A 71,012-nucleotide genomic window follows, 5' to 3' on the forward strand; every position below is an offset into this window, starting at 1 on the left:
GTGGCTGAGTGGCCATCCATGTTGAATGGTACACACTATATCCTGAATTCTCAAGACATCCAACTTCAAAACATCACCCTGGCATGTCTCTGCCTTTAACAGGGTCCATAGCCACACTATCAAAAACTACCAGAAACATTGCTCTAGTTTTAAAATGTCAATAAAGACCAGTCGTGAGCACCCTCAACCCCTCATTCCCAAGGACAGAGCCTCAAGCACCACGAGTCATACCTCTTCACTCCTTCTTAAATCTGCTTTTTTTTTTCATGCTGAGATTAACATGTAGGCATTTGGTACATAGTCCACTGAAAAAGACAAAGAGAAGTATATGAGGGTAAATAGACAGAGCACAGCAGCCCAGGTTCTTTTAAAGTGTCTTTGTGCCTTCTTCCCATTGCTCTTAACATTCCCTTTCCCTGACAATCCCAACCCAGACCACTTCCTCCTCTTCCTCTTCTTTAGAGACTTTGCTTACTTATTTCTATTTTATGTGCATTGGTATTTTGCCTGCATATATGTCTGTGTGGGGGTGTCAGATCCCCTGGAACTGGAATTACAAACAGTTGTGAGCTGCCATGTAGGTGCTGGGAACTAAACCTGGGTCTTCTGGAAGAACAGCCAGTACTCTTAACCCCTGAGCCACTTTCCAGTCCTAACATAGACTTCTAAAACAGTAAAAATGACTACAGCCTGTATCTCATCAGCATGTCACTGCAGTTCTGTCCTGGCTACATTTAGGAAATCCAAGAGGAGGGAGGAGGTCCCATTAGCAATGGCAGCTCCCAGTTTTTTCAGTCTATAATAAAATGTGTGCGTCTTGCTTTGCCCCAGTGGTATGATGCTTTTTAGCATGGTGATGGTGCTTGCTTGGCCTTGCACACACACTTGTCTTTGTCCCCGTGCACAACGTAAGAAGAGTTGCTGCTGCGGCTGTCACCGTGGGTGCCACCAGACTTGGGCCTGAGCGGGTCCTCCATATGCCCTAGGGTATTGGCATAAGGAGGCAGCCTCCATTTTAGCCACTCCTCTCCCACACTCGAGTGTCCTCTTTGGATGGTGAAAGTAGAATCTCAAAGGTGGATGGGTGTGGGTGGGCTTCCACAGAAGAGAGTCAGCAGCGAGCCCATCACAAGAGAGGGCCATGGTGTATCCTGGACCCATCATCGGCAACAAGTCTTAGTCTCTCCCATTTGTTTCCATTTCTTGGGGGAGAGGGGCGGAGGGGGAGACGCACTGCTTTTCTAAGCTGTCAAGATCCTTTGAGCCTGTGGCCATCACCTCACCGGCCTTAGTGTCACCTTTTGGCTGGATGACATCGCTCAGTTTCATTTCCCAGGCTGATGGTGACCACATTAGGTAATCTGGAGACCTGCCCAAGCCTGACCTTGCTGGATGATAGCTACCATTTCTCTACTCTTCTAGGTCCTTCATCGAGATCTCCAACAACTGCCTGTCCAAGGCCCAGCTGGCTGAGGTGGTTGAATCCATGTTCCGGGAGTCAGGCTTCCAGGACAAGGAGGAGCTGACCTGGGAGGACTTCCACTTCATGCTGCGGGACCACGACAGTGATCTCCGATTCACACAGCTCTGTGTCAAAGGTGGAGCTGGAGGTGTGTGAGTGTGGAAGGCGAGGAGTCTTCAAAACAGAGTTTCTGGTAGACATAACACAGGTCTTTTTTTTTTTCCTCTGAGTCCTTGGTGGTTAGTACAGAGCTCAGCATGGATATTCAGAGACGAGTTGTACATTGTGCAAAGTTGCTCACTAAGCCAATGGGCGCACCATGGGCATTGGCTTGGGATGTATCTAGCCAGAGCAGGGGACCTTACTTTCTTTTTCACAAAGGACATGTAGAGTTCTATCTTCCACATGGTAGCCTCTTTCTTCTTTGTGCACACTGTCTGCCCTGGGTATAGGGAGGGAAATGGGGCTGAAGCCCCAGATCTGGACATGACTAAGTCACTATTGAATGCTGAGCAGCCTTTCCAGGGCCCAGGAGGAGAGAACAGTCTCCCATCCCACCCTCTGCCCTTCCAGAGAAGCCAAACTGAGCTCTTGTTCTCTTTTCTAGGCACCAAGGACATCTTTAAACAAAGTGGTGCCTGTCGAGTCTCGTTCATCAGTCGGACTCCTGGGAACAGGTGTGTGTGGGGGGGGGGACGGGGACTGGGTGATGTCTTTGGCAAGATCCATGGAGAGAAACAAAGAAAGGAAGCCAAGCTAGCTGACGGCCACTGAGCAGATGTTTGCCTTGGCAAAGTCAGTGTCAGCCCAAACTCCAGCTGCTTCCTATAGCCTATGTTGTTCAAGAGCTTTGGCTCTCTCCCTACCACTCCAGGCCTGAGGTGCCCTAAGCACAGATAAGCAGATTGTAGCTGCTCATCCTGCTCTGTCCTTTCCTGCTCTTGGGGACCTTCCCTGGACTCCACCCCAACTTTGATATGGCAGTTCTTCTCCTGGCTGCAACAGTCAAAAGAAAACAGGTTCCAGGGCTTGGATTTGTCTGATTTTTTTCCAGTTCCTGCCCCCCAGAAACGGCACTCTCTGACATGGAAACCCCAGAACTGGGAAGTACTGGCCTAAAGAAGAGGTTTGGCAAAAAGTGAGTATCTCCTAGATTCCTGAATTTCCAGGATTCTTGGAGAGAAGTCTCCGGATCTCTGAGCCCTGGCGCACCACCTCAAGTCTCCTTCCATTCGACACACATGATGTGGCACTAGTAGCTCTCCAGGAAACACCTGGACTGCTGTAGCTCCTGGGCCAGGAAACCTGCTGCCTCTTCTCCTGTAGAGTGTACCATCAGGGAGGGACCCACGGCCCTTAGCAGGAGAGACAGGACACTCTGAGAAAGTGGCTCCTTGAGCTTCCCTTGGGGCTGCCCACTAGAGGGCTGGAGCTTCCAGTGACCCAATCTTCACTCAGTCTCTAAACACATCTTCTGGCAAGATGCCTAGCTCACAGCTCCACCACAATGCCATAAGAGGCCTCCTGGCTTCTGCTGCCTTGGGTACAGAAGTAGGCCAGTGTAGAGAGCAAAGGATGGGGGTGCAGAATGAGAGAGACTCAGAGAAAGAGACAGAGACAGAAAGGGAAGAGAAGGTAGACTAGGTGTGGAGAGAGAAAGGGAGTTGTCTGGAACAAGTAAGAAGTGGGGTAAGGGTAGTGGGAGCAGAGGCTGCTTGCCTGCTTTCCACTGTTATGACCCATCCTTCGTGGTTGCTAGATTTTCAATTACGGGTAGTACTGAGGGAAGGCCAAGGAACCCCTTTCTCACCAGTGCCCTGTCTATCTCTACTGCAGGGTAATGGGGCCCTCTCCCCGGCTGTACACGGAGGCACTGCAGGAGAAAAAAGAGAGTGGCTTCCTGGCCCAGAAGTTCAAGCAGTACAAGCGATTTGTGGAAAACTACCGTCGCCACATTGTGTGTGTTACAATCTTCTCAGCCATCTGCATAGGCCTGTTTGCAGACCGTGCCTACTGTAAGAGTGCCAGGTTGTGGGCAGTGGGCAGGGAGCATGCCATATACCTTAGTGGGGAGTGAAGAGTCCTCTGGCTGCCCTTCCCAGAGCCTGGGCATTCTGACTCAGGCTCAGGGTCCTGTCCTGTGTGCAATGCTGAGCTGCCTCAACTCTGGCTCCAGACTATGGCTTTGCCTCACCACCCACGGACATCGAAGAAACCACCTATGTGGGCATCATCCTGTCCCGGGGCACAGCGGCCAGCATCTCCTTCATGTTCTCCTACATCCTGCTCACCATGTGCCGCAACCTCATCACCTTCTTGCGGGAGACCTTCCTCAACCGCTACATCCCCTTTGATGCCGCCGTGGACTTCCATCGCTGGATTGCTATGGCTGCAGTTGTCCTAGCTGGTATGTGGCTTCTGGGTTGGGAGCTGGGAGTGGTGTTGGTCCAGGTTAATCTCTCTGACATGCTGTCTCTTTCAGTTCTGCACAGTGCTGGACATGCAGTCAATGTGTACATTTTCTCAGTCAGTCCCCTCAGCCTGATGGCCTGCGTCTTCCCTAACGTCTTTGTGAATGACGGGTCAGTTCGGGGGAAAGGCACCCCTAGGGTCCTCTGGGTGGGCCTAAGGTTGTAATAGGAAAGAAATAGATGGCAACAGAAGCACAGCTTCTCGGTGCGTGAAGGCATAACGCTGTCCCTCATGGAGAAGCTGTAAGGTGACTGATTCTCCTTCAGGAAGGAAGCTGTCCGTGACTAGCTAGGAAAGGACCTTAGGAGCTGACATCAGAGCCTCTTTCCCATTTGACACATAGTTTATCATCTCAGTTCGATATCCACTCATTGGACAAATATTTATACCGTGTGCTGGGTGTTTTATTTGAGTGCCAGAGAGCAGGGCTATTTCAGATAGGTGCAGTTGTTTAACACTTTTGCTATTTGCTTGATGTTGCTGTGCACAGAACGCAAGTCCCTGCCCTCACTAATTTCACAAAGTAATGGACCAAGTACTCTAGGAGGCAAGCAAGGGCTGACTGCAGGAGGAGAATGTAAGATAGATTAGCAGGAAAAGCTGCCGTGGAGGAGGGGTAGAACCGTGGCAGTGGACACCAGGTTCCTTGGAAGGATCCTGTAGCCATCTTAGTGGAGTCCTAGTGACCTCAGGAGTTGGGGGCAGCATCAGGCTGTGGTGTGGGAGTGACAAACCCCCTTCTGTCTCAGCCAGAGGCTCACTGTGCCTTTACCCCACAGGTCCAAGTCTCCCCCAAAGTACCACTGGTGGTTCTTTGAGACAGTTCCAGGTAGGAAATGGAGCTGTGTGTGGGATCGGAGCACCACAACTGTGTATCTCCTCCTTTTTCTCCTCTTCCTGAATACACACTGGTCTGTAATAGCCATAGGTCCCTTTCTGACAGGCCAATCCCAGCTCCAGCCCCTACAGATATGCTATTCTGGAGCCCTGAGGAAGTAGAGTGGGAGTTGGGGAGAACGGTGTGGGGAGATAGATGTCCTGTTGTCTTTTCAGCTCAGAATGAGTTTCTAAGGATAGCCACTGACCCTGTCCTCCCACCTCCAGGTATGACAGGAGTCCTACTGCTCCTGGTCCTGGCCATCATGTACGTCTTTGCCTCCCACCACTTCCGCCGCCACAGTTTCCGAGGCTTCTGGCTGACCCACCACCTCTATGTTGTGCTTTATGTCCTGGTGAGTACCTCGCCTGGGCAGGGGTGAACCTTGGAGGGGACACTTGGGATGGAAAGGGACAGTAAAGTAGGGAAGATGGAGAATTAGGCCCAAGGACTGTGATTCTGACCTCTGTGACCCCCCACCCTGGGGTCTATGCTGGCCCATCAGAGCCAGTGTCTGGGTGGGCCATGCCTGACAAGGAGGAGCCACTCGGGACCTGGTGGGCGGAGCTATACTAACTGGCCCTGTTTCCAGATCATCATCCACGGCAGCTATGCCCTCATCCAATTACCCAGCTTCCACATCTACTTCCTGGTCCCGGCAATTATCTATGGAGGGGACAAGCTGGTGAGCCTGAGCCGGAAGAAGGTGGAGATCAGTGTGGTGAAGGCGGAGCTGCTGCCTTCAGGTACAAGCCTGATCTGACCCAGGCATGAGAACTAGTCTGCTCTTCAGACACGATGGGGGCTTGTCGGGTTCCCTGACCCCTACCTCTGACAGCCTCTGGAGGAACCCTGAAGATTTTCAGATAGAAATGACACCCCAAGGAGGGCTATGCTTAGTTCCTGGTGAGACTTGCAGACAAGGGGCTAGGGAGGTAACTGAGCAGTTAAGAACACTTTCTGCTCTTTCAAAGGACCTGAGGTCAGTTCCCAGCAGCCATGTCAGGCAGCTCATAACCAGCTCCAGGGAATACAGCACCCTCTTCTGTCCTTCATAGGCACCTGCACTCACGTGTGCATACACCTACACACACACGAACATATATACATGTAATTAAAAATAAAGAAAAAGGCCTGCAGACAGTGAGAAGCGATGCTGGGAAAGAACAGGTGAAAACGACGTTCTAGGGGGAAGAAGGCGTCAGAGTGCAGCCTGGTTCAGAGAGAGGCAAAGAGCCCTGACAGCCAGACTGCTATTGTGTCTGAATTGGCCATGGTGGAGGATTATATCACTACAGAGGGAGGCGGGAGGTGATTTAGGTATCATAATGTCGTCCAATCTCTAGGCTTAACATTGCAGAAAACCCAATTTCATATCAGTTTTGTTTCCATTAAGATTATGTGAAGATAAAGTTAAAGTAGCCTTTCATACTCTCCAAAACTTGTTAACCTCCTTTTTCAACAAATATAAGTAAACCTGAGGCCCAGCTGTTGACAGGCAGTAAACACTATCTAAGATTTGGTAAGATATGTTGCTTGTAAGGCATGCAGATATTTGTGAAAGTTCCCTTTGATAAGCATCTGGGTACCTGAAGAGCCCTTCACCCCATAGGCTGTTATTTCGGCAGTGCTATGAGCCTGCACCGTCTGCAGGATGAAGTGAGAGAGATTGGGACAGAGGTGCCCAACTCTTATGTTACCCAGGAAACCGAGGAGACTCAACTAACTACTCTCAGCCCCAGCATACCGCCTGTCTAGACCATGTGACTGTGTGAGACCCTCTGGGCCTCAGCAGTGTAGAAAGAACAGACACCTCTCAGTTTTCAAGTACAGTTTCTGATCTAGGCTCTTCTCCCACTCTGACCTCTAGGGGTGACCTACTTGCAGTTCCAGAGGCCCAAGACATTTGAGTACAAATCAGGGCAGTGGGTGCGAATCGCCTGCCTGGATCTGGGTACCAATGAGTATCACCCCTTCACGCTGACCTCTGCACCCCATGAGGACACACTCAGCCTGCACATCAGGGCTGTGGGACCTTGGACTACTCGCCTCAGAGAGATCTACTCACCCCCAGTGGGTGGCACCTGTGCCAGATACCCAAAGGTACCGTACCACCCTTGGGCTTGTCCCTGTTCCCTGTACCCTGACACTAGATGCCCCAGTGTCTTCCATGACAAAGCTAGTCTGAAAGAGTACTGAGGTGCGCTGGCCCCTACCTCTGTTACTCTTACCCATTTCTAGCCTCAGAGTCGGGGCAGGGCCTGGCTCATCTCACTTCTCCTTCTCCTGTCAGCTGTACCTCGATGGACCATTTGGAGAGGGCCATCAGGAGTGGCATAAGTTTGAGGTGTCAGTGCTGGTAGGAGGGGGCATTGGAGTCACCCCCTTTGCCTCCATCCTCAAAGACCTGGTCTTCAAATCGTCCATGGGCAGCCAGATGCTCTGTAAAAAGGTGAGCATCCTTTCTCCATTCTGCGTGGGAAATGTGTGGCCCTATAGATCCCTGCCACCACAGAAGTACACTCCTGGCTTCCAACCGTAGGGTCTGTGGGGACCATGACACACAACAGTTCAAATATCAAATCCTGCGTGTGGATAGGAGAGTGGCTGTAAGAATCTCTGCTGGCCTTTGTCCATTGGAGGCTAAGACCAGAACATCGCTCTCAACAGGATATCTGAGGCTTCCTAGCATCTCAGAATGTAGGGAGGGGAGCCAGACCTGATCTGGCCCTGAGCCCCAGTGTGTGTCCTCAGATCTACTTCATCTGGGTGACAAGGACTCAGCGGCAGTTTGAGTGGCTGGCTGACATCATCCGGGAGGTGGAGGAGAATGACCACCAGGACCTGGTGTCTGTGCACATCTACATTACTCAGCTGGCTGAGAAGTTTGACCTCAGGACCACCATGCTGGTAGGTCAGGGCCAGTCAGGCATGGCAGGTGGGCCACTCCCAGGGCCAAGGGTTGTTCCTAGCAATGGCCTTCCTCCCCGATTTCATTCTCCAGTACATCTGTGAGCGGCACTTCCAGAAGGCCCTAAACAGGAGTTTGTTCACGGGCCTGCGCTCCATCACCCACTTTGGTCGCCCTCCCTTTGAGCTCTTCTTCAACTCTCTACAGGAAGTCCATCCACAGGTGGGTCCATCCCCTCCCACCCTAGGACCCTATTTAATTGTCTTATCTTGGTCTGATTATTGTGGTCAGGCTGCAGAAGCTGATCTTCCTGGGTCGTGGGCATCTCAGTACACATATCTCTCCATGGACAGGTACGTAAGATTGGAGTCTTCAGCTGTGGTCCTCCAGGGATGACCAAGAATGTGGAGAAGGCCTGCCAGCTCATCAACAGGCAGGACCGGGCCCACTTTGTGCATCATTATGAGAACTTCTGAGCCTGCTCTCCTTGGTCCCTGTCCTGTCTGCTGTTCTCCTTATTTATTGTTACTGTCACTTGAGACCACAGCCGGGGAACTGGAGCCCCACTCCTAACAGTGCCTATGTTCTGGGCAGGTAGACAAGGCCACTCCAATACCTAGCTTAAGTCACAGTAAGTTATGCGATGTATAGCAAGGAGAGGAAAGCCCCTATTTCTGACAACTGTGGATGGGAACAGAACACTGAGGATCACGTCTGATAGGTCTCTGTTTCTGTTTTACCTTCACAAAATTGCTATATTGCTATGGACTTTTGTTGGGGGGAATTATTTAAGAAAAGCATGACAATCTTCTCTGAGTTTGTCTCAGAAACCACACACTGCACATAGCCCGCACAGCCCACCTGCCTCAACTCAGGCTCTGGGTCTTTCCCCACCTCACTACCCCCCAGCTTCTGCCCCAAACTTCCTGCTCTGAGAGGACCACAAACCACAAGGCTGCCAGAGAACAAATGTCCAGAGTTCCTAATGTCATCCAGTAGTGTCTGCTGTCTTGACCCTTCAGTGAATCCTCCTGTGAGCATGAAGGCATTCCCTGGGCTCCAGGGTCAAGGCAGTAATGGTGTCTCTACCACACACCCCAAACCCCTCAGCTCCCTTTCCCCAGAGGGAGCAGAACAGCTTTCCCGGTTTGTGCAGTTTGGGCACTGGAAGCCTCTTACCCTAGGGGAATCAGCTGCCACCCAATCGCAGTACACAGATGTTACCTCTACCCACAAAAACCCTTTTCCTTCTTTCCCTGGGATTTTCCTAAAAAGCTGAGCTGTAACATATGTACAGTTGAGGTGTATTTGCATAAAGTGTATAAATCTTATAGTAGCTGCCATCCTGGTCAAGATAGAAAACATTCCAACATTCCAGTCACCCCGGAAGCTTCGCCGGTGAATCTCCCTCACGTAAAAGCAACCACTAGCATGACTTCTGTCACTGCACTTTGGGTCATATGGAATGCACTTTTGATCTTGGCCCCTTCCTCGTCCCCTGATGCTTTTGTGATTCATCCGTGTCATTGTGTATGTTGGACATTTGTTCCTTTTTATTGCTGAGTAGCATTTCATTAAAGAGATGTATCTGTTTGTGTAGTCATTCTGCTGGTAGACAGTTGGGTTGTTTCTGGGTTTGGCTGATTGTAAATAAAGTTGCTATAAACATTTATATGTCTATCTCTTACTGGATACAGTGCACCCATTTCTCTCGGTATGGCATTTATCTAGGCGCGGAATTGCTGGGCCATGATACTCTACAGCTGGTAGAATTTGTAGCAAGGAGAGTTCAGGAAAATCTAACATCCCTGAGCCAGGATCTTTTCCTTGGTGGGTTTATTCAGAAACCAAATATCTCTATAGTGAAACCATCTCTGACGGAACTGGACAAACAGGCCAGAGCCCAAGAGACCTGGGACTCTGGCACCAATTTTATCTATAAAGACTACAAGGGAGTGCTCCCAAGGTCTTTGAACCTATTTCTATATTTATTCAGCTGCCTGTGAAGAAATTGGGGGGGTGAGATAGCAGCGTGTCCCAGACAAATTATATAGATGAGAAGAACACACACACAGTGTTTTACATTATAGCGTGTTAAGTTTTAATCTGTTTAATTTTTAAGTTTCACTAAATGTGTCTGTTTTAAAATAAATAAATAAATAACAGTCAACATATTTAAGAACAGTATTATGTGTGCCCTGGCCTCTAACCCTCCTGGTATTCACCAAGTTAAACAGTCCCCAGTCCTGAAGTTCATCCAGCCTCTTAGATGTCACCTTAGCTTTATTCTCAGGTCTGACCCATCAGCATTTTCCTGCTTGTTCTTTCAAAAATATTTTTCTATCTTATCCTAACCCACTGATCCTCACTGGATTGCCAAGTGCCATTAACACGGCCATCAGAGTTATCTGTAATATTCTGTCCCTTCCTTCTCTCCCCTCCTACTCTCCCTGCCGGAGAAGCAACAGTCTCACGAGGTCTGTGACCTTAAACATGCTTATCCAGCTACTTGTTGCTCTGGCTCCAAGGCAATGCTAGGTGCATGTCCAGCTGGACAGAGAGACATTCTGAGATGATCATGACCATCCTGAGTAGCACCCAGCCTGCCCAGCCTAATCCTGATGCCACAGTCAGGCTCTAGATGCTGGCCGTAGACAGACAGACATGTGACTTGGCTATTCTGTCTAACCTTGGACAGATTTTCAGAAACCCAGAATGACTGAGTTAAAAGTCAAGGACTTAATGAGATGAATACAATGTCTTTAGCCTGACCCTAAATGGCTTCATCCTGTCTGGGGCCTTTTGATAGACTCTTCTTGGGCATTGGCTAGAGGGTGGCATTGGGCAACTATCAGTGCATTCTTGGGTAGAGAATATGAAGTCGCTAATATCATTAGTTATACTTTGTAAGCAAGGGACACTGCAAAAATGTCCCAGAGAAAGAAGACTGGAAGATGAGACAGAGGAAATGTTTATATTAACAGTACAAAAGAAAACAGTCTGTTTCTGCTCTGGATTCCCAGTGTTGATCTCCATCCCTGTCACCAACCCCATCCCAACGCCCCTGCCACTCCCCTCCCCGACAACACACACAAATAGAAAGGAGAATGAGCCTGAGAGATAAAGAAGAAATATCAGGTAGGACGGAGGGTGAAGGGACCAAGGAGATTGAAGGTAAGGATTAGGGTGAGTTGGGAGGGAAAGGCTTTGGGGCCAAGTGGGAAGGTGCTTGATAAAGACAGGGGGTTCTGGGAGGTTCTAGGAGGTTCTGGGACTGAATTCTCTACTTAAAGGAAGAAAGCCTGAACAATGGCCTCTTTCTCCGACCTTTAAGTCCAACTGAAAGAAGAAAAAGTTGAGAAGTACCATCCTTCCCAGCTCTTGGTGCCAGGATCCAGTCCAGCTCGTTCTTAGAATGAACAGCTCTTGAGATGAATTGGGCTTAAGTTCTATCTAGGCGATTTTGAGTAACTAAAGGGAACAATTGGTATCTCCGCTTGCTCTTCCACAGAATGGTAGTGTCTTGAGTATTTATTTTCTCCAGAAGACTTAGCAAGGTCCAATGAAACAATCCAACTTACTCCATAGGTGCTGGCCCTGTTATACGTCTCAGTTATATGTCTCAGGCACAGGCCCATCTCCAAGGGCATATACATGGAAGTGGAAATGAGCAGCAAGCAATTCAGGAGGAGAAGATTTCAGCTTATAAAGGCTTTAAAGATAATAAAGTAATAGTGAGAGACTGGAGGGAGGGCGCCTTTAGCTAAGATGAATGAGAAAGGCCTTATGAAAATAATATAATTTTAACAACCTATGCAGCCAGCTCTTGCTGTGTGTCCAGAGCTCACTGAGTCCTTAGCATGAGTTACAAAGTAGTTACTATCATTATTCCCGTTTTGAGCTACAGAAATGGAAACACAGAAAAGTTTAAACAAGCTCAGAGTTATGGAAGTGGTTTGAACCCAGCAGGTTTAGGGAACGACTATGCCCTTAGCTCTCATGTTAGCCTCTCAAAATCAAGACTTTACTCATGCCACACGTCAAGTAAGGTTTCAGTTGATGTCATTATTAGTAATTGAGGCCAAGGGTCTGAAAGCAGAGTTCTGTATTCCAGGGACTAGGGAGTGGGACTGGGTGTGTTAAATGACTGGTTCACAGACAGAGCTGTTTCCTATCTGATCTTCCTTTCCCATCTTTCCAGAGTCCTTACTCTCTGTGATCCACTAGGATCTGGAGCAATTCCAGGGAGACCTCTCTTGCCCTCTGAAGACTTCCCTCCACCCATTTATTGGGAAGTCACTCCACTCTTGGTCTGGCCTGAAATGAAAATGACATAGTGAGTTTTCTGTCTCTGTCCTGGTCACAGGATGCCATTATAAGGGGGCTGGGAATTTTTCCAGCTAACTTATCAGAAATCCCTAGATAGTGAACTCTGGTAAACTACATCACAAAAGTGCTCTCTCCTCCCCTCTGAGAATAGGCCGCTAACTCTGGGGTTCTACAAAGGCTTCCCAACTGATGCTCTCTGCTGCAATCGGCAGCCCAGGCTTCATCTCTGCTTCTACTAAGAGAATTAATTTGTGACCTAAGGAGGTCACCTGAGTTCTCTGAGCTTCAAATTTCTCATCAAGGAAAAAGAAAGAAAGGAAAGAAGGAAAGAGGGGGAGAGGGAGAGGGAGGGAGAGGGAGAGGGAGAGGGAGAGGGAGAGGGAGAGAGAGAGGTGGGGGAGGGGGAAGGAGAGGTGGGGGAGGGGAAGGAAGGGGGAGGGAGGGAGGAAGGAAGGAAGGAAGGAAGGAAGGAAGGAAGGAAGGAAGGAAGGAAGGAAGGAAAGAGGTGGGCTGGAGAGACAGCTCAGTGCATAAAGGTGCCTGCCAGCAAGTCTGATTACCTGAGTGCAATCCCCAAAACCTACATGGCAGAAGGAGAGAAAAACTCTACAAAGTTACCTGTGACTTACATGTGCACACTGTAGCATGCAGCTCCTACCACACATATAATAAAATAAATAACGTGTCAAAATAAGGCAAACAAGACAGAAGGAAATAAGCTGAGGGCCTCTCAAACCTAGGGCTTCAGTTCTTGCCACTCAAATGAACAGAAACCTATCTCTGGAAAACACCTTCCTCAGCCTCTTAGCTAAGGTTAAATGATCTATAGAGAGGTTTATGGAGTGTTAAATCTATATCTTATTAACACGATTTGCCTCCTCTGCCCCTCACTGTAAGAGGCATTGCTATCCCCCTCTAATCAAGGGGCCAACTGAGGCTCAGAGTGTCAGCTACCCATGGGCATCCAGCTAGTATCAGGCAGAACCAGAGTTTGAAACCAGGCCTGAAACCCCAGGGCTTTTGTCCTTTCTACCCCCTGCTTCTAAAGGCATAAAAAGAGAAGGGGGCGGCATTTTTGTTATTTGCTTTCCAAGTTTTCTGAAAGCATTTATTGAACAACTGCTGTGCACACATACTAGATTCCAAACCCAAGACATTTCCCAGCCCTCACTTTGCTTCCCACAGGGTTTAGGATACTTTCAGAAAGGGAGTATGGAGCTAAAGAGGGAGATGGAGCTAAAGAGGCCCCTGGATGGGCAGAAGGCTAGTAGAGCTGAGGTTTCTGGGGAACTGGGATGTTATCTCCTGGTGGAAGAGAAAGGTAACAAAGAGCCCCTCTAAGGCCATGGCCAGCTTCTCTGTTAGCTAATCCCCTGGGAAGATCTAGAAGGCAAAGGTGGAAGATGAGAAATTAAGTTAAGCAAACTGTTTAATCAAGTGGAATAGTATACACCCATTGTCAGTAGACATCATTAGGCAACCTCTCATAGTCAGTAAGTCTGTCAAAACATCTACAAGACCTTAAAATTTTCCAGCCTTCCTTTCTACTAATCCCTGCAGTAAGAATTTTATCATGGAAAAAATTCAGAAATCTAGGCGAATATTAATAGATGAAAATATATGAGAGGAGTAATAATGTTTACACTGCCTCCAAATGAATTTTTAAATTTTATTTGCTCATTCATTTGTTAGTTAGTTAGTTAGTTTGTCTTTTCATACAGGGTATCTCTGTGTAGCCCTCCCTGACTGTTCTGGGACTCAATCTGTAGACCAGGCTGGCCTTAAACTCACAGAGATCTGTCTGCTTCTGTCTCCCAAGTGCTGGGATTAAAGGCGTGCACCACCACTACCCACTCCAAATGAAATTTTAAAAATCAGTGCTTTGCAACCAAAAAGGAAAGCTGGGCTGGCAATATGGCTTGGTTAGTAAATGAGCTTGCTAAGCAAGCTTGGCAGTTCAAGTTCAACCCTGCAATGTACATAAAAAGTCTGGTGCTGCCTTCCTGGTGTGTGTGAGATCCCAGCACACCTAGGGCAAGACGGAAACTAGGAGGAACCCTGAAGGGAGCTTGACACAAGCAGCGCGCAGCAGAGCAAAAACAAAAGACTCTGACTCCAAGTGGAAAAAACTTCTGACTTTCAGAAGTTTCCTCTGACCTTCACATGCCTGGTGTGGAACTAGCATACAAATACACAAACACACACACACACAAATACACACACACACTACACTACACATATACATATACACACACACTACACTACTCATATACACACATACAGACAACATACAGAGACACACATACACTCACATGTACACACACATACACTCACATATGGACATATACAAACATACACATACATGCACACATATGCACATATGCACACACATACACACATATACACATACACAGAGTGTACATCCATAGCTGTATGCACACATAAATACATACACTATACTATACATAGATGTAATTTTTAATGTGGCTATATCTTGGCTCTATATATTTCTGTTTAAGTGCATATAGGTAATATTCATTCTCTTTAATGATCATGCATTCTTAGCACATTCACTGAATGAGTGCAATTAAGAACGCCCACTGTATGCCCTGTTCGTTGTGTGCACATACTGTGTACCATTGTGTCTCTATGTAAGTCTCCTGGTGCTAGGTGTTTGGATTTCCTCCATATTTTGATAGTGTAGAATCAGTGAATTTCCTTGCATGTGGATCTTTTTATTTAAGTGCAAATCTTTCTTTAGGATTCTTAGAAATCGACTCCTATGCCTGAGAATATTACCAATGAGAATATTATCTTTATCCCACATGCTCCCTCAGGGACACATAGGAAATGCTTTCCTCTGCTCTCAGGATAATGCTGGCAAATCAATTGACCTGAAATTCCTCAGGGTTCATCTAAATGTTCCTTCCTTCTCAATTCATTTTAATCTTTCCTCTTAAAAACTATCATCATCATCATCATCATGTGTGTGTATGTGTATATATATGTGTGTATGCATGTGTGTATATGTGTGTATGTAGGTGTATATGTTTGTGTGTGTGTGTGTGTGTGGGTGGGTGGGTGGGTGGGTGGGTGGGTAGGTGGTATAGTGGTTGTGTAATGCTTGGAGTACAGCCATAGAGATATACGTCAGACTGTTAATAAAACAAAGAAAACGTCTGTGAATCAGGAGCTGGAGAGATGGCTCAGAGGTTAGGAGCACTGGCTGCTGCTCTTCTAGAAGACCCAGACTTGATTCCCAGCACCTGTGACAGCTGTCTGTCACTCCAGTTTCAAGGTATCTGATATACTTTTCTGAGCTCCACAGGCACCAAGCACATAAGTGGTTCATGGATACTCATTCAGGCAAAACATCCATACACATAAGCATTTTAAAAAACAAGAATGGAAACATCTTGGGAAATGAGGATCAAGGTGAAGTACGAACATTTTATTTTCCAGCTTAATTAAAATTTCACAACTAAGGGAAGTAAATAATTATTAACACCAAGAAACTTTTCATAGAACCCAAAGTGGGAGGGGGAGCCAACATGAAGCCAAGCTTGGTTTCCCTAGCAGCTAATGGAAGAGAACAACAGGGAACAGGGATGGAATGGCCGAGATTGTCACAGAGAACCCATAACTTCACTGTGGTTGAGAAAATGGCCTCTGGGAACACCGCCTTGCAGCTCAACTCCTGCTTGCTAATTTTCTTTACTTGGGCTCCATTGCTGCTTGGAGCCTCCATTCCCAGATGAGAGATGCCATACCTACCGCTTGTAAGGCTCAGCAAACATACTGTCCTCCATAGCCTTTTCCTACCTATCTGACACCGAGAGAAACCCTGGGGATGGAGCAGAGAGGTTCAATCGTATTTCAATCAGAGTTGAAATATTGAATAGAGGTTCAATAGGAGCACAGCTGGTGGATGTTAAATGGTAAATCCATATGTCTCTATAACAAGATTAGAAAGAAAGCATAATTGCTAATAGGCATTAAGAGTGGTTGGTTGAGTTATACCTCATCTGTAGAATGTTTTCCTAGCACACAAGAGGCCCTGGGTTTAGTGCATTGCAAGACAAAAAGAGAAATTGGTAATTGTAGAATTTTTGTTTTTACTTCTGTCAAGTCTTTTAAAATATTGTTACATACATACATACGTACATACATATATGCATGCATAATACAAATATCTATATGTGCATTTTGCCTGTGTGAACTGTGTACTGTGTGTGTGCCTGGTATACAGGCTGTGGATTCCATGGGCCTGGAGTTGTGAGTAGTTGTGAAGCATCACGTGGTTGCTGGGAATAGAAACCAGGTCCTCTGCAAGAGCAGCCAGTGCTTTAAGCCACTAAACCATCTCTCCAGCCCCCACTAAGCCTTCTTGTAGTTAAAAACCAGAAGTAGAGACTCATTCCAGTCCTCAGGAAACTGAGGCAGGAGGATTGAGAGTTTTAGGCCAGCCTGGGCTATACAGTAAGTCCCAATCTCAAAACAACCAAACCTAAAACAGCTCTAATGAACTGTAAACTAAGGTGATGTTTTTCTCTAAGCAAATGTAAAAGGACAAAGAAAACAAGTCCTCTAGAGAACTTGCAGACAGCCTGCGGCATCCTCCCAGTGGAAACAGGTTTAAAGACGAAAGGTCAGTCAAAAGTCAGTGTGTTCTAGGGTAGTGTGTTTGCCTAGCTTTCAAGAAAGCCCTGGTTCCATCCTTACACTGAAGAAATCAGGTTCAAATTCATGATTCTCCTGCCGTTACCTGCCACATTCTGGGATTTACAGGCACTTACCACTGTACTTGGCCTAATTATCCCCGTACCCCTATTTTCACAGTTTTAAAATGGGGTAACTGTATTAACCCGATTAGATGACAGTGACAGTGTCTGGCCCATCACATCCCCCTGCAGGTATCTCTTAGCTCCGTGGTTCTCAAATTTCCTAATGGTGTGACCCTTTAATATAGTTGCTTGTATTTTGGTGACACCCCCCCCAATGATAAAATTATTTTTGTTGCTACTTCATAGCTGCAATTTTGCTACTGTTATGAATCACAATGTAAATATCCAATATGCAGGATAGCTGATATGTGACCCCTGTGAAAGGGTCACTAGACTCACCCCCCTCCCCAAGAGGCCATGATGCACAGCTTGAGAACTGCTTGCTCTCTTAAAAGAACTCCTTCCCCCTTCCCCTCCCCCACCCCCACACAGAAGGGTGAAGAGAGTGTGCTCTGCTCTGGTCCGGTATTGTTTGGGGTGCCCACAATTCCCCTAAAACAAAAGACGCTAGAGGAATCAGTGGGCCTAGCCACTGTCCTCTCAGTAAGATCCCCAATCTTCCTTGAACCATGGTGTCTTTGATGGGATTCTGGAGTTAGTGGCTCTAGTCCAGGTGAGGTCGCCTCTTACTATGTGACCAGTGGTCTCTGCACCTGACTCTCCTGGGTTTTAGAGCTTCAGTTCTCATCACTGTGAATCACTAGACACTTAGTCAGTCTCCTTAAGGAAGTCCAGTCATTCTGGAGTCAACTTAGGGTGACAGATAAGAGCAGAACTGCTCAGAAGGGAGAGTTAGGACTCTCTCTTATCAGGCTACAGATGTCTGCTGGATGTGTTCTATGTGTGCAAGGTACTGTGAAAGTCTGTAGGAATGCCTTCACAGTGTAGAATGAGACTTGGTCATGACCTGTCCAGAAAGGACCAGCCCCTTAGGCCACCTAGGTCTATCTAGGGGCTTCTTTGAGAGGTAGACAGACAGGACAGAGAATCCCTGGGTTTCTTTCCTCCACACTTCCTGGCCTCCACATTCAGTGAGGCCTCTCTTGCCTCAGCATGGTTTTCATAGAAGAACAGAGAATGCTGGGTCATTTTAGCCAGGTCTTTCCCACCACCTTGGTGTAGCTCTCACATATCTTCAAGTACCTTGGCAAAGTCAGAGGCTCAGAGCTGGAGAAAAACAAATCTTGAGGGTTAGTTCACCTTGCTTCTTTAACAGGCAAGGAGATAAATCTCAGTGAGACAAGGAGAGAACACGGGCAGACACTCAGTAAACACCATCATAGTGACAGGCTAAGAAGTTCAAAATGACCTCATCTGACCCCATGTCAACCCAGAAGTAGGTATTACTTTCCTATTTAAAGGGACGTGAAAGTGCAAAAAGTCAAATGAGTACAGTCGCCCAGGATGTGCCCGTCTAGGTATTACTCTGTGGAGCCCAGGCTGTTCTGGTGTCTGCCACCTTTGAGTGGTAGACAGACAGAACAGGGAAGAAAGATAGGAGAAAATCCCTGGATTTCTCTCCTCCATACTTTCTGGCCTCCACATCCAGTGTGGCCTCTCTTGCCTGAGCCACTTCTTTCATCGACGTGGTCACTTTTCTTAAACTCTGACTCAGCCCACGATAATGCAGGAGTGGGGTGACAGACTTTCCCAGCTAAGCTCCCTAGCAATGCCGTGGGAGCATCACTCCCTCTGTAGACACATTCTAGAAAGAGGGCAGCAACTGTAGGAGCAAGGGCTTCCTCTGGTCCTGGTGTACTCGATGCGGGACTTTAGCACGGGGAAGCCAACGTGGTATGGGTCCAGGGAGGCTCTGGCTGGAACCCACTGGTCTCTGCGTTGTGCTAAGAGTCTGACTGATTCCCTAACCTGCACCTGCTGAGTCACTGTCTTCAGTTTGCCGGGATTAACAGCTTCTTATCTGAGTCTTCCTCCCTCTCAGATCATATGTTGACCTCTTGATTTGCTGATAATAGTTTTCTGATTCAGTTCCTGAGAATCAGTAACTCTTTTTTTTTTACTATATTTTGTACTCGTGTACGTGCGTGTGTGCACACACACGCGTGTGTCCGTGTCCGTGTCCCTATACATGGAGAGCGGAGAGCAACCCAAAGGCTCTCTTTCTCCACCAAGTGGTTCCTAGGGATTGAACTCAGGTCATAAGGCTTGGTGGCAGGCATCTCTACCCACTGAGCTGTTTTTCCAGACCTAGAAGGATCAATAACTCTTGATGACTTCGAGGCCAGTAGTCCTGTCCCAAAGCACATGGTATATGACAAGGAACATGTTTCCCTTTGGTGTTCATAGAAATAGCACCTGAAGTGTATACTGTCGAGCCAGACAAGCACAGCACTCGGTACACTTACAAAGCAGGAGAATACAGTACAGCATGCTATTCTATTTGAATTACTCAGAAATTTCCTTAAAAGTCTTAGGTTTTCAAGTGTTTGGGGATTCCAATAATCCAAGGTCAGCATCTTAATACCAGTTAAGTCCAGTTAAGTCCAGTTAAGTCCACAGCACAGAGTTATGCCTGCTAAAGATAGGCCAGCACAGCGAAGGGACAGCACAGTGAAGGGACAGCACAGTGAAAGGACAGCACAGCGAAGGGACAGCACAGCGAAGGGACAGCACAGCGAAGGGACATTTTATGTTTATGACCCTTCTTCCCAGTGACTTACTTAGTAAGGTTTGGTAAAGTACTCTGTCTTGTCATTGAGGACACGGGGCGTGGGGAAGCTTCTGGTACAGCGTCACTGATGGTGGTCCACGGCCCCATGGTGACTGAGGTATTGTCCCTATAATCCCACACCGGTCCCTTCAGGGGCTATTGTCATATCTCTAGCAGAGCTGGGAGAGACAACTGCTACTAACAATGTGGAAACTTAGGCCTGGAGACATGGTGACATGTTCAAGTTTTGAATGGTGGAGAGTCAAGCCTCCATTTTCCCCAAAGATGATCTGAAGCGAGTTAGTCAGTGGTCTGATGACCCCACCCTCAGCAGTGACCCCCATTGACCCTACCCTCCACGGTGACTCATCCTCAACAGTGACCCCTGACCCCACCCTCAGCAGTCCCCAAAGGTTTCCTAAGGCACAAGTCCTCTCACATTGTTCATAACATGGAGCCCCAAAGATTTTCTTCGTTTCCCCAGGCTGTGGAGATTGCTCAACTGATAAATTCCTTGCCACATAAACATAAGGACATGAATTCAATATCTAGCATATAAATAGCCAAATAGAGCAGTGGGACTCTGAAACTCCAAAGTCAGGGGAGATGCAGCTGGGCAGATCCCTGGCATTGCTGGCTAGTAGTCTAGGGAAACCAGTGAGCTTCAAATGTTGTCTCAAGAAGGCGGAGAGTGGCCTTCCCAGCATCCTGCAGAAGCCCACAGCTGAGGCCCTGCATAGCAAGAGACCAGTGGATTGGTAGTTTGTGGTCCAGGAACCCATGAGATTTCAGTATCACCCACAGAAGCCTGGGCTGCCCATGGGAGGTTTACTTCCACCATGCCTCAGAAGTACAAGAGCCACTCTCCCCAAAGGCCCACTTCTCCCCACAGTTCCCTCCTCCTGAGAGTGGATTGATTAACCCTTACCCTTTCCAGGTTATGCCTCTGCCTTCCGCCTTACGAAGAGCACTGGAAGACCACAGTAGGGCAGTGATGAACCCAAACTGTCTGCACTCATCTCTGGGCTTTTGCAGACCCCTTAGGTTCACACTGCAAACCTGAGGCCAAGACACAAAACAAGTTGATATCCACGAAGCAGGTATTTCTGTGGTACCCCTTCCCCACCAACCTGGGCCTCTTCTCTCCCTCCCTCAAGCCACCCCTTCAGTTCAGTCACAGGACTTGAAGGGGTCAGAAGGCCCCTTACAGTTAATCATGACATAGAGTTCCCATGGGGTCTTTCTTCCCAGGCACAATGTATCAGTGCATGAGGAGACCTGGAGATTCCAGAATGACCCGTTAGATAGCAGAGGAGGAAATGGAGCCTGGCTGGAAGTGGAGGGGACTTGGTGTCATAGTGGCTGGTGGCTTGCCTGGGATCTGAACATCCCAGTCACCCCTATAATGAATCTGCTATGATACACTGCCTCTCAGAGGCCGTGTGTGTCCAAGAAACAAACAGCTCCTCAGGTTGGAGGATGCACCGAGAAATCCCGTGCTGGTAACGCCAACTACACCCTTGCCCACTCTCAGATGCCAAGGAAAGACCAGCCAGTGTCTGACTCAGCTAGAGCTTTCAAAGCTGAGGGTGAGGTGCAGAGGCTTTGGACCCGGATGATGTGGGGGCTGGGCAACATCAACATGTCTGGAAAGCACATCCCATCGGCCATGTTCTTAGCAAGCTTCCCCACCAGTCTTCTCTTAGCTCTTGAATTTGGCACACAGAGGGGAACTGTCTGCCACCAGGGGTGTAGACCTGCCTGAGCTCACCATCCAGCCTCTGACCTAGTTGGCTGTCCTAGCATTGCTTCCCTGTCTTGGTTTCTGAACTTTGAGCTTTAGGCTGACATCATGAGCAGGGACAGTTTTGAGGAAAAGGCAAACAGTCAAACACATCCTGTATGTTTCCCCTGCTCTTGACCTCTGGCTTCGCTACCAGCCTCCTTTATGCAAAACAGCAGGAAAGGCTGTGCTACTCAGGAGAGGCTGGAAAGAGCTAGCTAGTCAGGAAAGAAAGTCCAGAAGCAGCTTTACATATGGCTGTGGCCAAAGATGGAGTTGCTGGGACCATCATATCAGCCTCTTCAGGGGCTCTAAGGGCTGCCTTTCTCCTCCTTCCTTGCCACCTTCAGGGTCCTCTTCTCAGCTCTCAACCCTTAACCCTACCTACTTCACCCCAGTGCTGGCAGTGTCAACTGGGTGCGGTCCTCCATGTTGACTGAAAGAATGCCCTACCTGCTGAGCGTATACAGAGGCCACCAGGCCTTCCAACGGTGGGGAGCTCCAGGGGAATTCATATTCTTGGTTCCGGGACTGATTCACCAAGTCAGTCAACACTGAGTACTGGGGGGGTGGGGGGTGGGGAAGGAATTCCCATCTCCCTGCAGCTCCTTCTAAGGGCATCTGGGTCAAGTCAAGCAACTCGGGGATAATTAACTATGCTGGTGGCACACTGAACAGCCTACCCCAGCCTCTTTGGTCCTGGGATGCGGAGGAGGCCAAGGTGTGGAAGCTAAAGGAGACGTGAACATAGGAAGAATCTGTGGAGTTATTTGGGGCTTTGTTGCTAAAACATTCTCACTCCTATGTACACTAGGCCGGCCTCAAGTAAGGTTCCCCCACCTCAGCTCTTTAAGTGCTGGAACTACAGGCAAATACCACCATGCCATCTCTTAACTATGCCTGGCCAGCCCACCCACTCTTCATGACTTCAGAGGCCTCAAAAAGCCCAACTCAGCCAGAAAATGGAGATGCTTAGAAGATCCACCCCGAGCACAACCTTAGGCAAAGTGACACATCTTTGTTCATGGTTCTTCTCTCCCCCCACCCCCATGGCTCCTTTCTTGAGAACACAACCAGGGAACAAATGCTTATTTGGAAGTTTAACAGAGAAGTCTTCTCCTGCCTCAGGCATCTCTGAGAAGTCTTCCAAGGTGAGGGGCTTTCTCATTCCTGCTAGGGGAGCACTTCTCAACCTTCCACATCCTTTAATACAGTTCCCCATGATGTGGTGAGTCCCAATAATAAGTTTTGTTGCTACCTCATAGCTGTCATTTTTCTGTTGTAATAATGTAAATATCTGGTATACAATGGGGTTAACCTCAAAGAGGTTATGACCCAAAGGTTGAGAACCACTGTACTAGAGGAACTTTAAGCATCTCCATGCTGGAAGCAGTCTTGAGAGAAAGCCGGTGATAAGTCTGGTGTAACTAAGTTAGGGCTCAGAAGGAGGAGCAAGTGGGCAGGGATGTGTACCAAAACCTCCTGAGCCTGCCTCCTGCAGGGAAGAAAAGCACTGTGCTTTGCCTGAATTACTTCCTCCACCTGTAAGATACTCACGGATCGGCCATGTTTCTAGCAGTTTTTTTTTTTTTTTTTTTTTTTTTTTGGTTTTTCGAGACAGGGTTTCTCTGTGTAGCCCTGGCTGTCCTGGAACTCACTTTGTGGACCAGGCTGGCCTCGAACTCAGAGATCCACCTGCCTCTGCCTCCCGAGTGCTGGGATTAAAGGCATGCGCCACCATGCCCGGCCTCTAGCAGTTTTTAAGATTACGTTTAGTATGGAAAATATGTCCCCTGCTTAAAGCTTTGTTATTCTTCCTTGTGTGAAACAGGCCATTTAAGTCTACTCCTTAAACAGGCACAAACCACATATGGAGTCGGACACCATCAACAGTTTATTATGCGAAGCAGTTTGAGAAAGCTCAGGTCTGGGCCATGATCTTCTCCAGCAGAGTCTTTTTTTTTTTTTTTTTTTTTCACATGTCCCCTACTTATAGCTGAAGAGGTGGATTACAGACTGCAGCCCAAGTTACACCAGTTACTGTGCATTTCTTGATTAAGATCACAAAGGGTGTGATTTGGACCCAAATCTTATAAAGAAAAGCCCCATGATGAAATGACACTGTGATACCCATCCAACAGATTATCAGCAGCCTCACCCAGCTGAGAGGGAGCATCTTCTGATAGCCAGAACTGAGTGGAATGGGAAAATAATTGCCTGTGAGTGACTCTGGGAGAGGAGTCTGATCCTGTGAGTGGGGAACGCAAGCCCTCCTGTGGCCCTCTAGGCAGGATTTAAGATCTTTGGGTGGAAAAACAAAAATCTTGGTTGCCTAGCAACCGATACTGCTCCTGCTCATGAATGAGCAGTTTTGGGAAGGTGGGCCTCCACTTTGCAAATGTAAGGACAGAATTCTTAGTAGCTGAGACAGAGGTAGTCTTTGGGCAGAGCCGAGCGCCCTTATACTTTCCTCATCTGGGATCTATCTTATTCTTCCAGATCAGTTCCTTGTCTGGGTCCAGACAAGTTCCTTTTATCCCCCTCAAATAAATGACACTTAACTAGAGAAACATTGTGCTCTGAACAGCTGACCAAAAGTTAAGCCCTGGGGCCACTTCCATGTTAATGAAGCCATTTCTTCTTCATAAGTCAGCCCCACTCTCTGGCAACCACAGTGGAACATAGACAAAGGCATGCTTGTCTTCTCACCCAAAGAAGGTACTAGAGAAAGTGTGTTCCCAGGACCTATCTGCCAGACTCTTTGTGCTAGACTTTCCTTAGTATAAACATCTCATTCTGGCTACAAGGTCCCTCAAGGTGTCCCTACTTCTGTCCTTAAGGCACGCCCACTCCTCTAAGGCTCTCCGCTTATGAGTTTATTATTTTTACCATTCAAAAGAAAGTTCTGCATTTATGGCCTCCCCTTCTAGCCATTTAGCCCTTGGATGCTGAGAGAATGGGCTGAGGGCATAGATCAATTCACATCTAGGGATTCTGGTCGTTGGGGTCACACTTGATCATAACTTTCAGCCCCACTCCCTTTTTGGCTGTTTCAAAGGCTTCAACTGCCTTCTCCAGAGGGAATCTGTGCGTGACTAAGGGCTTTACATTCAACGTCTTCGATGCAAGCATGGAAATTGCCATCGGCCACCTGTAAGAGATCACAAATATTCCATTAACAACCTTCAGGAAAAGAGTCAGGTCCCCCCAAAGTACTAAGCTCAGAAACTGCTCAACCATATTTATTTCTAATTCAGTGCTTCTGACAGGAGCCTTGTGGGCTGCAGTCTGAGGGTATGGAGACTATTTTCAGCCACGCCATCCATGTTTCCAGCTTCTCATCCCAGGACAGACGTGTGCCATATAAAACCTACAAGTTCTTTGGCATGAAGACCTAAGTTAGACTGTAGATGCCCATACAGAAAGACAATTAAGCATCAGGGAGGTAGCCTGGGACAAATCCAAGATAACCTGTTTGCACCAGGTAGCAGCCCGGCATGGCAGAGTGGAATGTAAAGCGGGCACTCTGCTGAGGGCATGGAGCAAGAGGCATCATCACTGAGAAGTGTGCTCCAGAGACAGCATCCTTGTTGCACACACTGGGCACAGTATAGCATGTGCGAGGTGGGAGAGGAGCAACTCTCCCCAAGACGGATCCCTTACTCGCTTTAAATAGGAGAAAACAAGTCTTAAGCAAATGAAGGAGGAGGAAGGCCTCGGGTAATGAGTGCAGAATCCAAGCCCCCTCCCTGTCTGGTCCTCCCTCTGAGGAAGAAGTACATGCTCTCTCTTAACAGCCCTATGTGGTCAGGGAATGGCCCTCATGAATAAATATGCACAGACTCCTGGTCTCAGAGGCTACACGGGACCTGTCTTGGGCATGGTCACCTTCGATCACCCTAAACATACTCACGTGTTGCAGTATCGAAACACGCCTTTGATATCCACTTCCCGCACCGCTGCGTGCACCAGGGGTAAACTGACCATCTCGGCGCCCATTCCCACAATCACCAAGGTTCCACCAGAGTGAGTGGCCTAAGGAAGGAATAAGGACAGGAAAACTTGGGATATACAGGAGGTCCAGAGCAGACTAGTGTAACAAGTGGTTCCTGTTACAGTGGCAAACTAACTACACTTCAGCACACCACGCAAACCCAACTGAGCAGCAGGTAAAAAACCATCTTTTGAAGATCCAGAAATGTAAGAGTGGCTTATGGAGAAGAGACACTAGGAACAGTCAGTTATTGGGGGGGCTCAGTGCCAGACTCAGCACCAAGGAGGCTGATGCACCGGGCTGCCAGAATTCAAGACCAATGTGGGCTACAGAGTGAGGGCCAAGTCAATAATCAGGGCTATATAATTGAGACCCCCATATCTCAAGAAAATAAAAATGAAAATAGAGAACTACTCTGAGCTCATTACAGTAGGGAGAGAACTGCAGCCGCCACACAAAGCAGGCGACTGAATTCTGTGGCCCAGCAGCTTTATCCACACCACTACACAAACAGGCTATTGAAACCCACGGCTTAAAAACAGCTTCATCCACGAAGCCTGACAGGACTTATTTTGTCTTTCACCTCAAAGGCACTGGGCATAATGGATTTTTGTCTTCCCTAAATTTTTTTTTTAAAGATTTATTTATTTATTATATGTAAGTACACTGTAGCTGTCTTCAGACACTCCAGAAGAGGGTGCCAGATCTCGTTGCGGATGGTTGTGAGCCACCATGTGGTTGCTGGGATTTGAACTCTGGACCTTCGGAAGAGCAGTCAGGTGCTCTTACCCACTGAGCCATCTCACCAGCCCCTTCCCTAAATTTTTATCTGGAGATCCAGTGCCTGCTAAGATCATGAAATTAAACTCCAGAGAATCACTCTGTCCTTGGAGCACGTGGGAGGAGGAAGAAAACCCGCCATGGATGCCCTGGAATAGTGCTGGCCCCATGCATGCTGTGGTCCCTGCCACAGGAAAATGGACAAGTCACTCAGACATGGCAGCAGCTCTTATACCATTTTGAAGGCTACAGAAGAAGAGCTACAGGAGTGCGCACAGCCAGCCCTTCTGAGGGAGGCTGAAGAAACGTCATGGGGAGAGGCCTGCGGTGCCCAGATGAGAGAGAGGTGACTCTGAGCAGCACAACCCTGAACGTAGTACCTCGTGAATAACACAGCGTGTATGTGCACTCAACATTTGGCTGTCTTCTGTTTTCATTAAAGTGCAGAAATTCTTACAAACCACTCAGGAATATATGTGCAAAGGAAAAAACACCAGTGTCCCTCTCTTGGGGATCAGTGACGGGTCAGAGCTGTGAGCTGAGTCACAGAAAACTCTTAATGGACTTTTCCAGGAAAATGGTTTCCCCACTTGGGAATTGCCCTCCTAGACAATGAGGAAGAGCCTGCTGGCTGTTCCAAGTAGCAAGGGCCAACAGTATGCTAGCCACAGGCCAAAGAATGCTTAGATTACCAGCCCACTGTGGGTGTGGTTGGTGCCCAACCAAGGGCACCTACATCCACAACAGTCACCTCCCAGGCAAGAAGGCGGTAGTAGGTCTGTATTTGGTGCTCCTGCCTGCTGCACCCATTGCAGGGGTGGCCGTACCTTCTGCGTGAAGGCTCCATAACCATGTCAGGAGGACATGAGTCATGCCCGGGGAGTAACTCAGATCACGTTCACCTCTATGCCATCCTCAGGTTGCCTGGCAACTGGCCTGCAGTATCAACTATGGAAGGTAACATCTGTCCTCAAGTATCAGGGTGGAAGAGGAAGGACAGTCACGTGCATTAAGTCTCACTACCCCCTCTGTGGTGTGGCATCATTGGCCTGCTAGTCACCTGCAGATGGCACATACAACTTCCTTGCTGCCATAACTGGCAATGTGTCTAAAACAAAGCCTGGTACCCAGGAGGTACCCAGAGACTACACCTGAGAGTAGACTCATCATCCTGAGGTCCCATGTGGCGACCATTGTCTATGAAGGTGAAGCAGAGGGTTTATTGACTCTAGAAGAAACTTGGAAGACAGGACATGTGTTCATGTTATCCTTCCTGTTACCTCTGTGACACTAAGCGTCTTGGTAGAAAAGAGACACAACAATGCCATTTGAGTTATACAGCTAGAGGTGGGCGTGTCACAGCTAGAGGTGTCAGCCTCCCCCATGGCCCAGTGGGGTCCTCAAGGTAGCAGCAGTTGCTCCTCCCAGCCACAGCTGCTTCTCCGCTCCTTCCCCTCGGTGAGTAAAGCTTAGGCAGTAGGGCCAAACAGGGCTTGGTCCTGACTCCAGGCACTTAGAACCTGAGAACCTGGAAGCAGCCTCCAGGACTCTTCCCATGGAAACCTGATTTCAGAACTTACTGAGGCGCAGAGGCATTGCACTCACAGGGCCAGAGAGGGCTGACATCCGGGAAGGTTCATTTTTCCTCCTTTCCTTGTACTTTGCTCTATCACCGCCACACCTTCCCCCACCCCAACTCCCTCTGTTACTAGTGGGGTGAGACCTTGAGGGGTAAATCAGGCATGAGCAGCTTATCTGCTCCTACTTCTGGAAGACAGCACCTCAGTTACCAACTTCGGCCTTGAAAAATTTATCTCACCTTTGTGACTGAATTATTAACTGTGGCTTTGTATCAGTGACTCAAAGACTAGTTTTCCTCAATAAAACAATACAGGTATTTCCCACTACTAAGGCACAGTTCCGTTTATCCTGTTGATGACTCAGCTTCCCAAATACTTGTGCGACACTCACAGCAACCCCATCCTGAAGGGGCGTGGGTGTCTGCTTTTCACATTTGAACCCCATTAGGACTCAATGAGGACTCAACTTAAGTCCACACAAAAGGTAGAGAAATGGAGTGCAGAGGGGTTGGCTGATTCAGCTTGGAGGTCGGACAGCAGCCTGGCGGGGCTTGATGGCAGAATATCCCCCCTGCTGACCCCTTCCTATCTACACCACCTCCACCCCTAAACTGCACACTGGCAAGCTGTCCTCGGCTCACTCACATAGATGCCCGTCTGGACAGAGGACTCGGCTCCTGTGCACTCAATGGTAACTTCCGGCTTGCTCCCCAGCAGGCTTTCCACCTTACTGGCAATTTCCTGAGGGGTCTCTTTGCCAACCTGGATGGTAAAGTCTGCTCCAACTTCCTTGGCTTTGGTCAACCGAGAAGCAGATAGATCTAAAGGAAGCACAAGTTATTTCAAATGGGTAACCAACTAGGAAGAAACAAAAATGGACGGAAAAGTCCTGACACAGCAATCTTCAGTGCAGGGGTGAAGCTGCCGAGCTTAACATACCCCACCCCTACACACTGCCTACTATGTGCTTCACATGTGCACACATTCATAGACACCATTTACATACACAAACACCTCTACCCAGCCTCATACACACAACCGTCCTACATAGCTGCACGCACACACACACACACACATGCACCATTTTCACCTTCTAAGTGTAGTCAGAGAGATCAAGCATGGACCTCCTCTTAGCATTAAGAAGGTAGAGTGAGGGACAACATTTTCCTCTCTACAACAGCTACCTTCTCCTTTCACAAAAGCCACTACTTCTGAGCCCTGAGTTGGTCAGTCCTGGGCAGGCTTTTCAGTTCTAGAACCCAGGACACAGCAGGCAGAAGCTCTTTTAGACACCTGCACTTCAGAGCATGCTGTGGTTTCTCCCTTAAAGGTTCACACAAGGTTTGATCTGCAGCACGGAGATCTGAGGGAGTAAAACCTTTAAGAGCAGGGACCTGTGCAGTGGGCCACTGCCCAGGAAAGGGACCAGTGTTCTTCTGAGAGTGCCAGGGTCTGGATCTATCTGGTGTCCCATTTTCAACACATGCTCCTGTCATTATAGTGCCATCTACCATGGGGCCTTCATGAGAGACCAAACTAATAAGATGACTTAATCTTAGACTCTTGTCTTCTGAAACTTGAAGTAAGGCATTTCCTTTCTAAGCAAGAGCAGAGAATGAGGCCAGCTGTTTCCCTCTCAAACAGAAGAAAACCTTCTTACCACCAGATGTGGTAGCCATGCCTTTAATCCCAGTGCTCAGAAGGCAGAGGTAGACCGATCTCTAAGTTCAAGGTCAGCTTGGTCTACAGATCAAGTTCAAGGGATAGCCAGGGCTATACAAAGAAACCAAAAGAAGAGGAGGAGGAGGAATAAGAGGAAGAGGAAGAAAGAAAGAAAACGAAAAGAAACCCATCTTACCAGTCACCACAACTTGAGCAGCTCCCATTGCTTTGGCCACAAGCAAAGTGACCATCCCAACTGGCCCTAGACAAAGCAGAGAATGGAGAAGTATGTGTGTTAATAAAAGCATCAACTTTTTCCCTGCCTGAGCCCCAGATAGAGACTATATTTTGTGCATGTGCACGTGTGCATTTGTGCATGTGTTGCTAGTGTCTATGCAATTGCCTGGCACACGCTAAGATTTTTACAGCTCTTCATGAACACAGATGTGCACAAATGAAGAATTGTTCTCTTGCTAAAACATTTTCCTAGCAGTAAATTCTGGTCCGCTCCTCACTCTTCAGAGTTAGAAAGTTTCCTTTCTCTTAGGCACTGCTGGAGAGAATTGAAAAGCACCAGAGACTAGGCTCCAGAAGGTCTAGTTGTGTTTCCCTGACCCTGATTTCAGAAGAACATACCACCCCCTCCCCAGAGTGAGTCGCATTTTCCAAGCATCCCTCTTCCTTGAGGTGGGTCCCTGGGTTGTCCCACCCACTGCCTTGGTATTTGCTTGCTAGATGGCACTGTGGTTTTAACATAAGACAAAGCTCCACATGAGGCAATAAGGAATACTTTCTGAGTTTGGTTTTTGTACATCACCCCATGAAAACAACTTTGTGTATTTCCCCAGAAAGTAAAACACTAGGAATACCTAAAATGTCTTAGAGACTATTATGCAATAACTTTACAGCTACTGACTTAAAAATATCTACAGAATCACGGTTTTCTTGTTGCATTTATTTACAGTGTCTATGCACATGTACACATCATGGCACACATGTGGTGGTCAGAAGACAATTTGCAGAACTTGGTTCTTTCTTTGTGTGGGTGTCCAGAATTGAGCTCAGCATCACATTTGGTGGTAGTTACCTTCACCAGCTGAGCCCAGAGAGTTTTCTTTTTTTGCTTAGGGGAGCATAGGCCTCTGTGGCCTAAACCCTGTAATCCCAGCCACCAGGAGGCTGGGGCAAGATTGTAAATTCAAGGGTAGCCTAAGCTACATTAGCAAGACTCTATTTTTTAAAGTCTTAAGCCACATGGGAAGCCTTGCCAGGGAAGGAGAATTTCTGTGCTGGCTAGGCAGCTGATGCAGGAGCATCATGAATTGAAAGCAAATCGATTACCCAGCTAGACCGCTAAAAACAAAGCAAAACACTTAAAAACAAAAAACTACAGAACTAAAGCTAACTGATTCGGTACCAAAAATATTAACAGTGGCTGCCTCATGCTCATGAGTAATGAGCTGTGAATGAACTTGTGTGTGTGTGTGTGTGTGTGTGTGTGTGTGTGTGTGTGTGTGTCTGACTCCCTCCTGTGACCAGGGCCTACCTACTTCCTTTGCAGAGGGGCAAGCCTGTCATTTCTCTTGTGTGACTTCCAAGTTCTTCCCTTTACTACCGCAAATATCATATACTAGCTTATATCAAGCTAATAATACTAGCTATATCAAGGGTTCAATATTTATTGCAAGATTTATTTATTGCTAAAATGATAAAGAGTTATATTCCCTGTGAAATCCAATGTCAGTTGCTACCATGCCCAGAGACATTTATTCATTTCTTTGGCCTTTTTGAGATAGGGTCTCACTGTGTACCTCAGACTGGCCCGGGGTACACAGAAATTCTTCTTCCTCAGCCTCCAGGTGCGAAGAAGCAGATGCGCAAGATACAGATGCAGGCCAACACATCCCCTAGGACATTTCTTTTATTTAGCCCAGTGCTGATCACTGAACTAGACTAGCTAACCCTCTCCTTCCCAGAAAGCATCTAGCATCAAACCCAGCTCTTAGAGAAGGAATGAGAGAAGGGAGGGATCCCCACATTCCTGTACAGTGAATACACAGCCATGAGCCCTCTGCTTCTTACCAGCGCCACACACAAGGACCTTGTTCCCCAGGGAAACTGAACCTCGACGGCAGGCATAGATCCCCACAGAGAGAGGTTCAATCAGGGCCCCTTCTTCAAAAGTGACACTGTCAGGAAGCCTAAGAAGTAAACCACATCCACAGTTAGGGTCTCTGACTCTATCAGGGTACTGATGATCCTATTAATTCTACACTGCCATTCCACAGTAATACTACTCTAATACTGTCATTGATATTACACTGTATTTGCCTAAGGTCACTACACCATCAATTAACATTTAAGCCCTGACTTACGTGTACAGCAATGTGTAAGTGAGCACATTATATATGTTTGCTCATAACACTGTTAGAATGATTCGGTGTAGTTGCTATTACCCCATAACACTCTTCCCCACCCCCCAAGAAATTAGGCTGCAAGAGTTAAATGGCTTATCTCAGAAGTTCAAAGTGAGGCTCAAACAGTGCTAGGGACTGAACCCAGGAAGCCACCCCTGCACATAAGCAGCGGTCCACACTATGGCTGGCTTTCTAACATGCACTCTGCCAAGCAGTGAGTTAATGGTGAGCATCCCTGTTACCCACCCCCATCCCTAGCTGTATCCCTAGCTGCCCCATGACTGGCTGAGATGGAAGTGGGAACTGTTCCACAGAGCTGACTGAACACTGAATCATCTTTGCCACTAGGTTCTCCATTTCTCTTCTGAGCCCACTGGCATCTTAACCGCACCCACAATTCCGTGATGGTGACAGTGAGTGTTTGTGGGAGGCTTGGCAAGAAGGATGCTCTCTCACCTAGTCCACAGGATGACACTACCAGCAGGGCAGGGCAGGCTTTATTTTCACTTTATTCTTCAGGAGACAAAAACCAAAGCTGTGACAAGATTTCCAGGCTCAAGCCAAGGAGTCCTGATTATCCTCGCTTGGCCTGCCTTGGGGCACAGGCAGCTCTGGGGCTCATATTCCATTCCTGCTGGCTCCCCACTACGCAGTATTTACTTAGTTCCCCTTTCCACCACATACATTCACAGACACAACATCCCGCCGCTTCACAGAGCGAGGATTGGCTCTAGCTAAGTTTTTCTCCCCTCTCTCCAACCTCTGTAGCATAAGGACACCAAAAAGAAATGAGGCCAAGGTGAGGGTGGAAGGAAGGGACCGCAGTCTGAGGGTTCTGCCAGGCATACCCAACCCGTATAGCCTGCATTCTTCTAGAGCAGTCTCGGATGCTGACCTCAGTCACCACCACAAGATCTCTAGCTTGTCTCTTCTCTGAATTTTCAGGGAGTACTAGAAAATCTCAGATCTGGCCAGCTGTGTGTGCATGCCTGTAACCTCAGCAATCTGAGCAGCCAAAGCAGAAGGGTCATCATGAGTGTGATGTTGGCCTGGACGACATAATCAGTTACAGGCCAGCCTGGACTGTATGGTAAGATCTTGTCGAAGAAAGGAGGAAGAAGAGGAGGAGAAACCAAATAAAAAGGGGAAAAATTAGAAAAAAAAAACTCAATTAGCTCCAGCAGATCATCCCCAGCCCCTGACACATTCAGCCTCTGTCACACAAGCCACATACTGGCTGACAGCTGCCTCTGGGATCAGGCTGGACTGGAAGAAAACTTGGGTTGGTAAAGGGAATGGCATGCCAGCCACCTAGGGTTCCGAGATACAATATGTGGCACCTTGCTTTTCTCTCAAGTGTATCTTTTTGACCAAGAATGTTCCAGGCAAGGGAAGGGCGGTTTGCACCCTGGCTGTGAGGTGTGCCTTGGTTCGTTAGCTTTCTCCTTCTGCTTCAGTTAAGCCTAGCACACAACTACAATGGGTCTCACCCTGTTGCTATTCATCATTCACTAGGCTTGCAAAGCCTGACTATATACACACATATATGAAGTAATAATAATAACCTCCCATGCACTGCCTAATCCCGCCTTCTGTTGGTTAACAGACGCAGAAGGTCATATCATCTCCCCAAAGACACAAGGAGGGAATGGACTTAGCGTCCCAGGACAACTCATTCCCTGCACCAGCAGGTTCTCCATATGTGACTCTGGCTGGCCTGAACTACCTACATATAGACTAAGCCTCCCTCTGCCTCCAGAGTGCTGGGATTAAAGGAATGTGATACCACACCTAGCTATGGCTTTCCTTTCTGTGCTTTCAGTGGACTTGATTATAACAAGAATGGCTGCAAGAGGTAAGTGATTTTGGTGATGATTGTTTTATTACTGGTGCAGATAATGGGAAGTTAAACTGAAAGATCACTGTGAGTCAGACTGAATCCCAGGCTGGCTATCTTCCCTCAATGCCCCCAAGAAGAGAAAGGCCTGCCTTTAATGTTTTATAATTAAAAGTATTGCTATGCTGCAGGTGGTGGTACATGAAACAGGCAGATCTCCAAGTCTGAGACTAGTTATACTGAACTACATATCTCTCTGAGTTTGGGGCTAGTCGTAACTATATAGTGAGTCTCTCCCCCCATGTATGTACATATGTATGTATGCATGCATGCATGTATGTTAAAAAAGTTGCTTGCTGTAAGGAACTAGAAGAAAAATCACCAACCAACTAAAAAGAAAGGCCTCCCAGGGGTTATAGTGAGGCTTTGGGCACTAACTTGTAGCAGAAGTCAGCATTGTGCTTGTAGAAGCGGCAGAGGTTCCCATCATCCGGGGGCGTGGCACAGAAGAAGATAGTTGGCGTCAGGTTGTACCGGCCAATCTTGCAGTACTCATCTACTTCTCGGGGAACGCCAGGCTCGATGGCAACCCGATCTCCTGGAGAGAAGAACACAGATAGTGCCACATTTAAGAACAGAAAGAAGCAGAGCCTCAAGCCTGCTGGGTCTGGTTCTGCTTTCCAACCTCTGAAAACAGGAGCAGGGGCAGAAATGCTATGAAGACATGCTCACTCACTGGCCAAGGCCAGGGGTGAGAATCCAGCATCAACAGCCTGATGTCGTGGACAAGGCCAACCTGTTGGTGCCTTCTCCTCTCCTCCCTTTCCTCTTCCTCTGACCTCCCCACGACATCTCTCTGAGATCTGTCTCACTCTATAAACCAAGTTGGCCTTCAGCTCTCAACAATCCCTGTGCTTCAGCTTTCTCAGTGCTGGGATTATGGGTGTGTGGCCACACCCAGTTCTCTCAGTGTCTCAGAACCTTCATCCTCTCAGCTCCCACTCCAACCCCCAAAACACCTGGGGTTTTGTTGGTTTGTTATGGATTAGCACTGCAGGTTACACGGTATTAAAAATGGAGATCACATGGTGTATATTCCGTGCACCTGGCTTTTCATTAAGTACATTTTTTAGGTTAACACATGTTATAGATCAATTGTTTTGTTTTGTTTTGTTTTTGGTAGCTGAATACCATTCCACCCTGGGAGCACAGCATGGAGAGCTAAGCTATTCTCTTGTTGGTAGATGACAAGATATCTTCTATTTTCTAGATAATTTTTTTTTTTTTTTTTTTTTGGTTTTCAAGACAGGGTTTCTCTGTGTAGCCCTGGCTGTCCTGGAACTCACTCTGTAGACCAGGCTGGCCTCGAACTCAGAAATTCGCTTGCCTCTGCCTCCCAAGTGCTGGGATCAAAGGTGTGCGCCACCACCGCCCGGCTCTCTAGATAATTTTTATGAGTATCTTGACTCCTCACTTAAATTGAGAGTACCTTAAGATTAGTAAGTTGTCTGCTTCATATATATTTTGCCATAATAAGGAACTGGGTCGGGAGGGGGACGGGGTGGGAGGGGGAGAAGGCCTGGAGAGAGCTCTGCATTTAAGAGCACAGACAGCTCCAGTAGAGGGCCCAGCCTTAATTCCCAGCTTACAACCAGCTCACGAATCCCTGTAAGCCCAGTTCCAGGGCATCTGACACCAACTTCTGGCTTCCACAGGCACCAGGCATGCACATGGTGCAGACACACATGCAGACAAAACGCACACACACATAAAAAGTTTAAGCTTAAAGAAAATAAAGCTTTATATTCTAAAAACGAAAAGGGTCCACAGAAATCCCAATGGCTTTGAAGACGTAGTTCTCAACTTGCCTGACCTCCTCATCTGCTCCCACCCCCTTCATGTAACAACTGAATATTAAGGATAATACACTCAACTTGACATTCAAGGTGGAGTTTTACATTATCTCATTTTACCTCCTAGTTATTAACATATTATGACAACATGGAAATTTTCATTTGAAGAGTCTTTTAAAAGGGGTATACATATTTTCATCTCTACCAACTCCTCATTGGAAGACATCTGCTCTGAGAACCGATGTGTGAGAATCCAGACACATTATTTGACCTGTGTCATTTAATTGTTCTGACCCTCTTCACTACTTCAAAATAAAACCTTCTCAAGTCTCAGATGACAGACAGCTCATTGGTTCAAGAATTCACTTGAGCCAGATCAAACAGGGTGGCATCCCAGTCAACTCTGAGACTAGCCAGTGTATGACCCTGGGCAAGAACCACATTCCAGTGTCTGTATCTATTAATAAATCTAATAATGCATACCTCGTGGCATTTTCTCAAGAATTAAATAATTGTATGCATTGATGGTTAATGAACAGCAAGCCAATACATACAAGCTTTCTTCTTCTGTTTATAATTATTCTTGTCATATATCCAGCTCCAAGACCCATATCTATGAACTTTCTTTAACCACCTGTGTCCTTTCCTTGACCCCTGACTATATTTTTTTTCTCCAATTAGTGTTGTTGGCAGTTCTAATGTATGGTCTCTCTCGCCAGATCTATAAATCCAGGACTTCCCCCCCACCCACACCCCCATTTCTCTGACCCAAGTCTGAACCCATAGTAGACACTGACTAAGCACTTGCTAGAACTTAAAGAACTTGGTCCAACAGGGAGGGATCAGTCAATGGTTGGATGCTGGAAGATAAGAGCCTTCCACTGTGGGAAGAGCCTGCGTCACCACAGGCCTTTTCAACTTGGATTACCAATGAATAGAGGTCTTGATTTAAGAATCCTAAGTGAAACAATGTTTAATTTCTAACTTTACCAATCCCTCTTTATGTCTGGGCTCAGAAACGAAACTATTTCACAGCACCTCCTACCAAACCCAAGCTTCCTCCCATTGATCTGAAGTCATCTCCAGGCCACTGATGGCCTCACTAGTTTTCATTTTGTTTTTGGTTTTCGAGACAGGACTTCTCCTGGAACTCTTTTGTAGAGCTGGCTGGCCTCGAACTCAGAAATCTGCCTGCCTCTGCCTCCTGAGTGCTGGTATTAAAAGCATGTGCCACCACGCCCAGCTGATGGCCTCACTAGTTGATACCAATGCCTCGTAGTTACCTATGCCTAGACAGTTGAGAACTAATTCATCGTGTTGGAGGACAATGCAGTCAGCTGCAGCTAAGAACTCTGGGACTACCAACTACAGGTTTTACCAGACTGTTGTTTTCCTAGCCGTCTAATAAAAGTCAAAGACCCAGGAAGAAGCCTACCACACTTGCTGAGCTAAATGGTTGTGCAATCAAGGTACTTTTTAAATATTCGTGATTATACACATAGCTGAGTGCTGCCCACTCTCAGCCTTAGCCAGAAAGGTTTCCTTCTCTCTGCAGTGATCAGCAGGTAATGAGGAGACACATTACAAAAGTGCCAAGAGCAAACAACTATTAGGAATGCTCCCCCTAGGTGGGACATCTAGATCACACCGCAGCCCAGGCTCAGGGATGGGTGGAAGAGGAAGGTAAAGGACAAGAGCCTGGGTGCTGTGAAATGCTGTCTGCCAGACACGCCCTGGCTACTGCACTCACGAACTCCCTGCAGCCATGGTTGCCTACACAGTCAGTGAACATTCCAACAGGCAGTACCAATCTGGACTCTGGTTTTAAAAAAAAAAAGTCGCTGGGCGTGGTGGCACACGACTTTGATCCCAGCACTCGGGAGGAAAAGGCAGGCAGATTTCTGAGTTCGAGGCCAGCCTGGTCTACAAAGTGAGTTCCGGGACAGCCAGGGCTACAGAGAAACCCTGTCTCAAAAAAAAAAAAAAAAAAAAAAAGTCAAAGACACAAAGTAGAGGCAAATTGGGAATTGCTGGGTTCCTGGGAAAAGTGAGAAGGATACAGCATTAATATGCATAAAACTGTTGTAGAATAAATGAAGATATTCTATTTAAATAAAACAAAAACTTTGGAATGAAAGACAAGTTAGTTGACCAGCTTAAGGTTAGGTAAGGCTTTAGCCTTGTTAAAGCCACAGTGCAGCCTGAGATAAGAATTTAAGGGAGTAGAAGGAGGAATGCCAAGATTTTAAGGTTATCCTTGGCTACATAGCAGGATGGAGGAGAGCTGGACTAGAAGAGCCTCTCTTTGAAAAGAAAATCAAGATCTTTCTAATTCAAAGATTCTAGGGTGTAGAGTTGGACTAGCCCTACCATGGAAAAGCCGACTGTGCACCCTCTGAGTGTTCCACGATGAAACCATACATATCTCACAACAGGGAAAGACTCTGGGCACTCAGTGATTAAACAGCATGACTTTGGATAATGGTGGTGCAAGCCTTTAATCCCAAAACTCAGGAGGTAGAGGCAGGCAAATTTCTGAGTTCGAGGCCAGGCTGGTCTACAGAGATCCAGGGCAGCTAGGGCTACAAAAGTAATCCTGTCTCAAAAAACCAGAGTATGCCTACACAGGAATAGATTCACACCTGAAATAATGTAAGCCAGGCATGGTAGCTCATGCTTTTTATAATAGTACTCTGGAGGCTAGGGCAAAAGGATCACCTTGAGATAGAGAATAGCGGGGCTGGTGAGATGGCTCAGTGGGTAAGAGCACCCGACTGCTCTTCCAAAGGTCCAGAGTTCAAATCCCAGCAACCACATGGTGGCTAACAACCATCCGTAACGAGATCTGGCGCCCTCTTCTGGAGTGTCTGAAGATAGCTACAGTGTACTTACATATAATAAATAAATAAATTTAAAAAAAAAAAGAGATAGAGAATAGCCTGGGCTATAGAGTTCTAGGCCAACTTGGGTTACTGCCGCAGACCCTCTGGGTCCCCGTGTCTGCATGGAACGGGGTCTCTCGACGCGGGTGGGCAAAGCGTGGATGAATGAGTGACAAACAGGCACACACAGGAGAGTTCGTGTGTAGAATCTAAATGTAATTTTACAATTTGAGCTTCAGACTTTTTATACAGAAGACAATAAAGAAGTTGGGTGACATACCCGCAAGGTACAAATGAGGTAACCGGATGCTTAATGATTCTTACACAGAACAGAGGAATGAAAACACAAAGATCGGAAGGAACTGGGCAGTAAAATAACTGAGACAAAGTCAGCTCTATCTAAGGTCAGCTATAGTCATAGAAGCCAGGTGTGAGAACTTTTCACTCCTAGGGCAAGGGCTTTCACACCCAAGTCATGGTTCTAACTAGGGAGTTCCGTTCTAGCTAACCATCTCATGAATAATGCAATACTCTGATCTGCTTCCTAAACCATAGTAAATTCCTGTAAATAGGTGTAACTCAGCTATAATTCTAAGCATCTATTCTGGTTTCCCCTATGGTCAGAAACTTCTTTCTTCCTTGGTGATGGTAGATTCCTGTGAAGGGCAGTGACCTAACTTTTACTCAAAGAGATAGTGTAATACCAGGGGCAGTACTGAAATCCAAGCCCAAGGTCTTGCTAAGGACGAACTAGGACTGTTGGAACACTGGTTTAGCTATGTCAGAATTCAATCTTAAAAGGCACTTATGATAGGAAAATATTGAAAGAGAGCACGTGGATCCATACACTAGACTAACTCAGGAATGGAACTCGGGAATGAAAAATTACTGTATGGGTAGGGAACGCTAGACTGCAGGAGGAGAGCTTCCTTGAAGCCCTTTTGCCTCATGAGTGACTTTTAAGCCTTTCGGCCTGTCCAGTTGACTCGACCGGAGAGCGTAGCAGGTTACAAGGTAAGTTCTGGGCCAGACTGGGCTACAGAGTGAAGCACTATCTCAAAAGTAAATGAATAGTTAAAAGTAAAATCAAAAAGGTCTTGATTTTCAGTATCTGGAAGCAGTTTGTAGCTTATGACAGAAATACTTCCTCATCCCCCTTTTCTGGTTTATTTCATATTCTCTATCTCTTTCATAGGAGACAGGAGTCTAGACAGGACATGTTGATCACCCCTGTATTTCCCAGCACACACTGTGACTGCTTCTGTCCCCTCTCTGAGGCAGAAGGTAAGATTCCTACATGTGGGGACCCAGCACTAGCTTGTACACCCCTGTACTCTCAGTGCAAGCACTCACACATTTATTTACTGACCTGGTTTCAGATGTTTCACCAACTCTCCTACTTTTGTGACTGTTCCAGCAGCCTCGTGCCCAAGCACCATTGGCTTTTTCACAACAAAATCCCCAATTCGTCCATGCTCCCAGTAGTGAACATCTGAGCCGCAGATCCCCACCGAGTGCATCTTTAGTAACACATCTAAGGAGACAATGGAGACAAAGGAAACACGTGAGGGAAAGGCGAACCTTCCATTGCTCTCAGAAGCACCAGGAATTTTCCTCTAGACAGGAAAGAGAGCTGGGTTCTCAGAATCAGCCACAGAATTGAGATTCCAAAGGAAACCGAGCTAAACAGAAAGCCTAATTAAGCCTAGGAAGACACAGAACAGCTTGAACATAGCAAAGGAACTGAGTGTGATGGTCCGTGCACATTGACTTGGCTGGGCAGGGGTACCCAGCTGTTTGGTCAAACATCCATGCGTAGTTTGCTCACAGGCAGGGTTCTTGTGAAGGGTCTAATGGTATAATTAGCATTTAAATCAAGACTGTGAGTGGACCAGATTATCCTCCATAAAATAAGTAGGCAGGCCTCATTCAATCAAGTAAGTCCCTTGGGAGAAGACCAAAGGAGAAGCAAGGTAGGGTTCTTGTGAAGGGTCTTATGGTACAATTAGCATTTAAATCAGCAGACTTTGAGTGGACCAGACTATCCTCCATATAGGCAGGCCTCATCCAATCACATGAAGCCCTTAGGAGAAACTTTCCTAAGACTCCAACACAGAAAACTTGCCAGAGACTGCTGCCCTGTCCTGCAAGCCCAGAGCTTTCCAGATCGTCCAGTCACAGGCTCAGTTACTTAACATAAAATAAACTGTTCTCCCCTCTCCCGACCCCTGTATATATGCACATACACATACATACATATCTTACTTGTTCTGTTGTTTGGAGAACCCTGACCACTCCTGCTGTACAAGAAGATACCATGAGGAGGAAGCACTGTGTCAACCATGTAAAAGAACAACTGTTTAGCTGGAGATAACCAGTGGTTGGCACTGCAGGATGACCCGCCAGGTTAAGTTCCTCGTGGTCCTTGATTTCTAAAAAGGTGCCACTTAGCCGGGCGTGGTGGCGCATGCCTTTAATCCCAGCACTCGGGAGGCAGAGGCAGGCGGATTTCTGAGTTCGAGGCCAGCCTGGTCTACAAAGTGAGTTCCAGGACATCCAGGGCTATACAGAGAAACCCTGTCTCGAAAAACCAAAAACCAAAAAAAAAAAAAAAAAAAAAAAAAGTGCCACTTTACTTAGCTCTCCTCCAAGTTAACTCACACATCCCATTTGGGGGACTGAATCGAATGAGGTGCAGTGGCATTTCTACTGTCAAGTGTCCATTTTAAAAGGCTGCTGCTGTTGCTGCTGCTGCTGGGCCTCTCGGTGAGTACCAAAGGATTCCTGCCCTGTCTGACTGGGCTGACTACGAATACCTCCCTGAGAAAAGACTCCGTCTTTGAAAGACAAAGGGGCCAAGAGTTGTGCTATGAACTCTGACATCTCAGTTACAACACTTGTCACAAACCACCAGCAAAACTCCCCCCAGATATGGCTCTGGAGAACTGTCTCTGGCCTTGGTTTTGATTGAGCAGTTAGGAATGACAGGCTGAATTCTGAGATCAAAGATAAAGATTATTGAGATCAGGGAAACTAAACTTTCTTTTATACAAGTTCAAATTTGCAGCAACAGATGAGATGTCTCTTGCTCAAACGCTCGCTTTCTGAAATACTTTCTCTCTTTCAATTCAACTACAGAAAAAGGCAAAGATTGAGACCAGAGTGGATCAGAGGGGGCCCTTCATAGACCAGGAAAGGCCTTACTTGGCTGCCTCTGCAACCAAAGCCACCTCGTCAGGATACAGTGAGGCGCCTCCTCTGAACATGGTATGGTATCTTGGAGAAAATGTTTAAGCCTTAAATTTGCTCTGCTTGCTAAACACTGATAGAAACAGCTGTTTTTTCTATCTTATCACTGCAAGTCAACAACGCAGCTGACCTTTGAGGAGCAAAGCCCAGGAGTTACCAAGAAAGCTCTGCCTTCAAGCTGACGTTCACCCAGAATCTGTGTTTCTGAGCTGAAGTGTGGTACAGGGTTGAGAACATCCCAGGTCACCAAGGAGAGGACAGGGACCCGAGGGACCAAAGACTCTGTGTATTGCCCCTAGCCTCACTCTGGGATTCTATAGATTATGAACAGGATTACAGGAAGAGACAGAGCTTCCCGCAGCCCCTCCCACCCCTATTAGACAGGTAGATAGTTCTGGTCTAGCCCTCTTGGGTGTACTAACACAATGTTCCTCTACTAACTAAGAGATTTAGTTCTGTAGGTTTTTAGAACTAGAATTATGATTTGGCATCTAATCTGGTAGACACAGTGCTGGTTGTTCTGCCTTTGGTCCACATGATTCATACATCAGAAGTCCAGGGCAACTTGGCAGTCTGGTATCTTAGCTTCTCTCCTCCTATCTGTGATTCTTTTACTTCAAACAGTAGCCAAATAAACAGCTGTGGCCAATGGACAGACATAAAAGCACATTAGCCAGTAGGGAGAGGGGCAGGGACCAATGCACACGTCCCCAAGGCCAACACCAGCAGATACAATGTCATGTGAGGACCTACCATTTGGGCCCAGCTCAGGTATTGGGTAGTTCTCCTGAAATAAAACAGAGAAAGTTATTTAGTCTGCATAATAACTTATCCTTACATTTTTTTTCACCTATAAAATATTCTCCTGGAAGTTCATTGAATTATTTCTCAGAACAGAAGTTCACACCATACCTCACAACCTGTGAGCTCTGAAGGGGCAGCGCATCAGGCAGGCTAGAGACCCTGGCCTGCTCGCCACCATCCTGCTCAAAACAGAGCCATTAGCCCAGATAATGTCATGCCCGATACATTCCAAACACAACAGAGAACACAGCTGAAGTAGTGACCTGCCAAAGAACGGAGCAAGGTTCTGAAGCTGGGTTCCCTCCCTGGAAAACTGCCAGCCGCCCCACAATCGATTTTCAACTATCAGCTCCTAACAGAAGCCGCTCTAGTTACTCAACGCACCACCACCTCTCTGGTGCTACTTGCCCAGGACTGAGAAAAAAGATGTGTCCCTGGCAAAGCTGCTGTCTGAGCTGCTCTGGGTTTCTAGACTTGCCTTCCACTTCTCCTAGAAATCATGCTCTCAGATACAGATGTTTGCTCTGATATACTCCTGCAGGAAGGAAGGGAGTGGTAAGCAGGGCCTTGCAAGGGCTCTGTTAGACTGGTGGGAGGTTATCTACACTGCCAGTCTATTCTTTTACTTTAGCTCAGGTGTATACCCAGTGCTCCCTTCTAAACATCCATGGGGAGTTTAGGAGCTTATTGAGAACACAAGGGCCCTGCATTTTAGAGCAGAAAGCAACCGGAGGTATTCTGGTGTTCACAGATAGTATTAGAATAGAATTTGTTTACTGACCTTTTCTCTGTGGTTAATTGGCCAGGGTTAAGTCAGGGTTGACAAGGAGGAAGGACAACTGAGTGAGCAGACCGGTGTTTACTAATTCTTTGTGGGCAGACAAGAATCAGGGAGAAGGCAACACGAATTGTTTACCATGGCTACCGTAGGCCAGATCATACTTCCAACTCTGCCTTACACAGCTCAGAGCTTACAGATGAGAAAGAAACCTGAAGCTAGGGAGGTAGGGAACTTGGTCAAGATCCTGCCACCAGACAGAGAGGATTAACCAGGGCTCAGCCCAGCTGTATCTGACATCTATACCAGTTTCCACTGTACCTGGTGCAGTCCTGAGGAAGTGACCTTTCTTCTCTGTCAATCATGTGAGGGAGGTGATTGCTAGGTGGACCCCATACAGAGTGCCCTGATGGGTCTCTGATTAAAGCTTTCCTGGCCAGTGAGATGGTTCAGCAGGTTAAGGGGGGCTTTGGGACAAGCCTGATGACCTGAGTTTGATGCCTGGAACCCACGTGCTAGAAGATGAGAGCCAACTCACAAGTTGTCCTCTGACCTCCACATTCCACATACCATGTTTCTCTCCTCTCTCTCTCTCTCTCTCTCTCTCTCTCTCTCTCTCTCTCTCAGACACACACACACACACAGAGTGAATAAATATGTTTTTAAAAGAAAGCCCGTGTTCCAGGCCTGGCTCAAGCCACTTGCTCTAGGCAGCCTCACAGCATCAATGCACACTGACAGCAGCTAGGCTAAACCCGCCTCAACACTATCATAGCAGGTCCAGTGCCTGGCTGCAAACCAAGCCGGCAGCCTTTCCCAAAGGCGTCCACGTAAGGTCTAAACGCTTTCACTTCAGACCAGCAGACTCTCTTGTGGGGAAAAGTTCAGGGCTAATTGAACTCCTCCAGAGGGGAAACCCCCCCCCCCCCCCCCCGTTCATGTGCTAATGCTGAGAGGCACAGAGCTAATGCGTCTGTCGGGTTATCCCCGTGCTAGGTGCTCTACTGGCACCATCACTTCAGCTTCCGAGACTCCACAGCCTGAGAATGAAGAATTGAGATAGTTACAACCTGCCCTGCAGCTGCAGGGGCTAAGCAGAGGATGACCACTTCTGGAGCCCAGGAAGGAGGCACCAACTGGACAACGCCTTGGGTGAAGGGAAAAAAACGTTCAAAGTAACTGAGGCACTTTTCATTTTGCTTTGGGGGAGTGGTTGGGTTTTTGCTTGTTTGTTTGTTTTTGTTTTTTCCTTCACAGTAATTTAAAGAAGGAAAAGAATCCATTTTTAAAGAACTCACCACCTTAGAACCACTATCACCAAATCTTTCTCCAAGAAGTCTCAGGTGCCGTGTTTGATATTAACTAACACCCTAGATTGTTGTGTAACGTGTGTTTCTGTTATAGTAGATACAATTTTAACTTCAACGAAGGTGCAATCTAATGAACCCAGTTTTGTTTCTGGCTTGGAACCTCGCCCACCCTCCGTACTAATGGCATCAGCAGACAAACCCCAGGCACTGATTGATGTTCTGGCTCCACATTCTTCCTATCTCTGCTTCCAGCCAGGGCAAGCTGCCCTTGCCGAGTCACACACAAAGGTACAGTGAGTGACTCTTCTGGACACCAGAGGGTGCTATGCTGATGGCCTGTTTACTGTTGCGTGGCAGAGGACATTGAACACTTCATTCTTCCCAACATTTCCCTCCCCTCTGTCCCCACACTCTCTCTAGGTGACCTTTAAGCTGCTCCTCCTCCCAAATGCTGGGATACAGCTGAGTGCCACAACACCAAATTTTTGTGGTGCTGGAGAAAGAGCCCAAGGCTTTGTGTATACAGGGCAAGCAACAGAGCTAGAGTCCTCACCAACCTCTCCCTACCTCTTGGTGACTTCACTCAACTGCGGCTCAGTTCTGCCTCCCTCTCTCTGCAGGGGGCATGCCACTGGGCACAAGACTTTATTAAGATCAACCCTTGGTAACTGGAGAGCCATCTCAGCAGTTGAAACTGCATGATGATCTTGCACAGGACCAGAGTTCAGGTTCTGGCATCCATGTTAGGCTGTTTACAAATGCCTATAGCTCCAGCTCCAAAGGATCCAACACTTTCTGGCCACTGCAGGGACACATATGCACAAATATGAAATGCCTTGTTTATACTTTAAAAAAAAGTTCTCACAGCTGGTAAGCATATACCTATAGCCCCAGTTTTAAGGAAGCTGAGGCAGAAAGATCTAGTATTTTAAGATAACTTGAAGTAGACAGCAATATTGTCTCAAAACAAATAAGCCTTAACCTTGTAAATACTAAGAACCTCTGTGGGTCCCCAGCCCCCAGCTTTACCAGGTTCCCACAGCATGCCCACTGAACACCAAAAGGTGGTGGTGGTTGGCCACCCTGTTTACCTAATCTCCTTTTCCGTCTCAGATTTTCCTACATGCTTTCCTAAGCTTTCCATGTCTCCTTATCTCTCAGGGCTCTGAGGGCTGTAGCTCAGGGGTAGAATGAATGCCTAAAAGTGGTGAGAACAGGCAGGCAGACCAATGTACCTATGCGTGCATGGATGCACCCATGCATGTTCGCGCTCTCGCGCTCGCGCTCTCTCTCTGTCACACACACACACACACACACACACACACACACTGTCACACACACACACACAGAGTTACTTAGTTCCTCTGAGAGCCTATCCCTTCACTTTATTTTCGGCGATTGTCATTTCAGGTACATTCAAGGTTTCCTAAGCAGGATTTCTTGTGAATGACTCACAAAAGTGCAAAGAGGAGCTCTAAGTCTTCTTCAGTTGCAGCAGCATCCTACAACCTTTTTTGAGTCAGAAACATCTGAATCACATCTAAAGCCACCCTTCTCTCTTCAGCACACTCACTCTCAGTAGCCTCAGACAATCTCCAGGAAGATGCCCCTGGTCGGATCACCTCAGCTGTCTCTGCCATCCAAATAGTGTGTGTGTGCGTATATATGTGTATATGTGTATGTATATGTATATGTGTATTTACATATATGCATGTGTATGTATGTATATATATATATACATACATATATATGTGTGTGTGTGTCTCTGTCTGTGTGGTTTGAATGTCTCTTCATCAGCTCCCTTTAGTATACTTGAGTTCACACCCTCAACCCATTTTGCCTAGAGCAGCGCTTCTCAACCTTCCTAACGCCGCAACCCTTTAATACAGTTCCTTGTGTTGTGGTGACCCCTGATTATACAATTATTTTCATTGTTAGTTCATAACTAATTTTTCTGGTTATGAATCATAATGTAAATATCTGACATGCAGGGTATCTAATATGTAACCTCTGTGAAAGGGTTAAAAACCGCTGTTTGAGAGCCTCTGGTGTAGGTGGTAGTCAGGGAGTCAAGACAAGGAAAGATCAAGGAAGGATATTTTCCCTCCTCCAGCTGGCCTGGGTGAGCTGAGAGAAGTCAGGCTCTGGAATAGCCTGCCCCTGTACAAAGCTGGCTCTCCTCAACCTGCTGTGTACCTAGGGCATGTTATATAACCTCTTGAATTTCCTCTTTTGTATCATGAGGATAATCATGAAAGAGAATGCCGACTCACAGCAAATATGTTTGCTCTTATTACAAAAGAAATAGCCCAAAGTTCTGTTCCCGTAACAGTTTAACCAGCTCTGGACAACCTTGTCCTTTGGAAAAGGGCAAAGTACTTCAAAGTGTTGTAGGGGAATATTAGACTCCCCGTTTTTTCAATGGTAAATTTGAAAGAAATTTGTCCTTTAAAAGGATGGGACTTGGAAGCCCTGAAGTAGGCCTCTATTTAGGCTTGTTTCATATACCGTAGAGATAGAGCTACCCCCATACCTTAAAGGGACAGCAGGGAAGGTAAAGTGGCCTGTGCCCAGATTATTTGGGGGGGGGGTATTTTCGAGACAGGGTTTCTCTGTGTAGCCCTGGCTGTCCTGGAACTCACTTTGTAGACCAGGCTGGCCTCGAACTCAGAAATGCGCCTGTCTCTGCCTCCCAAGTGCTGGGATTAAAGGCGTGCCCAGATTCTTAGATGTCTCTGCCACTTGCTCCCACTTGTCAGCCTGCCTGTGACCCGAGGGGCTGTGCTAAATACTTAAGGTGGCGAAGACACCATTGTTACTCTCTTCCTGCTTCATCTTTCCCTAACTACCATGTATTTGTCTTGAATTCTCAGAGAGGGAGGAAAAGCCAAAGGTTTTCCAATTAAGCAAGAGACTTTGCTCTAGCCTTTGGTGCTGGCATATGAGGCGGTCAAAATAAAGGACTGATGTTCTCCCAAGTCCATTCACCTGGCCCTCTGCCCGGGCTCTCCTTGTTCTATCCAGCCTCTATCCTGCTGAAATTCGAATGTTTATATTCCTCAATAGCCCTGAAAAATCCTGTTCATCTCACATGGAGACCCCATTCCCCAATCTCACTTCCAGCCACACCAAACACTTCCCACTTATTCATCCTCACAAAGGCCCCTCCTCCCGCTTCTTCCCCAAGATCTCACAAGAGAAGGGAAGTGAAACATCCTAACTCCTAAGGAGACTTAAGTTTGAATGTGTTAGGATTGAAGAGTCTGCAAACACCCAAATGGGTCTATCCAGCAGTCTGGATTGCTGTTTTTATTTTTGTTTTTTTGAGACAAGGTCTCTTTGTATAACCCTGACTGGAACTAGGCTGGCCTCAGACTCCCCAGAGATGTGCCTGTTTCTGCCTGCCTCCCACTTGCTGGGGTTAAAGGTCAGTGGCAGTCCCTGGCTTTCAGGAGGCTTTTGCAGCCTAGGCCCTAGGGAGCTCAGGCATTCCTTTCTTAAGAAGCCTTCCCTGGGGTAACATGGGGAACTGGGACCAGAATGCATTTGCACCTTCTAGCCAAAAGATCACAATCTATACAGGCCAGAGAACTACTTAATTCTCATCAGTAATATAAATTTTTTTCTTCCTAATTAAAAATACAAGAACAAGGACTGGTGAGATGGCTCAGCAGTTAAGAGCGCCGACTGCTCTTCCTAAGGTCCTGAATTCAAATCCCAGCAACCACATGGTGGCTCACAACCATCCGTAATGAAGTCTGATGCCCTCTTCTGGAGTGTCTGAAGACAGCTACAGTGTACTTACATATAATAAATAAATAAATAAATAAATAAATAAATAAATATTTTAAAAAATACAAGAACAAAACATATGCTAATTTATTAGATAATACTTATTTATAGTAAGCAAGAATATGCCTGTTAGTAGCAATGGAGAAGGCTTGTGCACAGTTTTATATAAGTATTTGTACTCTTTTATATTGGGCTGATAACTCTCTGCAAACCTTGACCAAGTTTCCTGTGGTTAGAAATGTTTTATATATATATATATATATATATATATATATTTTAGAGAAAACCTCTACATTCAACATCATTCTATATGTACATATGTACATATTCTTCCTCCTTAATATGTCATAGGATATTTGAAAAGGAATTTCCCCTAATCTATGAGCCCCTTTCTTCTCAGAATAGGGTTATTTTCTCAGAACATTAAAACCTTATCAGAGCTGGGCATGGTGGCGCTCGCCTTTAATCCCAGCACTCGGGAGGCAGAGGCAGGTGGATTTCTGAGTTCGAGGCCAGCCTGGTCTACAGAGTGAGTTCCAGGACAGCCAGGGCTACACAGAGAAACCCTGTCTTGAAAAACCAAAACAAAAAAAAACCCAAACAAACAAACAAAAAACCTTATCAGACTGGTGCTTCCTTCTACTTTGATGGGAAACAGCTCAGTGCCTCAGGACCTTTCCAGACAAAGGCAATACTTTCTTAAGCATTTGATAGAGAAGCCAGGTTGCCATTTTGAATCTGAAGTGCCTTATCATTGTTTAGGGGTTTGTTTGCTGTAGAAACATAATTTAGATAGAAAGAAAGGAAGTATTTCTTTGGACGGTTCCTTGTTTTCTAAATGAGTTTGGTGTTCTATTTTTCCTCTGAAGTGCCTCTGACAGGTAAGACTTCATTCAATGCTTTTTCTTTCTTTTTAATAATGAGGATTGAACTTAGGGCCTTGCCCATGGTAACCCTATCTCTAAATTACATCTCTAGACTCTTCTTACTATTGAGAGAAGGACTCACTAAACTCCTCAGGCTGGTTTCACTCTGTAGCCCAGAGTAGCTCTGAAGGCCTTGACCTTTCAGCCTTCCTGCCTTGGCTTTGTGCATAGCTGGGGTATAGGCTTAGACTGAGCCCAGACATACTAAATTATGGACTAAGTTGTACCCCTTCCCTCTTCAAGTTTTCCCCCTGGTTGAATCCAGCTGCTCACTGATGGCTATCAAGGCTCTGTCAGATATTGACAACACCAGCCAGGAAAAGGGACAGAATGTCTGGGACTATTTGACCCAACAGGTGATCAGGACAAGAACTTCCTTCTCATCCAAAGCTTAACAGTGAAGTCTATGTGTTTTATTAGAAATGCAACTTGTTTTTTAAAAAACATCATCAAGGGCTGGTGAGATGGTTCAGCAGTTAAGAGCACTGACTGCTCTTCCAAAGGTCCTGAGCTCAAATCCCAGCAACCACATGGTGGCTCACAACCATCTGTACAGCTACTGTGTGCTCATATATATAAAATAAATAAATCTTTTTAAAAAATCATCAGCTGGGTGATGGTGGCGCACGCCTTTAATCCCAGCACTTGGGAGTCAAAGGCAGGCAGATTTCTGAGTTTGAGGCCAGCCTGGTCTACAAAGTGAGTTCCAGGACAGCCAGAGCTATACAGAGAAACCCTGTCTCAAAAAAAAAAAAAAAACCAAAAACCAAAAAAAAAAAAAAAAAAAAAAAAAAAAATCAAAGCAATTCTCTTTTCACTGTATCCTTTTTTTTTTTTTTTTTTTTTTTTTTTTTTTTTTTTAGCATGCCAATGCACATGTACATACATGCCACATACATGCAGGCGGACATCATACAATTTCTGGGAGCCAGTGTTCTTTTTCCACCATGTGGGTTCCAGATATCAAACTCAACCTGTTAGGCATGGCAGCAAGCACCATCTTGCCAACCCTTAAAACAGTTCTTTTGCCCTGAGAAATGTTACATTTCCTCAAAAAAAGCAAAAACCGTTATTTAATCTTTATACCAATGCATGATTCTCTCTGTCCTTTATAATGAAACAATATTAACCCATCATTTTAAAATGACTGTTTTTCCTTTACCTTGTTGTCCACTCATAGCCAATGACAGTATAAAATAAACAAAAGCCAAACCACCGCCTTGCTACCTCCTCCAGAGTACTCAGCTCTCTGTCAGAGCAGCTGATCTGTTCCCTGTCCACATGCCAAAATAAGCAAGGGCCAGTGTTCAGGAAGAAAGGAGATGGCATGCTCTCAAGAGGATGGTCCATGGACTGACTGGTGATGGAACAAGATATTGGGAGGCACATGTAGAAATGGTTAGCATTCTGTTTGCCGTAGAGTTCAGCAAACATTAGTCTGTGGTCAGTTGGAAATGAAAATAAACTCATTCCTTCATCCTGGAGTTAGAAGCACTGAACTAAAGCACCCAGCACGTGAGTGGGATGTAGCTTTAGAGTTGTAAGGATGTAGCAATGTTTTGATTCCTTCCCTTAGTGTCCTTTCTAGCCTAGCAAACTCCACATAATAAAATATTTCTTAAAAATACAAAAACTCACAAGCCACCCACTTGCCCCCAAGCAAAGATTCTGTGCAGATAAGCAAAGTCCACTGTTTTCTATTCCAGTTTCATGAACCAGCAATGCATCGCCCAATGGAGAAAAGCAAGTTCTAGATTTCTCGAGATGGGCTAAAGAGGCATAACGTAGTTGAGCTGCTGCAGTTGAATAGTGTTCTGCCTGGCCCACATCCTAAGAATTTTGCCAAAACTGTCCATAATTTGACGGTTTTTGGCCTTTATCCATCTCTTCATGGTCAGACTGTTTAAAGCCTTTGGCCTCCTGCTTAACTCCAGTTTGCACAGACCAGTGGGGATGCCTGGGACTCTATGCTGGCCCTTTTATAAGCACAGTGACAATGAAGCTCACACCACCCAAATAAATACTAAAGCTCCCCTCTCTTCATCCCCTCCTCTTCCTCCCCTCCTGGCACCCCACCCCTTGTTCCTCTTTCCCTGTATTAAGGACTTAACCTAGAGACTCTGCCACTGGCCTTGAGTTTACTTTGTAGTCCATTGCAGCCTTGAGCATTGTCTTCCTGCCTCAGTCTCCTGAATAGCTGGGATTACAGGCCTGGTGCTCCTCTTCAAGGAGCCAAGTTAGTTATAGCAGGAGAAAGACTGTGCTGAGCCACACAGCTACCAGCAGTGGAGGTTGGGCTGACCCAGGACTCCGGGCACCTTGGTTTTGACTTTACTATTTCCTTTTCAAGAATACCCCCTCATGTTTGTTGATGGGTGGCTTGCCTCCTTGTATATCAGCTCACTCATTTATTTTTTTCCCTCTTGCTTAAATTTCTCCATTTAAAATAGAGAAATCTGAAGCCTGGGTGGTGGTGGCATGTGCCATTAATTCAAGCACTCGGGAGGCAGAGGTCGGTAGATCTCTTCATTCAAAGCCAGCCTGATCTACAGAGGGAGTTCCAGGACAGCTATGGTACAAAGAAATCATGTCTTGAAAACCCAAAAATGTATAAAACAAAAATAATAAAATAAACTGGAGAGATGGCACCGACGGCTCTTCCAGAGGTCCTGAGTTCAATTCCCAGCAACTACATGATAGCTCACAGCCATCTGTAATCAGATCTGATGCCCTCTTCTGTGTCTGAAGACAGTGTGTGTGTGTGTGTGTGTGTGTGTGTGTGTATTTCCCTCATTATGAAGGAAGCCTACCGGCCTATCCTAGTATGTCTGCACACATGCCCAGTCCTCTAACATTCATCTGCTCATTTACCAGTCCTTCCTAACACGCACCAGTGTAAGCTTCTACATAGAAACACTCTCATTTATCACCCAAATTACAAACTCTGTGTCGACACTAAGTGTGAGAAGACTTCAATTACTGTAGTAGGGAAAAGGGAATCCAGTCTCCCAGGCAGCCAGAGGCCAGGCTGGGTCTTAGGTTTCCTTCCTGCTTGTCTCAGCAAAGTGGCTCAACTCCTGTTTTTCTAGAGCTATGCCCTGGACATGGGCCAGTTTCTGGACTTACTGGTGGCTGGGAAAGCATCTCTGGGAAAGCCTAAGCTCTCTTTCCCTTCAAGCCCTGTTGGAATTCTGCTTTAGATATTAGGAATGGGTGTTTCTCCAAAGAATTCCAAAGAATGTGAGCTCAGGAGGGAAGGGTTTTTATCAGCAGACCCTGCCCCTAGTCCACTCAAATGGAAGCTAAGTCTCAGTTGCCCAACCCATCCTCCATGGAAAGACCAAACTGTGGCTGTGTGGCATTGTAGTGGTGGTGCACGCCTTTAATCCCAGCACTTGGGGGGCAGAGGCAGGTGGATTTCTGAGTTCAAGGCCAGCCTGGTCTACAGAGTGAGTTCCAGGACAGCCAGGGCAACACAGAGAAATCCTGTTTCAAAAAAACAAAAAACAAAAAACCAAGAATGTGTCTTCTTCCTTTCCCATTTTATAATCCATAACCAAGCTAGCCTATGACTTTCAAAAGTCACTACCGTGATTAGCCACTACCATCCTCAGACATCCTGCATTTCACTGTGGTTCTCCTAGGAGAGAACAGCTCCCCTCAAGATGCTGGGGGTTGAGGCTCATCCCACCACCCAAACTTGTACTACTGAATCTATCTGCCCTAAGAAAGCAGAGGGATAGAAGTGCCCCCTAAGGGGTTGGAGGCTGGGCGAACATCTTGCCTGGGAAGGAGGAAAGCTCAGGAGGCCTGTGTTGGATGGCAGGGGTCCCTGCAATAGCATGCTCTCTGCTGACCTTCTCACTCCCAAGCACTTGGGAGGCAGAGGCAGGTGGATTTCTGAGTTCAAGGCCAGCCTGGTCTACAGAATAAGTTCCAGGACAGCCAGGACTACACAGAGAAACCCTGTCTCGAAAAGAGAGAGAGAGAGAGAGAGAGAGAGAGAGAGAGAGAGAGAGAGAATCACAAATCACTGTGTCTCTTTAATTTTAATGCAGGATGTTGGGTAGATGTTCAAATGTGATTGGGAAGAGCACTAGAAAGATAATTTGAATCTGACTGAGTTCTTGTCTTGGCTCTGTTAACTAACCAAGGCTACCATCTTGGGAACCACACGATTCTTGGTTTGGAATTCACAGAAGTCTACAGGTGGAAGAGTTAAGGAACTCTGAAAATGATCAGTCTGCAACCACTGATAACCACTGAGGACAGGCTATTAAACAGACAAGAAGAACTCTTCATCTGCATGAGTCTCTCCTGTTCTTTGAATGGGAAGGAGACAGACTCTAGGGTGCAGAAGAGATGGCTGGTATCTAATCCCCAAACTGCATGCCCCACTGAGATGGACTTTGTCAAGAGAACTTTGGCATGACCACAGAGATGACTCGGCAAATGTCTGAACTTTGGTTCAGGGGGCAGAACTAAGTTTAAAGCCAGAGACAGAAGTACACAGAATGAATGCTCCAAGGTAGTGATCCAGATGTGAACTAAAGGAGATAAGCACCAGGCTATATCCCCAGTTAAAATGCATTATTAACAGTTACTGAATGCTAGGCCCTCTCATGATAATAATTCTGCTATGGGGTATTATCAGTTCCAATCAAAAAGGATTAAATAGAAACTTTACTGCTTTTAAATGCCACCTTGCCACCTTTTTCCTGTCCTCCACTGTCTACAAGAGAAGATCTGGGTAGATCCTAATCCTGGAAGTCTCCCTCTGACCCTTCTGAAGAGCAATAACAACAATGTGAGTTTGCAGCTATTAGAGTTGAAGGCTTGATTAGTTTTCAACGGTCCTGGGCACAGGTCACGTGCCTGGCGCCCGGTCTAGGCTCTGGGAGCACGCGACCAGAACTCTCTCTAGGGATAGATAACAACTACCCCACCCCCACCTCCCGGTAACCAGCTGAGATCTGGGTAAACCCAGGCAGTTAGGGGTGCTTGGCACGGGCTATCTGCCAGCTCTATGAGCAACAGAACTTGGGAGTGGGTACCACTGCTGAGCCTGCCAGAGGGGCAAACCGGAGCTGGGTGGGTGGCTGCCTGAGTTCCCACAGTCCTTCCCCTTTTTACCAGGCGGATGTCTCCAGGCCCGTGCACCACCAGGGACAGGTTCTCGCCCTTAGCTGGAGCTGCCATGTTGCTCTCTTGCTTCGAGGTGTCGGCTGGACCCGGCGGGGAGCTGGTGGTTCTGCTCGTCCAACCGCCAAGGGTCTAGAGTAAGGGGCTGGGGCGGAGCCTGGAGAAGGCAAAGCGCGGGCCAGGGGCGGGGCCTGCGCACTTGACAGCCAGGAGGGCGGGGTCGCGCGGGGTGGGAGGGGCGGAGGCAGGGGACGAGACTTCACTCAGACTTAGCAAGCCAGAGTAAAGAAAAAAAGCGGCCTACGGAGGCCGTGGGGGGGATTTGTGGCTACAGAAGACCCGGCTAGCACCAAGATCCTTAAACAGCAAGTTTAGGTCTGAGGTGGAGCGCGGGTGTTTTGTGTTACTAACGGGAACAGTGCGCTGCTGCAGGCAGGACGCCGCGAGCGCTCTGAAAAAAACCCGCTGCAACCGCTCCGGTCTCTCCAGCAACCAACAAAGGGCCTGACGCTCGCAGGAGTGAAAGGAGGAATGCATGTGTCACGGGGTCCTGATGCATCTGCATCAAGATGCTGTAGGGCAGAATTTGCAAGCCTTTCTCTTTAAAGGCTTCCTCGCTTTCCATTGGCAGCCGGATTTCTGCCCAGATTCCGCCTTTAGTGCTCCCCAGTCAGGACAAACAGGTTTTAACTTTAGAGATGGAGCTTGCTGCCCCTTTCCTTAGCTATCCATTCTGGGAGTTTCGTTTCCCTTCCTTTCCCTTCTTCTGTGTAGCCTTGGCTGGCCTGGATTTTGCTCTTTAGACCAGGCTGGCCTTGAACTCAGAGTTCTTTCTAGCATCATACCTACTACTAGTCTTCCGAGGATTCTCACCAGAGCTCTCAGCTCTTGATGTCTCCCTGTGAGGATGGAATGGAGTCTTACATTCTTTAGCAGCATCTCCTGGTGCTCTAGACAACCCGCCCGTTTTATTTCTTGACAAGAAGGCAATGAGATGTTTGGCACGCGAGGAGAGCTTAATGGAGACGGATACCAAATAAGAAAGGAGAAGTGGGAAGGGATGGAGTGGATAGAGGTTTGGTGCAAGGCTTAATACAACAAAATGTATTCACGCCTTTAATCCCAGCACTCGGGAGGCAGAGGCAGGCGGATTTCTGAGTTCGAGGCCAGCCTGGTATACAAAGTGAGTTCCAGGACAGCCAGGGCTATACGGAGAAACCCTGTCTCGAAAAACAAAAACAAACAAACAAACAAACAAAATTGTTGGGGCTGGCAAGATGGCTCAGCAGGTAAGAGCACTGACTGCTCTTCCGAAGGTCCTGAGTTCAACTCCCAGCAACCACATGGTGGCTCATAACTACCTGTAATGAGATCTGACACCTCTTCTGGTGCGTTGGAAGTCGGCTACAATGTACCTATGTATAATGATAAATAAATCTTTGGGCCAGGGCAAGCAGGGACTGAGCGAGCAGAATTGACCAGAGCGAGCAGAGGCCCTAAAAATTCAATTCCCAACAACCACTAGACGGCTCACAACCATGCGTGCAACTACAGTGTACTCACATACATAAAAAATAAATAAAATCTAAAAAAGAAAAAAATGTTTTATACCAGGCAGTGGTGGCACATGCCTTTCTTTAATCCCAGCACTTGGGAGGCAGAGGAAGGCAGATTTCTGAGTTCAAGGCCAGCCTGGTCTACAGAGTGAGTTCAGGAAAGCCAGGGCTACACAGAGATACCCTGTCTCGAAAAACCTAAATAAATAAATAAGTGTTCTGCCTGAATGTATGTATGTGCACGAATGGGTGAATGGTGTCTCTGGAGGATATAAGACCAAACTGGATCTTCTAGATCTGGAGTTACAGATGGTTGTGAGCTGCCCTTTGGCTGCTGGGAATTAAACCTGGGTTTTCTGCAAGAGCAACAAGTGCTCTTAACTGTAGAGTCATTCCTCCAGCCCCAGAATGGATTTTTTAAATGTATTTTTTAATTGAAATGCTAACAACTTTCTAATTACATTTCTTCCCCCAGCCTAACCCCCGCCCCCCCAAAAAAAACTACAAATTGAGTATTGTAGGTGAGATTCAAAGCTGAGAAAATTAAAAATTAAAAGAAGTTCTCAGGTCCTTGTAACACACAAAGTAATCAATAGCAGCCACACCACTTAACTCTGGAAAGCCTGACCCACAGCCCCAGACCTGACCCACCACCTAACCCCTCCCTTGGAACATTAACTTCAAGGTACTTTTTCAATTCATAGATAAAGATCATATTATGCTAATTCTACCTCAGAAGACCTTGCAACCCATTTGATTTACTGTTTGTTTGTTTGTTTGTTTGTTTGTTTGTTTTCCGAGACAGGGTTTCCCTGTATAGCCCTGGCTATCCTGGAACTCACTCTGTAGACCAGGCTGGCCTTGACCTCAGAAATCCTCCTGCCTCTGCCTCCCGAGTGCTGGGATTAATGGCATGCGCCACCCACCCGGCCCTATTTGATTTACAATGTCAGCTTTTGATAGCACAGTAAGTTAGAGGATCAATAAACTAAGTCATTTTACAAGAGGAGAAGGAAGAGGAGAAAGCCCTAGATCCACTTTCTAATTGTATTCCTAAGTAAGAACAAAGGGACTTTCACTCACACCAGAAGAAACTGAGTCATCCGGTTTGGAGTCTGCACTCCAGCTACACACTAACATGTTCTGCTAGTTCAGTGGACTCGGAGGCTTGTCTCAGTCTGTCTAGTGTTTAATGTTACATAGGCAGCAGTCAGTGCAGCTGGTATTGGAACGACCCCACAGCGTCCGGCACAGGCCACTGCTCTTCACACCGCTGTTTCTCAGTGTGCAGCCAGGCCTCCTCCTGTTCACTGACCAAGTGGAGTCACTCTTCGTATTAAGGGTTGTGCACCTCTGGGGAGTTTTCCTCTTAAATGTCTTAGCAACAGTCCAGTATGTAGCCTAGCATCAAGCAAACCCTTGGCATCTGAAGTTTGCAGCCAGAAGAAGGCTGAAGACTATGCCCAAACTTGATCCCAAACTGGAATGTCATCTGTCCACTTTTCTTTGTCCTCATCATCCTCAAGAGGAGAGTCGTCCTTGTGGCAGGTACCACTGAATACTGCTGCATTAACACTGTTAGAGGAACTTGGTCATCACCCCTAGTGGCATCTATCCCCAGATCTTCCAATACGTGTTTGATGGTCACTGATTGCTTTTCCAATTTGTCAATGGACTTCTGATCTCTATCAAAACAATGTGACGTGAGTAAAGGCCCAGTGTTCTGAACAAAGTAGACAGCAGACAAGAGGGCAATGTGTGTGTGAGAGAGGCTACACAAGATCACTACAGAATGGAATTTTTGTTTTTGTTTTTGTTTTTTTGTTTGTTTTCCGAGACAGAGTTTCTCTGTATAGCCCTGGCTGCCCTGGAACTCACTTTGTAGACCAGACTGGCCTTGAACTCAGAAATCCACCTGCCTCTGCCTTCTAAGTGCTGGGATTAAAGGCGTGCACAACCACGCCCGGCCAGAATGGAATTTTGCATAGAACCACTCACTTCTCAGAGAGTTGCATTTTTTTTTTTTTTTTTTTTTGGTTTTTCGAGACAGGGTTTCTCTGTGTAGCCTTGGCTGTCCTGGCACTCACTTTGTAGACCAGGCTGGCCTCGAACTCAGAAATGCGCCTGCCTCTGCCTCCCAAGTGCTGGGATTAAAGGCGTGCGCCACCACGCCCGGCTGAGAGTTGCATTCTTGCCTTGACACACCTCCCATATGGTTTAGCTGTGCTTGGCTGCTTCTTCCAGCTTCCACACTTTGTGTTGCTTAGCTTGCAGACCTTAGCATACACTCACTGAACTAAAACCCAGCTTGGAGTTTCTTCCGTTTCCCAAGGACGTCAAGCTGACACTTCAGAATAGCTTGTGAACAGAGGGACACTTCAAGTAGAGACTCCTTGACTTAAAGTTATGAGAACAGAACAACCAGAGTGAAACAAAGGTCACAGCAAGGGAGATGCAAGGGCCATGCTTGGACTTATCTTCTCTCAGGCAGTAACACCAGCTCCATGCAGCCTTACAGAGTGTTGCCTGGGAAGAGTGTGATGTATGCTGTATTGGTTAATGGTCATATTCTATTTTATTTTATTCTATTTTTGAAAAATTTTATTAGATATTTTCTTTATTTACATTTCAAATGTTATCCCCTTTCCTGGTTTCCCCTCCAAAAACCTCCTATCCCATCCCCCCTCCTTCTGCTCACCAACCCACCCACTCCCACTTCCCTGTCCTGGCATTCTCCTACACTGGGGCATAGAGCCTTCACAGGACCAAGGGCCTCTCCTTCCATTGATGTCCGACAAGGCCATCCTCTGCTACATATGCAGCTGGAGCCACAGGTCCCTCCAGGTGCTGTTTTAACTCACAAAGAAGTCCGTTCTGAAACCAGAAATGCCCTCACTCCACTTCAGCCTGAAGACCTCTTCTGTGAGGATGGATCAGTGTCCCTAACTCTGTAACAGGGAAGGAAGAAAACTGCAAGTCAACACAAGAGTGAAGACGGTAAACCATAGTCACAGACGAACACTACTATTCACAAGAGTGAAGACGGTAAACCATAGTCACAGACGGAACACTACTATTCACAAGAGTGAAGACGGTAAACCATAGTCACAGATGAACACTACTATTCACAAGAGTGAAGACGGTAAACCATAGTCACAGATGAACACTACTATTCACAAGAGTGAAGACGGTAAACCATAGTCACAGATGGAACACTACTATTCACAAGAGTGAAGACGGTAAACCATAGTCACAGATGAACACTACTATTTATCCCGTCTTACAAAAGCCCCTGCAACGGGCACACACAAAATAAAAAATCGAACTATGACACTGTATAAAACAAAACTTTATTTAATCAAAGATAAGCAGAGGCACAGGTAACGAGGGTAAAACAAAGCAAGAAGCTGAGCCCCAAGGAGCAGTCCCTGCCCCTCTGGCCTGGGACTCTGAAGGCCAAGAGATCTGCCTCACCTGACTTCATGAACTGGAGAATCCAAATGGTCTGGGCCCCAAACTAGACTGGTCACTGAGGTCCTGGGCAACAGGCATCCGCACATCCGGTGATGGAAACTTAGAGACAGCTCCTAACTAACTATTCCATGACTGAAGCATAAAACACTCCAGTTGGTGAGGTGCTGACTCAGTGGGTGCTGAGCTGAGCTCTGAGTCTTCAGTGCAGGAGCCAAGTCCCAACTTGTCTCCAGTTGGGGAGATTGAAGCCACACCTTTTCTCAGCTCCAGCCTACATTCCAACCGTGGAAATAGACACCTGTGGTCAATGCATTGCGTGCTCTCTCTGATCCAGGCCAGTGTGCAGAACCAACACATCTGTGATGCATCGGTGCCAACATCAAACAACAAAAGTCCTGCTATGGCTTAGAGCAAAGGAGCTCAATTTTGATTTCTCTACTTCTCTCCCTGGGTCCTCTGTCTGTCTCTGTTGCTCCGTCCCTAACAAGGGGCTTTGCTCTGAATTTATCAAACAGCACAGAAAACATTGTACAGGGAAGGAATTGCCTAAATAAATTATTTTACTAGCACTTACAAGGAAAGAATTTGCTGAAACCTGCTGAATCCAGAACTGTATTCAAAATCATGATGATTCAAAGATGCATCAATGTGACAAGAAAGTATGGAATCCGCTGAGCTCTGTATTTGTCAAGGTCAACCTAAATATGGCTGCATTGTCTGTGGCAGAAACAGAATTACATGGGGCATCACACGGTTGTGAAGATAAGAAAATGAGTGATATCTGCCTAACATGCAGGCAGCCAATTAAATAATCTGCTGACTCATTTCAACCAGCGTACCTACCCACAAATACATTTTACTCTTTCTTTTTTTGAGACAAGGTTTGTCCATCACCACTTGCCTATTTTTACTTTTCAAATTATACCCTGACCTTGAGACAGCATGAATTTTAATTGTTTTTAATGTATATCAAAGCAAGAAAGTATCTCAGTCCATGTAAATGTCTTTTCGTATTATTTTACCCATTCTGAAAGTTGGAAATAGTGACTATTTACTTCCACTTAGGCAATTTTTACTTCTGGTTTACATTTTATGCTAAGGTTTTAGTGTAACTTGCACTGGCTGTATAGCTTATCTTTTATCTTTGCCTTTATTTATTTATTTATTTATTTTTTGGTTTTTCGAGACAGGGTTTCTCTTTATAGCTCTGGCTGTCCTGGAGCTCACTTTGTAGACCAGGCTGGCCTCGAACTCAGAAATCCGCCTGCCTCTGCCTCCCGAGTGCTGGGATTAAAGGCGTGCGCCACCACGCCCCGCTTTTGCCTTTATTTTTAAGTGATTTGTCACTTGTCTAACATCATGAAAAATGTAAACTGCACATCTAACCTATTTGATACTTTTTTTGTTAAGAGAAAAAGAATGTGTGAAAGATTTTTGTAGACAGCATCTCACGTGTCCAAGGCAAGCTTTGAACTCTCTATTCAGGAGAGATTGGCCTTGAACTTCTGATCCTCCTCTGCCTCAAGCTCTCAAGTGCTAAGCCAAACCCAGGGACTAGGCAGTGATGGTGCAGCCTTTAATCTCAGCACTTGGGAGGTAGAGGCAGGTGGATTTCTGAGTTCGAAGCCAGCCTGGTCTACAGAGTGAGTTCCAGGACAGCCAGGACTACACAGAGAAACCCTGTCTGGGGGGAAAAAAAAAAGACAAACCCAGGGCTTCATGAATATTAGGCAAGCACTCTACCAACTGAGCTGCATCAGCAACTCCCATGTGAAAAGAAATCCGACATTTAAGGTAGGCATGGTGGTGCGCACCTTTAGTCCCAACACTCAGGAGGCAGAGGCAGGTGGATCTCCTTGAGTTGAAAGCCAGCCTGTTTCTACAAAGCATGTTTCAGGACAGCCAGAGCTCTGCTGTTTCTCTCTCTCTCTCTCTCTCTCTCTCTCTCACACACACACACACACACACATACAAACCTGATAATTAATTCTAGACTTTCATAAACTACAATCCTTATTTTTTTTCTTTCCCTGTACTCCTAGAAGTTATGAGTTACATTTGGTTCTACAAAAATAAATAAATAAATAAATACATACATACATACATATATACATAAATACATAAATACATAAATAAATAATACACCTTTTAAAAAGAAAAAGGGAAAAGAACAAAACACAAAACTAAACCAGAATAGAATGGAATGAAATCTTAATGTCCCAGCTGACCATGTTCTAGTGACCAGTGTCCTTTTCTCTTTCTCCCCTTGCTTGGGCTTGAACCCTGGTTCCAATCAACAGACTACTCAGGCAGCAAGAATGACTATGGCCTTATTTGATGATGGCTGATTTGATTGTCAGTTTAGGAGCTAAGCCTTTAGGGAGATTGTATGAAGAGATTCGGGTTAGTGGAAGCAGGAAGACCTACCCTAAATGTGAGCAGCAACATTCCTCAAGCTAGAACCCAGAACCAGAAAGCTGAACACCAGCCTCCATCCCTCTGTGCCTCCAGACCATGTGTTACATAACCACTCACCTCACACTGCTACCACACATCCTCTCCACTAATGAGGAACTGTATCCTCAACTCGTGGGCTTGAATAAACCCTCCCTTCCTACACTGCCAGCAGGTGGAGGAAAACAGGGACATTTAGGAATGCTAACAAGTGACCCTCTGGGTGTCTGGTTGTCACTCAGTGACTCATGATCGTCAACTCAGCTTCCAGAGAATGATGATTCCAGGGGTGGGGCAACAAGCCCAGCCCTAAACCTCCATCTTAAAAGCATGGGCTGGTGGGAGGGTGAGTGGGTGGGTGGGGATGTGGGGCCTTGAAATATTTTATTGTAAAGCAATTTAAGATGAGGCTTAAAAAAAAGATGTTATCCAATTTAAACAAGGTATGACTGCTCTATATAAGTTGTTAACAGGGGCCAGAGGTCACAGTTTTTACAGGCATTTTTCTGAATAGCTCACAAAATGTGACTTTGCCTTTACTGATGGCAAGTTTGCCTCAGGGTCCTCTGGCCCCTGTGTTACCTCCCCAGCCACCATAGCACTGCAAGACACGCCTTCTGCTGAACAGAGCTAGAGGACATAACTGATAAATTTATACTGTGGGCGTTTAAGTGGAATTTAGAAATTAGGTCACAGAATCCTCTAGGGTCACATGTAACAAGCACATCATAACTACTGGCATCCGGATTTAGGGATTACACCATGTGCTGACAGAAGAAGCCTGCAGATCCTTGGAGTTCCCAGGGTTAGCGAATCTGTAAAACCTTAATTTCTGGATTTCTCCGTCAGTTGACCAACTTTATCATTTATTCAAACCCAGTTGTTTATAGCAACAACAACAACAAAAGAGAAACACATAAACATGAAAGTTTCTTACACACCTTCAAAATAAGGTTACTGTTGAAAGTTAAACTATTAAAATCCAATAGCACTGGGTGGGATTAACAGAGGCTCCCTTGAGGAAGTAGTAACATATTTCTAGGGAACAAACCTAAAGCAAGCCCTGGAATGGGTTAGGAAAGAGACTGAGAAATCAGGGATTTGGGTCTGGAGCTACCCAGGGGTTGAAGGTACTAGGTGGTAGAGGGGACCCCCGAAGACAGTGGCACAGGAAGAAGGGAAACAAGGTTATTGCTGGATGCCAGCTGAGGATGGTGGCCTGGAATGTATAAACTGTGTAAGTGACATCGGAATAAAAGGGACATATATAAGGGTTATTTCAAAGATAGATTTCATAAGGGATTCATTTACGGGAATCAGCAAGGAAGCAGAACAAACAGGATGGATGAAAATGTTACCTGATATGGGCAAGGTTGTGGGCAAATGGAACAGACTCAGGAGAAAGGTCACTCTTGTCATTTTGACTAAGTCAGTTTGAAATGTTCATGCAGGAGAGGGGAGCAGGTGATGTAAGAGCAGGGTTGGTAGGAGAGTCTGGAAAAGTCTAGGCCTGAAAGGTCTTGCTTGATTAAGTTTGCAAGCAGAGAGAGAGAGAGAGAGAGAGAGAGAGAGAGAGAGAGAGAGAGAGAACAGCTCATGCCCCAACATCAGGAACCAGCCAGGGATCCTGGGAATAGGTGAAGCCACCATAGGAAAAGGTGGTATTTTAAGAAAAAAGTGGCCAAGTGTTGAGTGCTGATAAGTCAGCACAGAAACCAAATGATGACTGAGGAATTTAAGGGCACCATGTTTCAGATGTGGGTAGTACTGGAAGGTTCTGTGAGCTGCTGGGGAGGTAAGACCTGAGGGAGAGCCTTATGTCACTGGGTATGTACCCTTGAGGAAAGTGTGAAATTCTAACACACACACACACACACACACACACTTACTTCCTTAGAGAAGTAAGTTTGCTCTTAGAGAGAAGAGAGAGAAGTTTGGCTTAGAGAGAAGTTTGCTCTGTTCTAGATTATTCCAAGGTATGGGTTTAATCACATGAGGCCCAAGTCAACAGAACTACCTAATTTTGGCTTATAACCTTCAGGACCACTTGTCAAAATAAATGTTTTCTCTTTATAAGTTAACTGCCACAGGTATTCTATAATTGTCTGATGGATGACAAATGGAAGGAGGCAGTTCATGGTCTTTTTTTTTTTTAAAAGATTTATTTATTTATTATATGTAAGTACACTGTAGCTGTCTTCAGACACTCCAGAAGAGGGCGCCAGATCTCATTACGGATGGTTGTGAGCCACCATGTGGTTGCTGGGATTTGAACTCTGGACCTTCGGAAGAGCAGTCGGGTGCTCTTACCCACTGAGCCATCTCACCAGCCCCCAGTTCATGGTCTTGAAGAGAATTTTGGGAACAGAGGCATGGATCCTTACCCACTCACTTAGGAAACGTGTAATACATGCCTGTGATATATCAGGTACAAACTAGGGATATAATGAATAAGACTTTACAGAGAGGAAGCCATCATTCATACCTTCACAGGAAGGTGTCTGTGGCTATGTTATAAATGTCCCTACACTGAGCTGTCCTGATGATTCATGAAGCCAAAGATAAGAGTTCTTACATACATATGCATAGTGGTGCCCTGGGCAGCAGAGACAGGTTTGACCTATATAGGGAGTTCCAGGTAAGCAAGAGCATATAGTGAGAGACTGTGTGTGTGTGTGTGTGTGTGTGTGTGTCTGTCTGTCTGTCTGTGTATGTGTATATAGAGAACTATTATTAAAAAAAAAAAAACTTAGGTAATAGAGAAAGTTCAGTTAGCCTAAAATTCAGCCATTTCCTCTTCATATCTATAACTATCTGTTCTAGAAAAGACTTACTTTATTTATAAACTAGTAAAGGAAGAGAACAAGGGTGTACACATGTGCTACAAGGAGAAAGAAGAAGGGAAAGACAAATTTATCTACCAAGAATGCCGAAAAGCAAACAGACCTTGTCACAGAACACACCACATGTTATACCACAAAGCTTAGGGACACAGAGGCAGACCAGCAAAGGGAACCTGTAGTGAGAATTCTGAAATGTTGCTTTCTTAAAAAAACAAAGAAATATTAAAAGAATATGTTTTTGTTTTAATCCCAGATGTGGGATATAGGGCTGCTTCAGACTGTCCACAGCAGCTGACTATGATTTGCCTCATGCTCTAGCAGGGGCATGATTTTGCCAGCTGCAGATAGTTTCTGTGCTTGTGTGGCATTTGGAATTCTGGGGACTTTTCAGAGGGTCCCAAGAGGCAGTGTGAGTTGTTAGTTGGTATTGTTTGTTGTTGGTTGCAGTTTGTTAAGTATTATTGCTCAATAAAGGAAAAAAAAAGAGGGCTGGCAAGATGGCTCAGTGTGTAAGAGCACTGACTGCTCTTCTGAAGGTCCTGGGTTCTTTTTTTTTTTAATTAAATATTTTCTTTATTTGCATTTCAAAATTTTCTAGTTTCCCCTCCAAAAATCCCCTATCCTCTCCCCGCTCCCCCTACTCCCCAATCCACCCACTCCCATTCCTGGACCTGGCATTCCCCTATACTGGGGCCTAGAGCCTTCACAGGACCTAGGAACTCTCCTCCCATTGATGACCTACTAGGCCATCCTCTGCTACATATGCAGCTAACATGTGTTTTCTTTGATTGGTGGTTTAGTCCCAAGGAGCTCTGGGGGTACTAGTTAGTTCATATTGATATATTCCTCCTATGTGGCTGCAAACCCCTTCAGCTCCTTGGGTACTTTCTCTAGCTCCTTCATTGGGGATCCTGTGCTCTGTCCAATGGATGACTGTGAACATCCACTTCTGTATTTGCCAGGCACTGGCAGAGCCTCTCAGGAGACAGCTATATCAGGCTCCTGTCAGCAGGCTCTTGTTGGCATCTGCCATAGTGTCTGGGTTTGGTGGTTGTTTATGGGATGGATCCCCAAGTGGGGCAGTCTCTGGATGGTCCTTTCTTCAGTCTCTGCCCTGAACTTTGTCTCTATAACTCCTTCCATGGGTACTTTGTTCCCCATTCTAAGAAGGATTCTGAGCTTCTGGGCTAATATCCACTTATCAGTGAGTGCATATCATGTATTTTGTGATTGGGTTACCTCAATTAGGATGATAATCTCCAGATCTATCCATTTGTCTAAGAATTTCATAAATTCATTGTTTTTAATAGCTATGTAGAACTCCATTGTGTAAATGTACCATGGTCCTGAGTTCAAATCCCAGCAACCACATGGTGGCTCACAACCACCTGTAATGAGATCTGACGCCCTCTTCTGGTGCATCCGAAGACAGCTACAGTGTACTTATGTATAATAATAAATCTTTGGAAAAAAAAAAGAAAAAGAAAAAGAAAAAGAAGGAATTAGATATTCTGATGGAGAAGATCAAACTTGCTCCAAAGGAACTAGATGGCCCTAATCAGCTGGAAGTAGTCTAACAATAATGTCATCCCCCTTTCTGATCCCTGTCTTTATTCGGGGATCCCTTTCCTTTCCTCTCTCTGCTCTGTCCTTTTTTCTCTCTTATCTGGTGTTAGGGAATTAGAAGGGTAGAAGAAAGAAGAGCCTACAAAATAGCCAAAGACCAGCTTCGGGGGCCAGATGAGAGTAAGGGTGAGGTAGATGTGGGAGTGTTGGGGGCAGGGGCAGAGGCAGGGGCAGAAGCACAGGTTTCTGTAAATTCAAGTTAAGACGAATCAACATAGTGAGTTTCAGAACGTCCAGAGCTACATAACCCTGTCTCAAAACAAATAAAAATATGTTGGTAATGAAGCTGGTGACGTAGCTCAGTGCTAGAGCACTTTCCCAGCATGAGCAAGGCCCTGGGTTTGTTTCCCAGGGAGAAAAATAAGAACAACAAAAACCAATGCTATGTTTGAGAGCAATATGTTAAATAATGATAATTGCTTTTGATTTATTGGCTAAGATCAAGTGTAGGATCTATTCTCATCAGTTTAATGATGACACTAACAAATCATAACCTGCTAAATAAAGCAAGAGGGAACAAGTCCAAACAGATAAAGACTAACCAGAAGCCGGGCGTGGTGGTGCACACCTTTAATCCCAGCACTTGGGAGGCAAAGGCAGGTGGATTTCTGAGTTCAAGGACAGCCTGGTCTACAAAGTGAGTTCCAGGATAGCCAGGACTACACAGAGAAACCCTGTTTTGAAAAACCGAAAAAACAACAACAACAAAAAAAAAAAACCCTAACCAGACATAAAGTTTAATAAATAATTAGTAATTTAATCTACAGGCACGTTCCTACAAACTATGTATTATTTTCATAAAAAGACTAACTTAGTGTATTAGTGTTTTTTTGTATTGCTCTGTTAAAACACCATGACCAAGGCAGCTTATAATGTGGGCGTACAGTTCCAGAGGGTTAACATCCATGATGGCAGAGCTAAGGCATGGCTGCAGGAAGTAGAAGACTCACTAACAGAGCCAAGCAGCAGACAGTGCAGTGGGAATGGTCCCAGGATTTGAATATTAATGCCTACCCCTGTAGTGATGTACTTCTTCCAACAAGGCCACACCTCTAAACATCCAGCTGGGGACCCAGGATTGTGAGGGGCATCTCATTCAAGGCACCACACTTGTAATGAGGAAATCTGATATATGGTACCTTAATAAGGAGGCCAAAGCTGATATCTGTGATCAAATGGAAACTCTGCACCAGATTAGGATGTTCTGAGATGAAAAGAGAATCGCCACAGATGCCCCGGCCCCCAGCACACAAACGAAGGCAAGCATGAACAAACACTTGACACACCCAAGTTGAGGAACATCTCACAGTTTTGTTCTATAATCTTTAGATCTGTCAATATCACGTAAGTCAAGGAAATGCTGGGGCTCTGTCTCAAAATGGAGGAAGCTAAAGAAACATTACAAGTAGACCCAGTGCTGCCTGCAAATGGACAGCTCTCATGGTTGGAACAGATACCATCAAGGCAGCCAACCGGTAAAGCCAGAAGGGGACCTGAGGCTTGACAGATAGTTACTATACAGAAGTGATTGTTAACTTCCTGATTTTGGTGGGACGTCACATTGATAAGTTATACTCAGTGAATCTGAAGATAAAGTGCTTTACGCCGCAACTTTCCTATAAACAAAGCTTGAAATAAATATGAACGCAAATAAGCAAAGTCCAGCTCTTTACAGTATACAATAAAAATATCAGAACTTTGTAACTTAAATTTTTTTCAACCTTTATTTTTAATGATGATTCTTAAATGTTTTAACCTCCCTTGTAACCCACTACCCACCAGGGGGAGGAGAAATGGACCTGTTTAGAAATGGTTCTTTGGAGCAACTCCTGGCTGTGTTGTCTGGAAACCAGCAGTTCAGTTGACAGGTTAGCAGTGGTGGCAGCTTGATCCACTCACAAACATTTCATGGTTGCACCAGCAGACCAGTTTGGCAGAGCTGAGATAGCAAACACCAATCAGCAGCAGTGGCACTGCCTAGCAGGGAGAGTCAGGCCTCCCTCAGCCTAGGCATGAGTCAGCAGGAGGGACCATAAAAGATCAGGGAAGCAAAGATCAGCAAAGATGTGTCTTTTATATTCCTTTTCATCCTAAGCCTTCTCTTCCTCCTCCTTCTGAGACATGGTCTTTTGTATCCCAGGATGCCCTTGAACTATCATAGGTTGTCCAGAATGGCATTGAATTCCTTGTTCTCCTGACTTCACCTCTGAGCGCTAGGCCACCAAGCTCCTTTCACTTCTTTAATATAACCTTACATAGCTTTAACAATCTCTAAAATCTCTAAAACTGGTCTCTAACAGTATCCCAGCCTGTTCCTCCCAGCTAATTTACTAATATCATTTTTTTTTCTTTTCAGAGTTAACCTGATTCTTATCACTCATCTGCCTACCTTCCTTCCCACTCCTAAATCTTATCTACTACCTAAGTATATTTTATATTGCCCTTGGTTCTTTATCTTCCAACAGTCATTACTACAATAAAACAGGACACTGCTCTTTATTGATTAATACAATGTTTGCATGGTAGTAATATCCAGCAACTATGAGGAATCTTAGAGTTAATATTCTACTGGGGGAATATTACCTCAGAGTTTGAACCAGGCACTCTGAGCTCCCAGACTGAGGAATTATTTTCTGAAGTACACACCTCAAATCTATGACGTTCAAGTCCCATATGAATATTGTCAATACTTAAACTGAAATAATACAGCTGATTATTCATTATAATACCTAAAGTCTTAGATAGCTAGAGCAGTCAGATAAGAGAAACAAATGAGTTGGGTGGTGGTGATGTAGACCTTTAATCCCAGTACTTGTGAGGCAGAAACAGATGGATCTCCAAGTTTGAGGCTAGTCTGGTCTACACAGCCAGTGAGTGAGTTCCAAGGTAGCCAGGGCTACTCAGAGCAACTCTATCCCGAAAAACTGAGGCTGGGAGGAAGCAAATAAAAAGGATACAGCTAGGAAAGGAAGAATTCAAAGTATCTTTATTCAAATATGAAATATATGATTCTTGGTTTTTTTTGTTTTGTTTTTTTCCGAGACAGGGTTTCTCTGTATAGCCCTAGCTGTCCTGGAACTCACTCCTTAGACCAGGCTGGCCTCGAACTCAGAAATCCACCTGCCTCTGCCTCCCAAGTGCTGGGATTAAAGGCGTGCGCCACCACGCCCGGCTGAAATATATGATTCTATTCAAAAGAGACCCTAAAGACTTTACTAGAAAAATAAGATGTGCTAAACACTTTTCAGCATAGTGAGAAACTATAGAATCAACATACAAAATGTAATAGCCTTTCTGTATACCAATAGCAAACATACGGAGAGGGAAACCAGGGAAACAATTCCATTCTCAACTAAACAATAAACAAGACAAAAATAAAACCTAACTAAGGAAGTGAAAGTCTCGTACAATGAAAACTTTAAAACAGCAAAGAAAGAAGTTGAAATAGATGGATGTACTGGCTATTTTTGTGTCAACTTGACACAGCTGGAGTTATCACAGAGAAAGGAGCTTCAGTTGAGGAAATGCCTCCATGAGATCCAACTGTAAGGCATTTTCTCAATTAGTGATCAAGGTGGAAAGGCCCCTTGTGGGTGGGACCATTCCTGGGCTGGTAGTCTTGGGTTCTATAAGAGAGTAGGCTGAGCAAGCCAGGGGAGGCAAGCCAGTGAAGAACATCCCTCCATGGCTTCTGCATCAGCTCCTGCTTTCTGACCTGCTTGAGTTCCAGTCCTGACTTCCTTTGGTGATGAACAGCAGTATGGAAGTGTAAGGCGAATAAACCCTTTCCTCCCCACCTTGCTTCTTGGTCATGATGTTTGTGCAGGAATAGAGACCCTGACTAAGACAAATTGGTACCAGCAGAGTGGGGTATTCCTGTGACAACCTGACCATGTTTTGGGGAAGACTGTGGAAGGACTTTGGAACTTTGGGCTTGAAGATCCATTCGTTGTTAAGAGCTCTGTCAGATGTTGTGTAGGAGCTTGGAAGATAATGCTGAGAACAGTGCAGAAGATGGAGGCCTGGTTTGTGAAATTTCAGAGGGAAAATTAAAGACTCTTTTCAAGGCCATTACTGTTTTGATTGTGAAGATTTTGTAGTTCTGGTTAGCTGGGGCTGAAGAATCAGCTGTGATTAACAAGATACCAGAACTACTAAAGCAAAAACTTTGCATTACTGGGACTATTGATGCTGGTTAGCTGGAGCTAAAAAATTAGTGGTGATTAAGAAGAGACCAGCATTGTTGAGGTGACATCTTCTGGGAAGTGTTTTCTGAAAGCACAAAGAGGCTGTGTTCCAGAAATAGGCAAGGTTGTACTCCTTCTGCAGTGGGACTTGGTAATGTGTAAGGGTCAACCCAGGTGGTACTGGTTTTGAAAGCATGAAGGGGTCATGCAGAGCAGCTGAGGCTCGGCACTGTGAGAGGCCATGGAAGGCCATTGGTGAAGGTACAGCCTCAGTTGTAATTGAAGGCCCAGGACTAAAGGGGTCATGCAGTGTTTTGGAGATGCCAGTACCATGAGATGACCACCAAGAGCAGCAGCAGCAGTGGAGTACAGGCATCTGGAGCCCAGAGGACGACGTGTGTGCTACAAAGGGCATGGCTGGAGAAGTGATCCAAGCCCTTGGAGGAGCTCAGAAGATCGTGAGTTGGATCCCAGACGTTGGACGGTTGGAGATTGATTTTTGCTTTGATTGTGACTGTGCCCTGATATTTTTCCTCTTGAAGGAAGAAACTGTTTTAGTGGAGCCCAGAGTTAAGAG

At 46.2% G+C, this 71,012-nt stretch overlaps 2 protein-coding genes across 3 annotated transcripts in view; one reads left to right on the forward strand and one right to left on the reverse strand.

The window, feature by feature from the left end:
* The window catches only part of Duox2 (dual oxidase 2), a 17,134-nt gene extending 8,936 nt beyond the window's left edge, over positions 1-8,198 (forward strand). The window contains exons 20-33 of one of the 2 annotated variants that reach the window (XM_021155771.3): positions 1,423-1,610; positions 2,070-2,139; positions 2,517-2,600; positions 3,299-3,477; positions 3,639-3,869; positions 3,945-4,044; positions 4,714-4,763; positions 5,039-5,166; positions 5,404-5,557; positions 6,682-6,914; positions 7,105-7,263; positions 7,566-7,721; positions 7,816-7,944; positions 8,076-8,198. In XM_021155771.3, coding sequence (XP_021011430.1) covers positions 1,423-1,610; positions 2,070-2,139; positions 2,517-2,600; positions 3,299-3,477; positions 3,639-3,869; positions 3,945-4,044; positions 4,714-4,763; positions 5,039-5,166; positions 5,404-5,557; positions 6,682-6,914; positions 7,105-7,263; positions 7,566-7,721; positions 7,816-7,944; positions 8,076-8,198 — 1,984 coding nt within the window. The remainder of the gene's footprint in view (positions 1-1,422; positions 1,611-2,069; positions 2,140-2,516; positions 2,601-3,298; positions 3,478-3,638; positions 3,870-3,944; positions 4,045-4,713; positions 4,764-5,038; positions 5,167-5,403; positions 5,558-6,681; positions 6,915-7,104; positions 7,264-7,565; positions 7,722-7,815; positions 7,945-8,075) is intronic. The other variant, XM_021155772.1, reaches the window with a different exon arrangement.
* Positions 8,199-23,160: 14,962 nt separating this feature from the next.
* Positions 23,161-54,465, reverse strand: Sord (sorbitol dehydrogenase). The gene is made up of 9 exons (XM_021180392.3): positions 54,287-54,465; positions 42,297-42,330; positions 39,664-39,828; positions 33,998-34,157; positions 31,388-31,506; positions 29,502-29,567; positions 28,289-28,464; positions 25,203-25,324; positions 23,161-24,440 (listed from the first exon to the last, which is right to left on the reverse strand). Exons 1-9 carry the CDS (start codon positions 54,350-54,352, stop codon positions 24,275-24,277), a joined length of 1,074 nt encoding a protein of 357 aa, XP_021036051.1. The 5' UTR covers positions 54,353-54,465; the 3' UTR covers positions 23,161-24,274.
* Between the last annotated feature and the right edge of the window lie 16,547 nt (positions 54,466-71,012).

This window comes from Mus caroli, unplaced genomic scaffold, assembly GCF_978045245.1.
Source record: "Mus caroli unplaced genomic scaffold, Mus_caroli_1 scaffold_2, whole genome shotgun sequence".
In the NCBI taxonomy this organism is placed as follows: Eukaryota; Metazoa; Chordata; class Mammalia; order Rodentia; family Muridae; genus Mus; species Mus caroli.

What these genes read in the sequence shown, in the direction of transcription:
- Sord (XM_021180392.3), bottom strand. Translation starts at nt 54,352, where the DNA reads ATGGCAGCTCCAGCTAAGGGCGAGAACCTGTCCCTGGTGGTGCACGGG. An exon ending in GGTGAAACATCTGAAACCAG is followed by an intron (nt 34,158 to 39,663) that starts GTCAGTAAATAA and finishes TCTTCTCTCCAG; the next exon opens with GAGATCGGGTTGCCATCGAG. An exon ending in GGTCCTTGTGTGTGGCGCTG is followed by an intron (nt 29,568 to 31,387) that starts GTAAGAAGCAGA and finishes TGCTTTGTCTAG; the next exon opens with GGCCAGTTGGGATGGTCACT.